Genomic DNA, 72,089 nt, shown 5'->3' with positions numbered 1-72,089 from the left:
CAAGGCAGTCGGCCAGAAGAAACCATGGCGGAAAGCCTTGGCCACAAGGGATCTTGAGGCTGCGTGGTGGCCGCATTCGCCTTGGTGGATGTCTTTGAGGATTGCCAGTCCTTTTTCTGGCTCGACGCAACGCTGGAAGACTCCAGTGACGCTGCGCTTCACAAGCTCCCTGTTGATTAGTGTGTATACTGCGGCTCGTCGTTGCACTAGTCTTGCTGAGATCTCATCAGCCGGCAGCTCTCTGCTGACTAGGAACTTGAGGATAGGCTGGGCCCATGAGGGAGCTGTGACTTCTTCTTCTGTTAATGTGGCCACCATGACTCGGGTGGGTGGGTTGGGTGTTGAATTGGAGTCGGCCACCGCTTCTTGTGTCGTTGCAGTCCCCGGGCCGACTGCTGCAGTCCCTGAGCCGGGCTCTGAAGTCCCCGGGCCGGGTGCGACTACTGCGGTCCCCGGGCCAGTCGTCGAGGCCCCCGTGCCGCCTGCGGGATTTCTCAAGTCGGATCCGGCTGTTTCTGGCGCAGGCGGTACGAAGATGGAGTCCGACTCTGGAGACGGCTTGATGGACGGCTTGAGGAGGCGCTGGAGGGAGACGCCAGTCGGTATGGCTTGTCGGGTGGAGCCGATCCGTGCTAGGGCATCTGCTTGGTCGTTGTCGGCCCTTGGCACGTGAAGGAACTCGCACCCTTCGAAGTATCCGCTTATTTGTTGGACGAGGAAACGGTAGCTTGCCATGTTCGCGTCCTTGGCGTCCCAGTCGCCGGATGATTGCTGGACCACCAAGTCTGAGTCGCCGTAGCACAGGATCCGGCGTATGCCGAGTTCTTTGGCTAGCCGGAGCCCGTGTACGAGCGCCTCGTACTCGGCGACGTTGTTGGAGGCGGCGAAGTGGATCTGCAGCGTGTACTTGAGCTTGTCGCCTTTGGGAGAGGTGAGGACGATGCCGGCTCCTAAGCCGGTGCGCATCTTGGACCCGTCAAAGTGCATCCGCCAATGAGTAGAGTCGGGAGCCAGCGGTAAGTACTGGGTCTCGGCCCAGTCGACGAGGAAGTCGGCCAATGCTTGCGACTTGATGGCAGTGCGGGGTTGATAGAAGATCGTGTAGGGCGCCAAGGCAATGGCCCATTTGGCCACCCGGCCGGATGCATCCCGGCTGCCTATGATCTCGGCGAGCGGGGCAGTGCACACGACCGTGATGGGGTGCTCTTGGAAGTAGGGCTTCAATTTCTTGGCAGCGAAGTACACCCCATAGCACATCTTCTGGTAGTGCGGGTAGTTTTGCTTGGAGCTGGATAGTACTTCGCTGAGGTAGTAGACCGGCCTCTGGACCAGCTGGGCTCGGCCTTCCTCCGGGCGCTGGACCACAACAACAGTGCTGACGACTCGGCTAGTCGCGGCGATGTAGAGGAGCATGGGCTCCTTCTCAGTCGGCGCGGCCAGGACAGGCGGAGTGGTCAACATTTTCTTCAACTCATGGAAGGCTTGGTCGGCTTGATCATTCCACTCGAAGTGAGTGGACTTCTTCATGAGTCGGTACAGGGGGAGAGCCTTTTCTCCTAGTCGGCTGATAAAACGATTCAGGGAGGCTAAGCAGCCAGTGAACTTCTGCACATCTCGCAGCTTGGTGGGAATCTCCATCCTCTCGATGGCCTTGATCTTGACGGGGTTGCACTCAATGCCGCGTTCAGAGACCAGGAAGCCTAGCAGCTGGCCGGCTGGTACTCCGAACACGCACTTCTCGGGGTTGAGCTTGATCTGGAATCGGCGCAAGTTGGCAAATGTTTCCTTCAGGTCTTCCAGCAAGGTACCGCGCTTCTCTGTCTTCACCACAATGTCGTCTACATAGACGTGGGCATTTCTGCCGAGTTGTTTCAAGAGACATTTCTGCATGCAACGCTGAAAAGTGGCACCGGCATTTCTCAAGCCGAATGTCATTGTCAGGTAGCAGAAAGCTCCAAAGGGTGTGATGAAGGCAGTCTTCAGGCGGTCAGCCGGGTCCAACTTGATCTGATGATACCCTGAGTATGCATCCAAAAAACTTAACAGCTCGCATCCGGCTGTGGAGTCTATCACTTGATCAATCCGTGGTAGAGCAAACGGATCCTTTGGGCAGGCCTTGTTCAAACTCGTGTAGTCTATACACATGCGCCACTTGTTATTCTTCTTCAGAACCAGAACTGGGTTGGCAAGCCACTCTGGAGAGAACACTTCCATGATAAAGCCGGCGGCAAGGAGCCGGGCTATCTCTTCTCCCACGATTCTTCGCTTCTCTTCTGACAGTCGGCGGAGGGGTTGCTTGACCGGCTTCGCGTCAGCTCGGACATGTAATTTGTGCTCGGCGAAATCCTTCGGGACACCCGGCATGTCCTTTGGGGACCATGCAAAGATGTCTCGATTCTCACGGAGGAAGTCGACGAGCTCGCCTTCCTATTTACTGTCCAAGTTCGCCCCAATCACGGCGAACCTCTCCGGGTGCTCCGGGTCTAGAGGTATCTTCTTCGTCTCTTTGGCAGGCTGGAAGGAGCCCTGCGCATCACAATCCTTGGGGTTGGGGGACAAGGCCGGCTGCTTGCCGGCCATGGCCACAACCCGTTCCAACATCTTCTTCTCTTCTGCCACCACGAGGGACTCGGCCAGCCGGCTGCTGGCCATGGCACACTCGATGGACTTCTTGTAGTCGCCGGCTACCGTGATGATCCCCTTCGAGCTCGGCATCTTCATCTTCAGGTAGGCGTAGTGGGGCATAGCCATAAACTTGGCCAAAGCAGGTCGGCCGAGTAGTGCATGATAGGGGCTCTCTAAATGCACCACCTCGAACCATATTGCTTCCCGGCGAAAATGATCCTTGTCTCCGAAGAGAACATCCATTTTGATCTTGCCGATTGGAGAGCAAGATAGGCCGGGTACGATACCATGGAAGACGGTGCGGCTCGGCATGAGCTGCTTCGCTTTGATGTTCAGCTTGTCCATGGTGTCGCGATACAGTATGTTGATACTGCTTCCGCCGTCTATCAGGACGCGGGAAAATCTGGCAGCTCGCCTCTCCGTCGCGAGGGTGACGTCCAAGACCATAGCATAGGAGCCGGGCGAAGGCATCACCTCTGGGTGGTCGGCCTGGCTCCAGCTGATTGGCTTTTCCGACCAGTGCATGAACTCGGCGGTGCTAGAGGCGACTGCGTTCACTTCTTGGTGCTGCCGGCGTCGGCTGCGCTTGTCATCGGCTTGACTTGTGAAGACGACGTAGGCGTCATGCGCTTCGGGGAACTCGTCTTGGATGGCGCCGACTGCCGGCCGAGCCGCCGGCTGCTGGGGGACTGGAGGCGGCTGGCCGGGAGGCAGAGGCGGCAACATTCCCTCACCCTTGGTGATGCGGGTGAGCCAGTGGCATTTCCGGGTCGTGTGGTTGGACGGCTTCGCGCCGCTATGGAACTTGCAGGGGCATCGAGTGCTTGTTCGTAGGAGAAAGACGGCTGCCAGGGCGGCCGGCCACCCTTCTTCTTGGGAGCGGGCCGCTCTTTGGGCTGCTCGTCTTCAACTGTGGTCACCTGCCGACTGGAGGAAGTTGGCATGGGGCCCTTGCGCTTGTGGTCGTTCTGGTAGGGGTGCCGATTAGGGTCGCCAGCCGGCGTCTTGGGAGCCGGAGCAACTACTTTCCCCGAGGCGTCCACTCGGAGCTCGGTCTTCATTGAGGAGTCGGCAGTGGCGTACTTGTCGGCGGTGATCAGCAACTCGTCGAGGGTAGCCGGCTCGTCGTAGAGGAGTCGGTGCTTGAGGAGGGTGCCCTCTCGGCACCCGGCGGTGAAGTATTCGATGGCCTGGACCTCGTGCACTCCCTCGCAGGAGTTGCGGAGCTCGGCCCATCGCGTGAGGTAGTCTCGGGTCAACTCGTTGGGCCCCTGGACGCAGAGGGAGAGCTGGCGAGGCTTGGGAGGCCGCTTGTAGGTGCTGGTGAAGTTGCGGACGAAAACTTCGGTGAAGTCCAGCCAACTTTTGATGCTGTAGGGCTTGAGGCTGTTGAGCCATGTGCGCGCCGTGCCCTGCAGCATCAGGGGGACGTATTTCACGGCGACGCGCCGATTGCCGTTGGCGATGCTGACGGCCGTGGAGTAGTCGATGAGCCAATCTTCTGGCTTCACCGAGCCATTGTACTTGGGCGTGTCTCTGGGGAGCGAGAACCCTTTGGGGAAGGGCTCGTCGCGGATGCGGGGGCCAAAGCATGGCGGGCCGACATCGTCTTCTTCTTCTAATGCCAAGGATCGAGCAAGGCGGTCGATCCTGTGGCGGGCGTCGTTCTCGCCGACTCCTTCTCGGCGGCCGAGTCAGTCGCCAAGAGTCGGATGTGTGACAGGCGGCGGAGTGAGGCATCTTTCTCTTCGAGGCGGGGAGGAGGCAGGTTTCCTTGGTGCTCTACAGCTCGAGGGCGGCCATCCGCGTCGCGCTCGATGGTGATGCGAGTCCGGCTGCGGCTGGCAGCCGGCTCCTTGTCTTTCTTCTGGCGCGCGCCGCTCGCAGTCGGCGAGCGGGACGTCGCGGCGTGCTCCCTGCGCAGGGGATGACTATCAGCTCGGGCGCCGGCTTCGTGCCGTTCTGCAGCCGCGTCGATCAGCTGCTGGATCCGTCTTGTCATGTAGGGGAGCTCTTCGGCTCCCAGCCCATTGAGCTCCTCTGCGGCCGCCTGAGCGGCTCGCAGATTCTCGAGCGGGGTGGCGTAGACGGGGCGATCTGCGTCCAGCATGCTGGCAACGGCTGCGCCGCGCTTCTGGACGAAGCCGGCTCGGCTCGGGCCGCCAGGCGGCGGCGTGCCGAAGGCGGCGCGGTCGACTTCGCGCTGGTGGGCCTCGGTGAGGCGTCTCATCGAGGCTATCTTCTTGCCCTCCGCGATGAGGGCAAGGCGGCGTGCCTCCAGGGTCTCGGCGTCGGCGTCGGCCGGGATGGGGACGGAGAGGTCGTGCATTGCCGCTTGCTGAGCGTCGCGGGCATTCTCGCCCGAGTTGGAGACGTGGCTGATGACCAGCACTTCGGTGACAGCGCTGCTGCTGCTGTCAGCTCGAGGGAGGGGGTCGTCGAAGACCACCACGTCGGAGGGGTAGGCGTCGAGCGACGCGGTGTCGGAGTCGATGAGCATCGGGTCGGTGGAGCCGACAGACTCCATGTCCGCAGCAGGCTCGCTGGAGACGTGAAGTTGGTCGAGGAGGCTGACGAGGCGGCTCTCGGGGTAGTCGGTGCCTGCGTCGGACGCAGGCTCGTCGGAGATGCGAGTCTCGCCGAGCAGATCGGCGAGGCGGCTCGCTGCGCAGGCGTCGTCGACGCCTTGCAGCGCGTCAAGGCAAACGCCATCGGGCGCAGCAGGCTGGCTGCGCTCGCGGGGGAGGAAGAGGGTTCCCGTCCAGAACAGGTCTCCGGGCGATGGTGCACCTGGCCCCACGGTGGGCGCCAAATGTCGGGTGGTTGGTGCGACATATGCCAAGGGATGGCTTATCATTGTGGGAGCCAATAAAACGTCACCGGTGCCTGGAAACGGGATGAGGCGAAGACATGCACGCCGGCGAATCTTACCCAGGTTCGGGGCTCTCCGAGGAGATAACACCCCTAGTCCTGCTCTGCGGGGTCTCCGCATGATCACTAGATCGGTAAAAGGTAGCTACAATCGCTCCTAGAGCTGTTGAGATCAAGGGAGAAGAAGAACAAGGCTGGCTCTTGCTTCTCTCTATCTATGGTGTGTGTGCTATGCTTAAAGGGCAACTCTATGCTCAGAGGCCAACTATGCTTGGGTGCGAACCCTTTGCATGGGTGCTCCGGGGGGTTTATATAGGCCTACCCCCCGGGGGTACAATGGTAATCCGGCTGGGCTCTGGCCCCAGCCGTCAGTGTCTACGCTCGCCGGCTTCTCCGCCGGCAGCTGGGTCCCACTGGCTGGTGGGTCCCGCCGGCTGCCGGCTACTCGGTCGACAGGCCGGCCCCACCGCATAGGGTCTTGTCGGCGGCTGCTTACTGTAGCCTCGCCCGTGATGACGAGGGCTTTGTCGAGGTAAGCGTGGCTATAGTGGGCCGCCTCGGGGCTATCACTGTAGCCTTACCTCATCTTGTCTCCTTAATGGGGCTCCTGCTTCGAGGAAAGGAGTAGCCGGCTTCGGGAGGCCGGCTACGCTCTTGGCCGACTGGGAAAGGCCAGGCCGCCTTCACGCCTCTCTCTGGCCGAAGGGGCCCGCCGCCCGCGGGCCGTACGAGAGTCGGTCGTGGGTGACGTCGAGGCCAACATGGCTATAGTGCCGAGCCGCACGGGAGACGTCCGTCCCGTACGGCCTCCTGTAGCCACGCCCGCCTCGGGCTTCGGGGGTAGTGGGCCGCACTATGGCCACACCCCGTTATGTCGCCGTTATGTGGAAGTGGTTTGGAGTGGTTGTGCTCTTGGCCGGCTCCTTGGAGTCGGCGTCCTTCTTGGCCGGCTACCTGGAGTCGGCCACCCCGTAGTCGTCCTGGGGAGGAGTTGGTGAAGCTGGGTCGCCTTTCGGGAGTCGGCTTCAGTGATAGTCGACCAGGGAGGGCGGCCCAATGCTCGGAGTGCTCGGAGGCCCGAAGGCCTGATGATTTTTTCAGAAGAACCAGGGGCAGTCGGTTAGGCTACCCGTGGCCATTTACTCCGACAAGTAGCATAGTAGTAGCGCCGGAAAAGAGTAAACACTGCTGGTAATTAGTAGTAGCGCTGTTGCCCTACAAGCGCTGCTACTATGAGCATAGCAGTAGCGCTGGAGATGGAAAACGCGCTACTACTAAAACTGACAGACCGTTCCCAAGTATGCTAGGGATACTAGTAGCGCACATCGGAAAAAAGCGCTACTACTATTAATCTTAGCAACAACGCTTTTTCCCTTACCAGCGCTACTGATATATGTAGTCCCCTCCTAAAGACCAAAGTTTAGTCCCACCCCGCTCCGCGAACAAAATTTTTACCACCTTAAATATGGTGCTTCTCAAACCATCACAACCACTTGGTCTTCATTGAACTCTATGTGTAGGATCTGTGGCCGCAATAGAAATCTTCGCTGGTTCTTAAACCAGAGAAGATTCCTATTGACAATTTAGATTCTACACAAAAAGATCATTGATGACCAATGTATTTTTGAATTTTTTTACATGCTTAGCGTTAGCAGTAGCGCTTTTATATAGAGAGCACTACTGCTATTGATTTTAGCAGTAGCGCTTTTCTTCAGAAAGCGCTACTGCTACAGATTTTAGCAGTAGCGCTTTTTACGGACAAGCGCTACCACTAAGGGCCCTTTTCAAATTAACCGGCCCGCGCGTCCTCTCACTCTCCCCCTCACACTCTCTGTCGCCTCCGTCGCCCTCGCCGCCGTCGCCACCGCTATCGCTGTCCTCCTCCTCCACCCCAAGGTCGATCCCTCCCTCCTCCTCCCTCTCCGGCGCCGGCGGCCCCTCCTCCTCCTCCCTCTCCGGCAGCGGCCCCCTCCTCCTCCCTCTCCGGGGCCCCCTCCTCCTCCTCCCTCTCCGGCGGCCCCCTCCTCCTCCTCCTCCTCCTCCCTCTCCTGCTCTCTCCTCCTCCTCCCTCCTCTCTCCTCTCTCCTCCTCCCCCTCCTGCTCTCTCCTCCTGCTCCTTCCCCTCCTCCTGGCCTCCTCCCACACCTCCTCCTCCCCCTTTCTGTAAATAGGTTTTAGTTTTTTGTTAAATGTAGGTTTTTGTTTTAGTAAATGTAGGTTTTTAGTATATTTTGTTTTTAGAAAATTTGAATAAGTAATTTGAAAAGAATAAGTAAATGTAGGTCTTTTGAATAGAATAGGAATTTTTTAGAAATTTTGAATAAGTATATTTGAATAGAATAAAATATGAAATTGAAAAAATAAATAAATGTAGGTCTTTTGAATAGAATAGGAATTTTTAGAAATTTTGAATAAGTAAATTTGAATAGAATAAAATATGAAATTGAAAAAAATAAGTAAATGTAGGTCTTGTTATTATGATACCAATATCGACTAGAAGTTGTATGATCGATGATGATGAGTATGACTTGTTATTATGATACCAATGATGAGTTATTTATTATTATGATCGATGATGCATGATGCTAAGTTGTTATATGAGCATGATTACTTATTATATATAACAGTGGGTGAAATGAACCTGGATTAGATTCAAGTGAAGCCAACATGTGGTGCACATCGAAAGTACTACTAATCCAAACTAGATCAAGTTTGGATTAGAGTAGTACTTTCGACATGCACCACATGTTGCCTCCACTTGAATCTACTGCATGTTCATTTCACCCACTATTATATATAATAAGTAATCATGGTCATAAAATCATATGATGAAAGTACTATATATAAAACCACACAATGAAAATAAGCTATATTTTTAAAAATACAGGAAAATTTAGCAGCAGCGCTTTTTAGAACAAGCAGCGGTAGCGCTGTCCAAAGGAGAGTGCTACTGCTAACTAGGTATAACAGTAGCGCTCCCTTTCTAGCGCTACTGCTACTAGTTAGCTGTAGCGCCTTAGTGGTAGCGCTGGACCCAGCGCTACTGCTATGCATATTTCAAGCGCTACTACTAGGGTTTTCCCTAGTAGTGTACACCTGCTATTGATTTCGACATATCGCATGTTATTGATGATGCTACTTCTGCTACGAATGATGCTTATGATACTACTCATTTGCTTGATAAGACTGTGCCACTTGGTGAATTTCTTGATGAACAAATTGCTAGACTTAATGCTTTTGAGAATGCTGAAGATGATGATATTTCTGAAACTGATGAAATTATTGAAACTGAAAACTTTGAAACACCTGATAGAACTAGCTCTCCTAGATATGAACTTCCTGTTTTACCTGAGGGTTATGTTATGGATGGAGAGGTAGCTAGGGACTTTCTTGCTTGTAAAGATAGAGAAGATCTTAAGAAATTGCTTGTCAAGTTGAAAGAAAAATCTTTGAATGCTAGAATGCAATATGATCCTAAGTTTGCTACTTCACCTATCTTTGTCACCGATAAGGATTATGAATTCTCTGTCGATCCTAAGTTAATTACTTTGGTTGAATCTGATCCTTTCCATGGTTATGAATCTGAGACTGTTGTGGCACATCTTACTAAATTGAATGATATAGCCACCCTATTTGCTCATGAGGAAAAAATTCGCTATTACTATATTCTTAAGTTGTTTCCTTTCTGATTAAAGGGTGATGCTATGATATGGTTTAATTCTCTTGCTCCTAGTTGTGTGTGTAGTCCCCAGGATATGATTTACTACTTTTCTGAAAAATATTTTCCTCCTCATAAGAAACAGGCTGCCTTACAGGAATATTTAACTTTGTGCAATATGAAGAAGAGCGTCTTCCACAAGATTGGGGGAGGCTTCTCCAATTATTTAATGCTTTGCCTGATCATCCTCTCAAGAAAATTGAAATACTTGATATCTTTTATAATGGACTAACTGATGCTTCTAGGGACCACCTAGATAGTTCTGCTGGTTGTGCTTTCAGGGAACAAATTGTTGAACAAGCTGAAGCGCTATTGAATAATATATTGAGCAATGATAATGATTGGACTCTTCTCGAACCACCTCTTAAGCCAACTCCGAAGAAAAGAGGTACTCTATTTGTCGGTCCTGAAGATATGCAAGAGGCAAAGAAATCTACGAAAGAAAAATGTATTAAAACTGAAGATATTAAGAATTTACCGCCTATTGAAGAAATACATGGTCTCTATAACCCGACACAGGTAGTAGAGGTAAATTCTCTCTATAGATTTGATGAAGGTGACATTCCTCATAATAAGTCAGCTAGTCAATGCTTGGATGAATTTGATAACTTTATAGTTAAACAAGGTAACTTCAATGCTTATGTTAGTAGACAATTGAAATGTAATGCTTATATGCTTGACCGCTTGGGTAACTACATGTGTAGAACTGTTAATGATCTCAAGATTATTAGTAAACATGTTTCCACGGTAAAAACTCAAGTAGAACAAGTTCTCAAAGCACAAAATGATTTGTTGAATGAAATGAATAGTAAGAACAATGATCATGCCGTTAGAGTTATGACTAGAGGAGGTAAAATGACTCGGGAACCTTTGTATCCTGAGGGTCATCCTAAGAGAGTTGAGCAAGATTCTCAGAGAAATAATACTGATGCACCTAGTCCTTCTAAAAATAAAGAATGATGATAGGACTTTGCATGCTTCTAGTGAACCTGTTGTAGACACACCTGATAATCCAAATGATATTTCTATTTCTGATGCTGAAACACGATCAGGTGATGAACACGAACCTAGTGATAATGTTAATGATGATGTTCTTGTTGATGCTCAACCTAGTAATGATAATGATGTGGAGATAGAACCTGCTGTTGATCTTGATAACCCACAATCTAAGAATAAAAGATATGATAAGAGAGACTTCATTGCTAGGAAACATGGTAAAGAAAGAGAACCATGAGTTCAGAAACCCATGCCCTTTCCTCCTAAACCATCCAAGAAAAAGGATGATGAGGATTTTGAGCACTTTGTTGAAATGCTTAGACATGTCTTTTTGCGTATGCGTTGGACTGATATTTTGAAAATGTCTCCCTACGCTAAGTATATGAAAGAAATTGTTACAAATAAAAGAAAGTTACTGGAAGACGAAATTTACACCATGCTTGCTAATTATACATTTAAGGGTGGCATACCAAAGAAACTAGAAGATCCAGGAATACCAACTATACCATGCTCCATTAAAAGAAACTATGTTAAAACTGCTTTATGTGATTTGGGAGCCGGTGTTAGTGTTATGCCTTTTGATAACCCACAAGTATAGGGGATCACAACAATTTTCGAGGGTAGAGTATTCAACCCAAATTTATAGATTCGACACAAGTGGATCCAAAGAATATTTGAAGGTATTAGCAGCTGAGTTGTCAATTCAACCACACCTGGAGATTAATTATCTGCAGCCAAGTGATCAGTAGCAAAGTAATATGATAGTTTTGATACTAGTAACGGTAGCAACGGTAACGGTAACAGTGATATCAGTGACTTTGTAGCAAGTGTAACAGTAACGATAGCAGTGGTAACTTAGCGGAACCAATATAGGATAAATTCGTAGGCATTGGATCGGTGACTTGTTGGATGATATTCATCATGAGACAGTTATAACCTAGGGCGATACAGCACTAGCTCCAATTCGTCAATATAATCTAGGCATGTATTCCGTAAATAGTCATACGTGCTTATGGAAAAAACTTGCATGACATCTTTTGTCCTACCCTCCCGTGGCAGCGGGGTCCATATTGGAAACTAAGGGATATTAAGGCCTCCTTTTAATAGAGAACCGGAACAATGCATTAACACATAGTGAATACATGAACTCCTCAAACTACGGTCATCACCGGGAGAAGTCCCGGTTATTGTCACTCCGGGGTTGCCGGATCATAACACGTAGGTGACTATAACTTGCAAGATTGGATCTAGAACATGGATATAATTGTGATAACATAAACGGTTCAGATCTGAGTTCATGGCACCCGGGCCCAAAGTGACAAGCATTAAGCATGGCACAGTCATAGCAACATCAATCTTAGAACATAGTGGATACTAGGGATCAAGCCCTAACAAAACTAACTCGATTACATGATGAATCTCATCCAACTCCTCACCGACCAGCGAGCCTACAAAAGAATTACTCACTCCCGGTGGGGAGCATCGTGGAATTGGCGATGGAGAAGGGTTGGTGATGACGAAGAACGAAGATCCCCCGATGAAGAACAGGCGGTGAAGGCGGCTCTGTCTCGTGGATCGCGATAATTCTTTCTCCCTGATTTTTTTCTGGAAAAATAGGATTTTATAGCGTCGGTTTCAGGGTCTGCGGGGCCACCAGGTGGGGACAATCCACCTGGGCATGCCAGGAGAGGGGGGCGCGCCCTAGTGGGTTGTGCCCACCCAGGTGCCCCTCTCCGGCAGGTCCTGACTCCAGAAATTTTTATTTATTATATAAAAATTCCTCGCATAGTTTCGTTCCATTCCGAGAACTTTTATTTCTGCACAAAAACAACACACTGGTACGCGTTGGTCCTAAACAAACGGTTTTTAACCCCTTTCCGCGACGGCATTTGGAACCGTCGCCAAGTGAGTGTGGGCGATAGGGGGGTACTTCCCACACGACCCAGAAACCACCGGGGATATGCCCTCCTGGCACACACGCTCAGCAAAATGAGGTCATGTGCGACTGTCGAGCGCTCAAATACGGAAATACGTACACTAGAGCTAAAAAAATATAATTATACGATGAAATTGTTTCCGGTCGCAAGTACATCCCACACATTTAGTCCCCGCTAAACGTTTCCGTTCGTATGTACATCCCACACAGTCGCTCCAAGGAAAACGTTTCCGTTCACAGGTACATCACACACAATTTTTCATGTTAAATCGTTTGCGTTATTGAATGTATCACACACGGTCCGTAGAAGAAACTGTGTGGCAAAGGCTGTCCATCACACACAAGTTTTATGTGGTAAACGTTTGCGCAAGGTGGCCTAACGCAAACAGTTTTCAAGAGAAAGTCGTGTGTGATTGTTCATTGATCCAACACGGTTTATTCCTGGAAACTGTGTGCGTTGCCTGAGGTCATCGCCCACGGTATTTTTTAAACAACCGTTTGCAATAGCAAAACCCAATTAGCAGGATAATTCGCCATTAGCAAGCTAATTATCCGATTATTCATAATCCATTTATTAATATAATTGACATTTTATATTAAGCACACAATATATTTCATTTCCATATTAAGGAAGCATAATTTCATAATTGAAATACATTAGAGTACAACATGATATAGCTTCAGCACTCAGCTACCCCATTACACAACTGCACCAGCAGCAAGTTCCACATGCAACATGTAGAACCTTTCGAAATTAGCATCATAGACGGTATATAGACAACTGCATCTCATCTGGAAACTGCTGAAGCGGAAGGCGAATATTGAGCCTTCATTCATGTTGAAGGTCTTTGCAACTTTAGGACAGTGCCTGTGGATGATTGACCGTCTGCCCTTTGTCCTCTTCAGGAACACTTCAATATTGAACCGTGGGTGTTGTATGAAAACCTTCCTCGCCTCCTGACCATAGAGGTGGTTTGAGAGGTAATCATCAGTGAACTGCTTTGGAAAGGCCTGAAAACAAGGATGTGCATAAATATCTTCTCTATATTGGAAATGCGGCAAAGGGATAAAAAAGGCAAGGTATAATAGTTAATACCATCTTGTAGTGAACTGATGTCTTCTTCATTGTGCAGACAAAGATCTTGTTGTTTTTTGTCGCTAATTTCTTTATCCTAACAATCTTTCTGAGTTTCTTGATTTGATTGATATTCATGGACAACTCATTTCCCCATATGCAAAAATGGTCGAACAGTGGGTCAAAACCTCTCACAGCAGGGCCTACATGTGCAAGACCAAATTGTTAAAAACCAAAATATTAGAATGGTTCCTGCAATTGCACAATAATGTGCTATTAGAGAACGGTCCATGCACCTGCTAACCTCGATTGTAAACCTCAGTGCTTCCCATTGTTTCCCTGCAACACATATAAGGTAGTTAGTCATTAGGTTAAGTAAGGGTTCGCATGCTATCAGTAAAATATGTTGATGAAAAATAAGCACATTGCAGATTCATCAGATTAATTCAAGCCACACGGAAAACCCATTTACCCAAACCAAGCATGATTTAGAACTAGGAAATATAGCACTTGTATATGTTTCTCATGTATTAAGTGCAGCCAAATTCCATTTATTCCTCACATGCACAACAATACAAAATTCCACCCACGACAATTGGACATCGCATTGCAGAATTGAACCAAGCAGTTAACTAAACACCACAACAAATGAACCAAACATTAACTGAGCACCACATTGCACAATATAACATACTCCTAATAGAAGATCAGACAGTTAACCAAACAGTTAACTACAACCAATTCTAGCAAGTGTATTTGTTTCTCATGTATTTAATACAACCAAATTCAATTTATTCCTCACATGCTATACAATAACAGAATGCACCCACAACTATTGAACATCGCATTGCAGAATTGAACCAAACAGTTAACTAAACACCACAACACAAATGAACCAAACGTTAACTGAGAACCACATTGCACAATGTATAACCAAACCAAGCATGCTTGACAACTTGGAAATATAGAAATTGTATTCGTTTCTCATGTATTTTATAAAGATAAATTTGATTTATTTCTTACATGGAAGACAATACAAAATTGCAGCCTGAAGACTTGAACATCACATTTGCAGAATTGAACCAAACAGTTAACTGAAGACGACGACTAATTAATAAAACAGTTAATAAGTGGGCACCACACTGCACGACATATAGAACATATACACTAGAGCAACAGATTGCATGGTAAAATTAGATAGCACAATTTACTAGAATCTGTGAAGGAAAGGGCAGGAGCAGCACACGCAACAGGTAAACCGAGCATGCTTAACCGGCGTAGTTAGCAAATGGCAAGGTGCTCCTCCAAGATCTGGGGGTCGACACAAATGGCAGCCATCGCGACCTCATCCGCGCGTGCGGCCGCGATTTGCTTCTCCGCTGCCAAATGCTCCTTGAGATCCTGCCTATACTGCGTGCACCATGGCTTAGGGCGGCGCTTATTTGGTGGAGGGGTCGGTGATTTGGGTGGAAGGTGTCGAGCTCGCGCCGGCGGTCGGGGGATGTGGGATGTGGAAGGAGGAGGAGGATGGGGGTCGGGTGTGGATTACCTGCTTGGATAGATGAGGCCGAGAAGTGTGAAGGAGGGTCGCCGACGAGGAGGTGGCGCTGCAAGCAAGGAGTGAAGGTTTCAACTTGGAAAGGAAGGCGAAAAGAGGGGAAATGTGGCTTTTGGTAAGGGGGAGGGGGCGGGGAGTTAGATATTTCCGCGGAAGCCGAAAATTTGGAATCGCTTCAGCCAAAAAACTAGCGTGCAATGTGTCATCAGACACGGTCCCTTATTCAGACCTGTGTACGATATATGGACATCACAAACAATTCAGATAGCTTAACCCATGTGTGATGAGTTTGAACGTCAAAAGTTTTGGTTCGAATTTCCATGGTTATAGTGGTCATCCACGTCATTGCATAATTTGGGTACACAAAGGAGACTACAGCACACCCACAGTTCTTAATCGAGCAAGTTCAGCAATTAAACAGAGCTAGCTGACCTAAAAATTACTCTAACAAATTAAAGATCGACGCTCTTAACTAAACAAAACAAAGAGTACTACTACGGCTGGTGCTCGTCGATCTCTGCCGCCGCCTCCGTGTCCAGCTCGTGCCCGACGGTCTCCTGGGGAAGGGGCTCCATGGCATCCATCACACCATACTCGGCAAGCATCTCGCCATCCGCGTCCGCCATCTCTTTGGAAAAGGCCACCACGAGCTGGGCGTGGGCTGACGCGATTTGGGCTTGGACAGGCTTGCTACCTCTTGAGCACTGTGTTGGTTTTCCCTTGAAGAGGAAAGGGTGATGCAGTAAAGTAGCGTAAGTATTTCCCTCAGTTTTTGAGAACCAAGGTATCAATCCAGTAGGAGACCACGCTCGAGTCCCACGCAACTACACAAACAAATAAGAATCTCGCAACCAACGCGATAAAGGGGTTGTCAATCCCTTCACGGTCACTTATGAGAGTGAGATCTGATAGATATGATAAAGTAATATTTTTGGTATTTTTATAGTAAAGAGAAATAAAGATGCAAAGTAAAATAACGGCAATGGAAATAGCTAAGTGTTGGAAGATTAATATGATGGAAAATAGACCCGGGGGCCATAGGTTTCACTAGTGGCTTCTCTCAAGAGCATAAGTATTACGGTGGGTGAACAAATTACTGTCGAGCAATTGATAGAATTGAGCATAGTTATGAGAATATCTAGGTATGATCATGTATATAGGCATCACGTCTGCGACAAGTAGACCGAAACGATTCTGCATCTACTACTATTACTCCACACATCGACCGCTATCCAGCATGCATCTAGAGTATTAAGTTCATAAGAACAGAGTAATGCTTTAAGTAAGATGACATGATGTAGAGGGATAAACTCATGCAATATGATATAAACCCCATCTGTTTATCCTTGATGGCAACAATACAATACGTGCCTTGCTGCCCCTGCTGTCATTGGAAAAGGACAGCGCAAGATTGAACCCAAAGCTAAGCACTTCTCCCATTGCAAGAAAGATCAATCTAGTAGGCCAAACCAAACTGATAATTCGAAGAGACTTGCAAAGATAACCAATCATACATAAAAGAATTCAGAGGAGATTCAAATATTGTTCATAGATAAACTTGATCATAAACCCACAATTCATCGGTCTCAACAAACACACCGCAAAAGAAGATTACATCGAATAGATCTCCACGAGAATTGTGGAGAACTTGGTATTGAGATCCAAAAAGAGAGAAGAAGCCATCTAGCTAATAACTACGGACCCGAAGGTCTGAGGTAAACTACTCACACATCATCGGAGAGGCTACGGTGTTGATGTAGAAGCCCTCCGTGATCAATGCCCCCTCCGGCAGGACGCCGGAAAAGGCCCGAAGATGGGATCTCACGGGTACAGAAGGTTGCGGCGGTGGAATTAGGTTTTAGTGGATGCCTCTGATGGTTTGGGGGTACGTAGGTATATATAGGAGGAAGAAGTACGTCGGTGGAGCAACATGGGCCCCACGAGGGTGGAGGGCGCGCCTGGGGGGGTAGGCGCGCCCCTGCCTCGTGCTCTCCTCGTTGCTTTCTTTATGTGGACTCCAAGTCCTTTGGATCACGTTTGTTCCGAAAATCACGTTCCCGAAGGTTTCATTCCGTTTGGACTTCGTTTGATATTCTTTTTCTGCGAAACACTGAAATAGGCAAAAAAATAGCAATTTGGGCTAGGCCTTCAGTTAATAGGTTAGTCCCAAAAATAATATAAAAGTGTATAATAAAGCCCATTAAACATCCAAAACAGAATATAATATAGCATGGAACAATAAAAAATTATAGATACGTTGGAGACGTATCAAGCATCCCCAAGCTTAATTCCTGCTCGTCCTCGAGTAGGTAAATGATAAAAACAGAATTTTTGATGTGGAATGCTACTTTAGCATAATTTCGATGTAGTTCTTCTTATTGTGGCACGAATGTTCAGATTCGATATGATTCAAGATAAAAGTTTAATGTTGACATAAAAACAATAATACTTCAAGCAATTATGTCTTATCAAAATAACATAGCCAAAGCGAGTAATCCCTACAAAACCATATAGTCTGGCTATGCTCCATCTTCCCCACACAAAATATTCATATCATGTACAACCCCGGTTTTAGCCAATACATGAGCGCAAGCCATGGATATAGCACTATGGTGGAATAAGGTATAGTGATAGGGTTTATTTGGGAAGACAAAAAAGAGGAGAAAGTCTCACATCGACGAGGCTAATCAACGGGCTATGGAGATGCCCATCAATTGATGTCAATGCAAGGAGTAGGGATTGCCATGCAACGGATGCACTAGAGCTATAAGTGTATGAAAGCTCAAACAAAAGAAACTAAGTGGGTGTGCATCCAACTTGCTTGCTCATGAAGACCTCGGGCATTTGAGGAAGCCCATCATTGGAATATACAAGCCAAGTTCTATAATGAAATTTCCCACTAGTATATGAAAGTGACAAAATGAGAGACTCTCTATCATTAAGATCACGGTGCTACTTTGAAGCACAAGTGTGGTAAAAGGATAGTAACATTGTCCCTTCTCTATTTTTCTCTTTTTTTTATCTGGGCCTTTTCTCCCTTTTTTTATGGCCTCTATTTTTAGTCCTGAGTCTCATCCCGACTTGTGGGGGAATCATGGTCTCCATCATCCTTTCCTCACTTGGGACAATGCTCTAATAATGATGATCATCACACTTTTATTTACTTACAACTCATGAATTATAACTCGATACTTAGAACAAGATATTACTCTATGTGAATGCCTCCGGCGGTGTACTGGGAAATGCAATGAATCAAGAGCGACCTGTTTGAAGGAATTATGAACGGTGGCTTTGCCACAAATACGAGGTCAACTACATGATCATGCAAAGCAATATGACAATGATGGAGCGTGTCATGATAAACGAAACGGTGGAAAGTTGCATGGCAATATATCTCGGAATGGCTATGGAAATGCCATAATAGGTAGGTATGGTGGCTGTTTTGAGGAAGGTATAAGGAGGTTTATGTGTGATAGAACGTATCATATCACGGGGTTTGGATGCACCGGCGAAGTTTGCACCAACTCTCAAGGTGAGAAAGGGCAATGCACGGTACTGAAGAGGCTAGAAAATTGCGGAAAGGTAAGTGTCCGTATAATCCATGGACTCACATTAGTCATAAAGAACTCATATACTTACTGCAAAAATTTATTAGCCCTCGAAGCAAAGTACTACTACGCATGCTCCTAGGGGAAGGGTTGGTAGGAGTTAACCATCGCGCGATCCCGACCGCCACACAAAGGATGACAATCAACAAATACCTCATGCTCTGACTTCGTTACATAACGGTTCACCATACGTGCATGCTACGGGAATCACAAACTCCAACACAAGTATTTCCCAATTTCACAATTACTCAACTAGCACAACTATGATATTACCACCTTTATATCTCAAAACTATTATCAAGCATCAAATTTCTCATGATATTATAATTAAAGCAAATTGCCATGCTGTTTTAAGAATCTCAAAATAATATAAGTGAAGCATGAGAGATCAATAATTTCTATAAAATACAACCACCGCCGTGCTCTAAAAGGTATAAGTGAAGCACTAGAGCAAAAACTATATAGCTCAAAAGATATAAGTGAAGCACACAGAGTATTCTAATAAATTCCGATTTGTGTGTGTCTCTCTCAAAAGGTATATACAGCAAGGATGATTGTGGTAAACTAAAAAGCAAAGACTCAAATCATACAAGACGCTCCAAGCAAAACACATATCATGTGGTGAATAAAAATATAGCTCCAAGTAAAGTTACCGATGGAAGTAGACGAAAGAGGGGATGCCTTCCGGGGCATCCCCAAGCTTTGGCTTTTTGGTGTCCTTAGATTATCTTGGGGTGCCATGGGCATCCCCAAGCTTAGGTTCTTGCCACTCCTTGTTCCATAATCCATCAAATCTTTTACCCAAAACTTGAAAACTTCACAACACAAAACTTAGCAGAAAATCTCGTGAGCTCCGTTAGCGAAAGAAAACAAAACACCACTTCAAGGTAATGTAATGAACTCATTATTTATTTATATTGGTGTTAAACCTACTGTATTCCAACTTCTCTATGGTTTATAAACTCTTTTACTAGCCATAGATTCATCAAAATAAGCAACCAACACACGAAAAACAGAATCTGTCAAAAACAGAACAGTCTGTAGTAATCTGTAACTAACGCAAACTTCTGGAACTCAAAAAACATCTACCAAAATAGGAAGACCTAGAAATTTTTTTTATTGATTAGCAGCAATTGAAATAAATATTTTATCACGTTCTGGTGATTTTTAACAATTGTTTTTGTGAACAGAAAGTTTCTGGAATTTTCAGCAAGATCAAATAACTATTATCCAAGAAGATCCTATAGGTTTAACTTGGCACAAACACTAATTAAAACATAAAAACAAATCTAACCAGAGGCTAGATCAAATATTTATTCCTAAACAGAAGAAAAAAACAAAAAAACAAAAATAAAATTGGGTTGCCTCCCAACAAGCGCTAGCATTTAACGCCCCTAGCTAGGCATAAAAGCAAGGATAGATCTAGGTATTGCCATCTTTGGTGGGCAATCCATAAGTGGCTCTCATAATAGATTCATAAGCCAATTTAATTTTCTTTCTAGGGAAGTGCTCCGTGCCTTTCCTTAATGGAAATTAGAATCTAATATTCCTTTCCTTCATATCAATAATTGCACCAATCGTTCTAAGGAAAGGTCTACAAAGAATAATAGGACATGAAGGATTGCAATCTATATCAAGAACAATAAAATCTACGGGCACATAATTCCTATTTGCAACAATAAGAACATCATTAATTCTTCCCATAGGTTTCTTGATAGTGGAATCCGCAAGGTGCAAGTTTAAAGAGCAATCATCAAATTCGTGGAAACCTAACAAATCACACAAAGTTTTGGGAATCGTGGAAACACTAGCACCAAAATCACACAAAGCATAGCATTCATGATCTTTAATTTTAATTTTAATAGTAGGTTCCCACTCATCATAAAGTTTTCTAGGGATAGAAACTTCCAACTCAAGTTTTTCTTCATAAGATTGCATCAAAGCATCAACGATATGTTTAGTAAAAGCTTTATTTTGGCTATATGCATGAGGAGAATTTAGCACGGATTGCAACAAGGAAATACAATCTATAAAAGAGCAATTATAATAATTAAATTCCTTGAAATCCAAAATAGTGGGTTCATTGATATCTAAAGTTTTGACCTCTTCAATCCCACTTTTACAAATTTTAGCATCAAGATCTTAAACTCCGAATTTTTGGGACGCCTTCTAGGTAAAGGTGGCTCATATTCAGTCCCATCATTATCAAGATTCATATTGCAAAACAAAGATTTAATAGGAGACACATCAATAACTTTTAGATCTTCATCTTTATTCTCATAAAAACTAGAAGAACATGCTTTTACAAAGCAATCTTTCTTGGCACGCATCCTAGCGCTTCTTTCTTTGCACTCATCAATGGAAATTCTCATGGCTTTGAGAGACTCATTGATACCATGCTTAGGTGGAATAGATCTAAGTTTCAAAGAATCAACATCAAGAGAAATTCTATCAACGTTCCTAGCCAATTCATCAACCTTGAGCAATTTTTCTTCAAGCAAAGCATTGAAATTCTTTTGTGAATTCATAAACTCCTTAACACTAGTCTCAAATTCAGAGGGAATCTTATTAAAATTTCCATAAGAGTTGTTGTAGGAATTACCATAATTATTAGAGGAATTACTAGGGAACGGCCTAGGATTAAAGTTTCCTCTATACGCGTTGTTACCAAAATTATTCCTACAACAAAATTCACATCCATAGATTCATTATTATTCTCAATCAAAGTAGACAAAGGCATATCATTAGGATCAGAAGAAACACTTTTAGTAGCAAATAATTTCATAAGTTCATCCATCTTTCCACTCAAAACATTAATTTCTTCTATCGCATGCACCTTTTTATTAGTAGATCTTTCGGTGTGCCATTGAGAATAATTAACCATAATATTATCTAGGAGTTTAGTAGCTTCTCCTAAAGTGATTTCCATATAAGTGCCTCCCGCGGCTGAATCTAAAAGATTTCTAGAAGCAAAATTCAATCCGGCATAAATTTTTTGTATAATCATCCAAAGATTCAAACCGTGTGTAGGGCAATTACGTATCATTAATTTCATCCTCTCCCAAGATTGTGCAACATGTTCATGATCAAGTTGCTTAAAATTCTTAATATCGTTTCCAAGAGAGATGATCTTAGCGGGAGGAAAATACTTAGAGATAAAAGCATCTTTGCACTTATTCCATGAATCAATACTATTTTTAGGCAAAGATGAAAACCAAGCTTTAGCGCGATTTCTAAGCGAAAAAGGAAATAGCTTCAATTTAACAATATCATTGTCCACATATTTCTTCTTTTGCATATCACACAAATCAACGAAGCTATTTAGATGGGTAGCGGCATCTTCACTAGGAAGGCCTGCGAATTGATCTTTCATGACAAGATTCAACAAAGCAACATTAATTTCGCAAGATTCAGTATCGGTAAGAGGAGCAATTGGAGTGCTAAGAAAATCATTGCTGTTGGTATTGGTAAAGTCACACAATTTAATATTATCTTGAGCCATCGTGACAAGCAAGCAATCCAACACACAGCAAACAAGAAGCAAGCGAAAAAGAGGGCGAACGGAAAGAGAGGGCGAATAAAACGGCAAGGGTGTAGTGGGGGAGAGGAAAACGAGAGGCAAATGGCAAATAATGTGATGCGAGGGAGATGAGTTTGTGATGGGTACTTGGTATGTCTTGACTTGTGCGTAGACTCCCCGGCAACGGCGCTAGAAATCCTTCTTGCTACCTCTTGAGCACTGCGTTGGTTTTCCCTTGAAGAGGAAAGGGTGACGCAATAAAGTAGCGTAAGTATTTCACTCGGTTTTTGAGAACCAAGGTATCAATCCAGTAGGAGACCACGCTCGAGTCCAACGCACCTACACAAACAAATAAGAACCTCGCAACCAACGCGATAAAGGGGTTGTCAATCCCTTCACGGTCACTTACGAGAGTGAGATCTGATAGATATGATAAAGTAATATTTTTGGTATTTTTATAGTAAAGAGAAATAAAGATGCAAAGTAAAATAAACGGCAATGGAAATATCTAAGTGTTGGAAGATTAATATGATGGAAAATAGACCCGGGGGCCATAGGTTTCACTAGTGGCTTCTCTCAAGAGCATAAGTATTACGGTGGGTGAACAAATTACTGTCGAGCAATTGATAGAATTGAGCATAGTTATGAGAATATCTAGGTATGATCATGTATATAGGCATCACATCCGCGACAAGTAGACCGAAACGATTCTGCATCTACTACTATTACTCCACACATCGACCGCTATCCAGCATGCATCTAGAGTATTAAGTTCATAAGAACAGAGTAATGCTTTAAGTAAGATGACATGATGTAGAGGGATAAACTCATGCAATATGATATAAACCCCATCTTCTTATCCTCGATGGAAACAATACAATACGTGCCTTGCTGCCCCTGCTGTCACTGGGAAAGGACACCGCAAGATTGAACCCAAAGCTAAGCACTTCTCCCATTGCAAGAAAGATCAATCTAGTAGGCCAAACCAAACTGATAATTCGAAGAGACTTGCAAAGATAACCAATCATACATAAAAGAATTCAGAGGAGATTCAAATATTGTTCATAGATAAACTTGATCATAAACCCACAATTCATCGGTCTCAACAAACACACCGCAAAAGAAGATTACATCGAATAGATCTCCACGAGAATTGTGGAGAACTTGGTATTGAGATCCAAAAAGAGAGAAGAAGCCATCTAGCTAATAACTACGGACCCGAAGGTCTGAGGTAAACTACTCACACATCATCGGAGAGGCTACGGTGTTGATGTAGAAGCCCTCCGTGATCAATGCCCCCTCCGGCAGGACGCCGGAAAAGGCCCGAAGATGGGATCTCACGGGTATAGAAGGTTGCGGCGGTGGAATTAGGTTTTCGTGGATGCCTCTGATGGTTTGGGGGTACGTAGGTATATATAGGAGGAAGAAGTACGCCGGTGGAGCAACATGGGCCCCACGAGGGTGGAGGGCGCGCCTGGGGGGGGGGGGTAGGCGCGCCCTCCTTCCTTGTGCTCTCCTTGTTGATTTCTTTATGTGGACTCCAAGTCCTCTGGATCACGTTTGTTCCGAAAATCACATTCCCGAAGGTTTCATTCCGTTTGGACTTCGTTTGATATATTCTTTTTCTGCGAAACACTGAAATAGGCAAAAAACAGCAATTTGGGCTAGGCCTCCGGTTAATAGGTTAGTCCCAAAAATAATATAAAAGTGTATAATAAAGCCTATTAAACATCCAAAACAGAATATAATATAGCATGGAACAATCAAAAATTGTACATACGTTGGAGACGTATCAGGGCTCCGTCGTCGTAAGGTATGCGGCGGAGGAACGGACGGCTCCTAGAACGCTCTCGGCGATTGCCAGCACTTCGGCCGTGGGTTGCCGACCGTTGTCGGAGAAGCTTCGTTTGATTTGTGCGGTGACCGACAGGAGCTGGGCGTGGGCGGCCTCGACATGGTCGTGGGCGGCCTCCATCAGGGCTAAGGCCACCGCTGCGGAACGGACAGCTGCTATGCCGCTCTCGCCAGTTTCTATCCCCGAGGCAGATGTTGCTGCCGCCACCTGAGAAGCAACAGCGGCCGTTTGGGCTGACTTTGCCGCCCGGTCGCCACGTGCCCATCTTTCACCGGCGAAGATTGAATAGTGAAATGCTATTTGGGCAGTGAGCTAGTGTGCTTGAGACACCGACTGTGGACTGTAGCCGACGCACCTTCTCGCGTAAGCCATAGGCGTACTATACACCGACGGTGCTCCAGGATATTTTGTGCTGCATCTCACACGGTTGCTGATAATAAACTGTGTGCGATCTACTTGATTTTTCATCTTGATTTGAATTACATAATGGGGTCACAACGGCAATAGACGGTGTTTGAATTGCTAGACCTTTTATCTGGAATGAACATGCAACTATATGTGTGTCGTAAAAGAATTGGAATTACTCGGGGTTCGTTTGAACATTTTATACATTAAATTGGTTTTCAAGCCATTTCAGGTGCACAATTCAAAATTAAACTACATACACATGCTCCAGTGCATATAAATTGGTTGAAAAATCAAATCTGTGTCCTTGGGTGCATGCCTAGGTCCCATGCAAGAAATGGGAATGAATTTCAAACACCAGGGCACCGTTGATTGCCGGCAAAACTTTGAGATGCCTGGTTTTTAATTTGTAGTAAATCCAAAACTCGTCTGAAATTCATGAAACTTGGCATTCTATCATGGAGCGGCATCAACATGCCGTGGTAAATTTTTTGCCCCATTTGGCGCAGGTTTGGGTATATGCTTCTCACAACAAGCATGATGGTTTTCAGTAGGGAACGTCCCACCTTTGGGGACGAAACGATATCCATTTCCTCTTATTGCTTTCAAATTTTTTCTCATGTCAATATAGAACAACAGGAGTGTTGTGTTATTTTTTGTGATTTTTCGGGGTTCGTTTGGACATTTTTATGCATCAACTGAGTTTTCAATGCATTTATGTGCATAATTCAAATTTGAACTACATGCACATGCTCCAGTGCATATAAATTGGTTGAAAAAACAAATTTGTGTCCTTGGGTGCATGCTTAGGTCCCATGCAAGAAATGGGAATGAATTTCAAACACCAGGGCACCGTTGATTGCCGGCAAAACATTGAGATGCCTGTTTTTTAAATTCTAGTAAATCCAAAACTCGTCTGAAATTCATGAAACTTGGCATGCTATCATGGAGCGGCATCAACATGCCGTGGTAAAAATTTGTCCCATTTGGGGCAGGTTTGGCTATATGCTTCTCACAAACCGCAGCTTCTCACAACAAGCATGATGGTTTTCCGTAGGGAACGCCCCACCTTTGGGGACGAAATGATATCCATTGCCTCTTATTGCTTTCTAATTTTTTGTCGTGTCAACATAGAACAACAGGAGTGTTATGTTATTTTTTTGTGATTTTTCGGGGTTCGTTTGGACATTTTTATGCATCAACTGAGTTTTCAATGCATTTATGTGCATAATTCAAATTTGAACTACATGCACATGTTCTAGTGCATATAAATTGGTTGAAAAATCAAATCTGTCTCCTTGGGTGCATGCTTAGGTCCCATACAAGAAATGGGAATGAATTTCAAACACCAGGGCACCGTTGATTGCCGGCAAAACATTGAGATGCCTGGTTTTTAAATTCTAGTAAATCCAAAACTCATCTGAAATTCATGAAACTTGGCATACTATCATGGAGCGGCATCAACATGCCCTGGTAAATTTTTGTCCCATTTGGGGCAGGTTTGGGTATATGCTTCTCACAAACCGGAGCTTCTCACAACAAGCATGATGGTTTTCGGTAGGGAATGTCCCACCTTTGGGGACGAAATGATATCCATTGCCTCTTATTGATTTCAAAATTTTTCTCGTGTCAACATAGAACAACAGGAGTGTTGTGTTATTTTTTGTGATTTTTCGGGGTTCGTTTGGAAATTTTTATGCATTAACTGAGTTTTCAATGTATTTATGTGCATAATTCAAATTTGATCCACATGCACATGCTCCAGTGCATATAAATTGGTTGAAAAATCAAATCTGTGTCCTTGGGTGCATGCTTAGGTCCCATGCAAGATATGGGAATGAATTTCAAACACCAGGGCACCGTTGGTTGCCGGCAAAACATTGAGATGCCTGGTTTTTAAATTCTAGTAAATCCAAAACTTGTCTAAAATTCATGAAACTTGGCATGCTATCATGGAATGGCACCCGACATGCTATGGTATTTTTTGTGTCCATTTTGAGAGATGGCGCACTCGAATAATGACAGCCAACAAAGGCATTTTGAAACAATAGCTGCCACTTTAATATCTCAAACGTTTGTATAATTCAAACCGTGTGCGTTCTGTTAACCATTCACGTGACGCCATGTGTCTTGGTTTTAATGGCTGTAGGAGGTGCCGTGCGGTCAGCTGCTTGACCTTGACTGAACGGGAGGCGTGCGAGCGCCGTCCGGTGCGCAGGCTGACCGAGAGGCGTGCAAGCTGTACGCTACGCGGGCTCACTGGGAAGCGAGCCCTTTGACTTCCATGGCCGCCCGCCTTGCTCGCATCCTCTCCATTAATGGCGCCCAATGTGACAGCCTGAATTTTGGCCCTTTCTTTTTCTTTTGTTTTTCTGAGATTTTTGCCTTAGGTTTTCTTTTTCCGTGGCTTTGTGGTCTGGAAACTGAAGAAGATGCCCTCTTCTTTGTTTCCAGAGTGGCTTGTCATTCCCAAATCCTTCCCTAGACCTTGTCATTTTCATCCTAGCCCAAATCCCAATATTCTTTTCATTGGGAATATTCCTTTTCTATTAAAGGAATAACTCAAATTGCCTTAGGTTGTGAAGCAACCTTTACATCCATCACTCCTAAAATTCACAAATAATTCTCATAAATTGTTTGGGTCATATCTTTCTCATATATGGAAAAATATTTCATTTGTCATGTTTATCATCATGCTCAAATAATTCATTTCCTATTCTGCCCTAACTAGCACATTGTGTAGAAAGTGCTAGTTTTCTCTTCCCAATTGACCTCAAACTCCTTGGACAAATTTTCCTGTCCATATCATTGCCACATGCCAAAATGCAACCTCATTTGCCTAGTAATTATTTAATTATGATTTTCCAAAGTTTCTATCCAGAAAGAAGCTTTGTGAAGGAGGTGCAAGCTAGGCATATCCAAATGAGTTGCCATTTTTCATGATCCCTCATATCATCATATAATAGCCCTCCACCAAAGTAGAGCTCATGTCATGCCTCCATGTGAGCTCATCTTCAATTCTTTGATTCTGTCCAAAATTTTAGTTTGTGAAGCAAGTATATTTCATCTTGCTCCATTATGTCTGCCAATGTTTCTAGGCCTTCTATTATCCATATAACCTACCTCCACCCATTTTGGGCATGGTTCATCAAGCCATTATTCCTCTAGAATTTTTGCAAGTTTCTGTCCAGAGGAGATGTTTGTGAAGCAAGTACCAGTTTGGCTTGGCCAATTGGTATGAGACTTTTTGAGCATCTTCATAGGACCAAATGACTCTGCCTTACCCAATTTGAGCTAAATTTGACACTCCAAGTGAGTGCACCTTCCTGATCAAGTTTCTGGACCAGATTATGCAGTTGCAAAGCAAGCGCATTAAATCTTGGTCCATTTCCTGCAAAACTCCCCAGCATGGTAGTTCTTCCTAAGCTAATCACCCCAGACAACTCATTTGGCTCTAATCTCACCTCGGTTGAGTACTGTTTCACGACCAAGTTTACTGCAGTAAACTTCAGAGGGTGATTACCTGTTAACCGTAGCAGTTTTCATCGAACTACCACCATAGTTGAGACTTCCCCTGGATGAACTTACACGTAGAAAACAAGTTCCAGCCCATCTCCCCCGCTACATGCCAGTGCACGCGGTGACCGCGACAATGGCATGCCTGTGCACGCGCTCTGTGTGCAGTGGCCGCGTCTAGTGGCTGTTTGTGCTGGACCCCCTCCTCCTCTTGTCGCCTTAGCGCGCGTGAGCGTGTCCAGCAGCTAGCCCTCATCGTCGCCCACTCCCTGGACCCCTCTCCCCCTCCGTCCAATTGCTCACCAACGCTCGCCGCCGCGTGACCACGGGCGAACAGTGGCCATTTGGTTCTGTTCGTCGCCGTCTTCTTCCTACCCGTGCTCCGTGCGCTCCCTCTGCCCCGTGGGCTCCTCCCTGTGTCTCCCCGTTGCCTTCCCCCGAGCTCATGCGCGAGCACACGCATCCGCGGCGCCGACCACGCGTCCGCGGCGACGACAGCTCGACACCTCGCCCCTCTGCCTATATAAGGACACCCGAGCCTCTCCCGAGCACTCCATCACCTTTGCCTCATCTCCAGCAACCTCCCGGCCTCTCCCTCGAGCTCCAGAGCCCCTCCCCACCTCTCTCTGCCGCCATGGACACCGTCGGGCTTCGCTCGAATCCGAGCAGCCCCGGTCTCCTCCCCTCCTGATTCCACCTCCAGAGGCCCCCATCCACACCCCGGAGCCGCCCGAGTCCTCTCCCTCCTCCTCTGGTGGCCGTTGGCCACGAGCCCCGTCGGTGCCCGTCGCCACCGTCCGCCATGTCCTCGCTCCCTCTCGCCTCGGTCCTCCCCGGAGCCCGTGCTCTCTGCAGACGGGTGCGGCTACTCCTCCTGAGCTCGCCCATAGGTCGAGCGAGGTGGGGGATGGCCGGAGCGGGCTGGACGAGCCCCCGCGTCGGCGACCTCCTTCTGTACCGCAGGTGAGTGCGGGCGAGGCGAAGACGACGTTGACCCCGTCCCTGGGCCCCGCCTGTCTGCCTCTCTGCGCTGACCAGGCCGGCCTGCTGACGTGGTTAAGTGGAGGCGTACTCCGCGGAGTACGTCTTCGCTTAACGAAAGTGTAATCAGCTTCTTCCTCGGGCGAGAATGCGTTTTCCCTTCTGGAAAACGTATTTCCAGAAAAGGCGCGTTCTGTTTTTCCTGCTGAGGGCCTGTTTGTGATGATTTTATTACAGATAGGTCCCTGGCAGAAAAACCCTTATAACTTTTTGCTCGCAACTCTGTTTGAGGGGAATGCAACGCCCACGTTTTCGTTTCGTCGAGCCCGTTCTGTTGGTATCATTTTCATTATGTTTCAACATTCTGAAAATGACCATTTTGCCCTTGCCCTTAATCAGCACCCTCCGAGGGAGATCTGCTTCCCGCGTTTCTTTCCGCAAGCTTCTCGCACTTTGCCCCGGTGATTTCTTCCACCCCAGGCAAGCCACAATGCCCACTTGCATGATAGTCATGCAGTAGCCATGGTTTTCAACTTGAATATTTAATACATGTTTTCTTGTTTAAAACATGGTTATCGTTGCTCCGGTGCCGCTTCGAGTTTCATGTTCACTCTCGTGTTATGTTGTCTTGCACCTGGTTATCTTGTACTAGTTGCTAGTATTCCTTTCTTATGCTTATGCTTGCGAGTAGTACATGTTGATGTTGGTGATGGCCTTCGGTGCATGACTAACGTCTGTTCCGAGCGCCGTCGTTATGCATGTCCCTTTGCATCCAGTTGGTTAAATGATTGCATGGTAGCATTGCTGATATGTCTTGCATGATATTTATTGTTGATGCTAGTGGTCATGCTAGGTTTCTATGAGTAGTGTTGTACTTGTGATATTCATGCTCGTCATTATACTATGCTCAGTTGGATATGATTCATTGTGGATATGGTGGATAGTTATGTTGCACCCCGTGCTTATGTTGATATCATGTTCATGCATTGTAATTGCATCATGTTATTTTATCATGGCTCAGCATATTGCATTCAAGTTCAACCGGATTAAATTAAACTTGAACAACTGTTGGCTGAGTCATGGTGCCACCAAATCGAGCTGACCAGTGCAACCACACTTGCCTTATGGGGGGTCCTAACTGGGTCTATTGTTGTGCCTCTCACCGGTGCCTCCAACTAGGGAAGGTTATGGGCGTGCGTACCCTGGCCCAGTAAGCAGACATAACCTTGTGTGCCTGTAGTTGGATGATAAGCGCTTTTGTCCCTGTTTGGGACGGACCACGACGGTGGTCGTTGTGTCTTTGGTAGACACGGGGCCACCCAGGACTAGCCCAATGGGGAGTGAGTCGGAGTGGCCGGGAGAGTGTCATGGTAGTAGATCGGTTTTGTCGAAACGCCGTTGGTCCACCCGAATGGGAGTGCGAGGCCATGGGTTCCGTGGTGTGGGTACAGTGTACTAACCTCTGCAGAGTGTATATTAAATCTATCGATTCCCGCGCCCGCGGATAAGGGCCCAGTTCATAGTCGGTCACACTATGAGTCAACAGTATTAATAATAATGTGCTCAATAACAACCCCGGTTCGATGACGAGATAAGTTGGTTGTGATCGCCGGAATGATCACCGTTTGAGACCAAGTGTTGGTCATGGTTGTGATCGCCGGAATGATCATCGTGGTATCGAGGATACCGTGTTGTTGGATATTCGTGATGTTGTGCGAGAATCGTGGGTAAAGATCAAGCTCCTTGTGGTCATTTGATGATTACTACGGTATTGTTTATACCAAGATTGATTTGATCCTGAGATGATCGTGTAATGTCCGAGGTTGGTAAGTGATGCATGTGATGGTTACGAGGTAACCCGAACATAATAAATGGTGCATGTAGTGTCATCATGTTGCATGCTAGTATCATCAGATTTATATGTACATGCCATGCTCATATTGTTCTAGCAGTATTATGTTCATGTTGTTCATGCCATGATGATCTCATGATAATTCCTGCTTAACTTGTAATTGCCATGCTGATGTTTGTCTTGAATGCTTCTGGTTAATTGTGAGCTTGCAAGTACATTCAATGTACTGACCTGGCGTGTCATGCTAGCTTGTAGGTCATGCCTGGATTGCTTTCTTGTTTGGTGTTGTTCCTGTGTTCGCGAGCTAGGATAAGCGTTCCAGCCAGAGTCCCTGCGGAGTGGAGTTCACCACCATCGTCGCTGTTCCGCTGCTAGAGTTATTCTGCTGCTTTGAGTTGTTCTGCTGCTTGCGTAGAGCAACTGAGGATGGCGTAGTGTCACCGTGCTGATGTTATTCATTGTAATATCGGAGACCTTGTATTCATATTCGTGTAATAATAGAAAGCTGGTTTGTTCTATGCTAAGCAGTGCCATATTCCAGAAGACTTATCCTTGATCTCTGGGCTGGAATATGGGGCGTTCCGGTTTTCTCTGAGCCGGGGTGCCACACCCAAGCCGCAGTTTAATTCGCTTTTTAAATATAAAACACTTGTCGCAAACATTTTAGTTAGAACACCCGTATGCAAACCGACAGCTTCCCCAGGAAGCCAAGAGAAAATGTGCCGAGCAGGATTTCTGCAGCTCTTGATCGCAAATGTTTTAGATAGAACACTCGTATGCAAAGTAAGAGTACCGCAGGATTTGTGCATCCCTTCAACGCAAACGGTTGTTTTGGATGACCCGTGTGCAACCACGTACAAACAATATGTAAGATTTGTCAATCCTTGTAACACGGCGATTTGTCAAAATATGAAGCTAAAAATCACTAGCAGTATCTAATTTTTGCAACTAAAATTCAGTAATTAAGCATAGATTTCATTCATAGATTAAGCAGTCATTCTTAATTTATACAAACAGTTCAACTCGACAGCTGAACCGACCAAACTTTTCCCCAATTGTTGCCAACCACGTACTGAAATAGCTAGTTCAACTATATATACTAGCTATTTTAAGTACGTTGTACAGTTCCACCACATCTATAGTCAGATGAACCGAACAAAATAGCCCCTAAATACTACTACTATTACTACTGCGGAGGGGCTTTGTACTACTTCTGGCTGTCTCTCCTCTGCCAAGCGCGCTCAGTAAGAGGCAGAGGAGGAGGAGCCTACCGACGAGCTGGGCAACCGCAATACTGTGCCTGCCGCTATTGCAGATTCAGCGACGCTCACCTCGAATGCCCTCAACCACTCCAGACGACCCCTCTCGAAGCGGTGGTTCTCCTCGTAGATCTCCTGATTCCTCGCCTCTGAGGCGGTGGTAAGGCTCTTTGTGTGCTCCACGAGGCGCTCCTCCTCCTCCCGCAGGAACTCGGTGTAGCACGCAAGGTCGCTGACGCACGTGCAGGCATCCACCTCTGCCTCCCGCCTTCGGGCGGCGGTGGCGGAGCGGGTGATGACCCCGGCGGTCGACGGTGGGCTGGCGGCCACGGCGGCCGACGACGGGGTGGCGGCCACGACTACCACCTCGCGCCTTCGGGCCGCGGTGGCGGAGCGGGTGATGGCCACAGTGGCCGGCAGTGGGGTGGTGGCCACGGCGGCCACCTCCCGCCTTCGGGCCGCAGCGGCGGAGCGGGCGATGGCCCTGGCTTTCGACGGTGGTGTGGCGGCAACGGTGGCCGGCAACAACTGCCGACGGGCACCGGTGGCGGAGCGTGTGGTGGGTGTTCTGCGCACACCCAACAGGGATGCCACGCGCACTACACTACACCGGGGCCTGCGCCGCCGGCGCGGTGTAGCCTCCCAACTGGAACTTTCCTCTGATGACGGCGGAGTGGCTAAGCGACTACGACGGACCGGTGCCATTGGCAATTGTGTGAGAAGCAGACGAGATAAGCTACAGGGAGGGAGGGGAAAATGCAACGCAGGACTCGCCGGACGTGAGGGTTTTTATAGCAGGCCGGTAAGCATTGGGATTTTGGGGGATTTCATCGAGTCGGGTGGGAAGTTTGCGCGGGAACTTGCGAGGTTGCGTGGGAACAGCTCACCGGCGATTCATTGGCGCCACCGTTTGGCCAAAAGAACGCCCCCGCGCGCTGCGCAAGCTTGCGCTGTAAGCCGTCTACGGCAGCGGGGCGACAAGACGTGCGAGAGGAGGACGAAAGGCCACGTACACATACGGTTAATAAAAAAACATTTGCCATTTAATTACCTACTATACCACCGTCCTGGTTTATAATTATGATTTAACTAATAAAATACGAATGCATGTCGCCAAAGATTATATGGTTGGATTTGTATTTGAACATAGTTTCCAATTATATAATTTTTAAAACATGCATTAACATTTTGTTGGTTAAATTTGAGGGCAAAGTATGTCACAGAATATAAAGGAGACTATAGACTAGACGGAGGTGGTAGCACACGGCCGCTCTCTACGCAGCGACGCAACTGTCGGCCGGCTTGTAGGCGACCATTTCCTGCGTGTTCAACTGCTCTATGCGTGTGGTTGCTTGCGGTTCAGGCGGCCGCGGCACGCTCTGCTCGTGTCCCGCTGCGCGTGCTCTGCTCTCGTGTCCCTCCGGGTGCTCTGCCCTCGTCCCTCCATGCGCTCTGCCAGTGTTTGGGGCCGGCGCACGATCACGCACGTTCGTGTGCAAGCGGTTGCGTCGGGCGCGGCGCGATGATGCAGTTACCCACTGCAAAAACTGCCATGCGGACGCGCCGAGAATCCATGCCGCCCGGCCCCCTTTTATTCTTGCGGCCATTTACCTTCATCTCTCGTCTCACACGACACAATAAGCACACCCACGAGGACACATACAAAGAGGACATCCAGCGGTTCCAATGGCGCTCCACGTGGCTCCAATGGCGCTCCCAGCGGCCGACAACGACAACGGCGGGCAGTTCACCACGCATCACGTAGTGGACACCCACGTGAGGGGGAAGGCCCTCTCGATGGTGTACATGAACGATCCGGTCTCGGTGGAGAGCTCCATCCAAACTATGGAGCAGTTCCTTGCCGTGGACAAGTACCGAGTGGTCGGCTTCGACCTCGAGTACACCATCGGTCGTGCCGGGCACGATCAGAAGGTTGCCATCGCCCAGTTGTGCGTGCGACATGACGTCCTCGTCTACCACTACCACCTTTCCACAAGGCCTTGCGAGCGTTTCTCCAGGTTTATCAACAACTCCGACTACAGTTTCGCTATGGTGGACACCACCAACGATCTAAAAGCGCTCAAGGTTTCGGACTTGAAATGCCCGAATCTTGTCAACATCCAGCACCACTACAAGGTCTAGGGCAGCGACAAAAACAAACTGAACTCCCTAGCTGACCTCGCCTCGGCCATCATCGACCCCTACTATGTGAAGATGAAGGAAGAGAGCAATAAGGACAAGAACGCCTGGCATAGTGTGTGGCATGAGAGACTGGATGAACAACATGTCAAGTACGCGGCCATGGACGCGTACACAAGCTACGAGATGTACAGGCGGATCATTGACACGAGGAACTGTCTTATTTCTGACCCAGACGACGGATCGAGCCACATAGCAGTGGCGGGAGCGTCACAAGAAGTAGATGACTAGACAATCGTTTCTCCTACTTTAGAATGCATGCAATTGTTTATTGAGGTGTGTGCGAATGATCTATATAGTCACTTATGTAATTGGATGTTTATTTCAGTTATATATATACATGTTATTCTACTGTAGACAGAGCAATTCACACGGCTTATTAGCAGGAATCGTCTGTGTTATTATTGGTCTTCGCACACATTTCTGATTACGGACCTGTTTCCCGTCAATCACACACACCTTGATCTGGCTGACCGTTTCTTTTGTGTTGCCTAATCATAAACAGTTCATCCGAGTGAACCGTATGCTCTATATCGCACACGCCTTCATCAGGCTGCCCGTGTCTTTTGTTCTGCCTCATCGCAAACAGTTCATTGAGCTAAACCGTATGCCCTTGATCACACACACAACTAAAATCTGAACCATGTTTGATGGCTCCGCCATCGCAAACGTTTTGCACCTTTTTTGACGGTTCTTTTACACCACCATTTGCGATTATGGCATCGCACATAGTTTCGTCGAAGGATCTCTGATCGTAGTGTCACGTTTGGACCATCCTGCAGTAGTGACACCATGGTAGTTCTGCTGAAAACAGCGTCAGTCCGGGGTTAGTTTCATTCAAATCATGCAAATTAGAATCCAAAACAAGAGGAAAAGCATTAGGAAAAGTAGATACGTTGGAGATGTATCAACTCCCCCAAGCTTAAACCTTTGCTTGTCCTCAAGCAATTTAGTTGATAAACTGAAAGTGAAAAAGAAAAACTTTTACGAACTCTTTTGCTCTTGTTTGCATAAATAAGCTTAAACGGCACTTAGGTTTCAGCCAACATTAGAACTAACCATGCTGACAATAACTCTTAAAGATTATAATGACTCATATCAATGACATAATCAGCTAGCGAGCAATAATAAGATATCTCAAACAACAACACATTGTCAAAACAACCATGATATAATATGACAATAGTGGTATCTCGCTAGGCCTTTCTGAGACCGCAAAACATAAATGCAGAGCACCTCCAAAGTTCAAGCAGCGACTAAACATTGTAATTCATGATAGAAAAGATCCAGTCATGATGCACCCAACATTAGATACACACAATGCATAAGTCATGATAGCTGTGCTCTCAGGTTCTGGCGCTTGTTTTAGAAGGTGATGACACAACATAAAAGTAAATAGATAGTCCCTTCCAGAGCTCAAGTTTTAAAACAGATGTAAATGATATTTTGAGACATGCACCTTACTCATTTACTTCACGACCATCAGTTATCAATATCTTCCATGCTAAGCACACTAGTGGCGGTTCCCGAGTGATAAAATTAAAGGTTTTGACTCCATTGGGAGTTTTTGTTTGATTATTTGAGAGATTAACTCTTTTTCAGTTTGCAGTTTGGAACTAGGCATCCCTGTAACGCCCCGGATTCGATGCGCCAGGTGTCCGCCAGTTATTCGTCGTTGTTGCCATGTCATTTGCTTGCGTGTTGCATTTTTCCATGTCATCATCCGCATTTCATCTACATGTCTTTCAAAACTTCCATCCGGTCCTTTTCCCTGTTGTCCGTTTCACGATCCGACACGCTCCCACACGCCCCCGTCGTCCCTCTCAGACCTTGTTTCGTGAGCGGGAGAAAAACGTTCTCGGAATGGGCCGAGATTTGCCGAGTGGACTTGGTATATCACCGGTAGACCGCCCGTCAAATTTCGTTCCATTTGGAGGTCGTTTGATGCCCCAACGGTTAACTGTGTAACCCCGAAACCCCCTTTTCTTTGGCAGCCCAGCACCCCTTCGCACAGCCCACCTAGCCCATCTAAACTCCCTCCATGCTCTCGGTCGTTCGATCACGATCGTGTGGGCGAAAACCGCTCCCCATTTGGAGTCTCCTAGCTCCCCCTACCTATAAATAAGTGCCTCCCTCTCCATTTTCGGGTCCAAACCCTAGCCATCTTCTTCCTCCCGCAGCCGGACTTGTCCACCCGCGCCGGACGTGTCCGCCGGCCACCTCACTCCGACCAATCGGAGGCCGCCACGTCATCGCGCCACCGCCCCCGTCGAACCAGCCGCCGCCATGTCGTCACCCGTGCCTCCCCCTCGCGCCCCCGGCCGCCGAGGCCCGCCGAGCCCAGCGCGGGCCCGCGGGGCCCGTTCGCCGCCGCCAGCCGCCCGCGGCTCAGCCCGAGCGCGCGCCGCCCCGCGCCTCCCTTCGACCCCGTCGCCGGCCACCGAGTGCCGCCGCCGGAGAAGCTCCGCCCCGCCGCCGGCGTCCTCCGCCACCCGGCTCCCTCCGCGCCGGCACCTCGCCGGAGCGCGAGCTGCTGGCCTCGGCGCCCCGCTCCTCCCCGTCGACCCCGCCACCGGATCCGGCCGGGACCGACCCGGCCCCGCCATCCCCGACCCCGCCGGCGCCTTCCTCTTCTTCTCCGGTCCTCGCGCAGCCCCAACTCCAGCGAACTCCCGCCGCCCAGATCTGGATCTCGAAGACAAGGTCGACCTCGTTTTTTTCTCCAAGTCCTGAAAATGTGACATTCGGGTGCACTATTCATCGCATCATAACTTTATGTGTGCTGCTCCGTTGTGCGTGCATAATATGTCAAAATGTTCATCATGAGATGCTCTTCATTTCATTCCACTGTGCCATGCTTGTTTGAGTCCATCTTGATGCCATAATCATTGTTGCAAAAGTGCTATATGATGTTAACTGCTGTCTGCTAACAGAACTTGGTGATTTGTCTTTTTCATTGCATTTTGTGTGTGCATCCTATGAGCATGAGCTCTACTTGTGTTTTGAACTATATCATGCCATATTTACAGGGATGATTGTCTTGTATTTGTGTGATCTATGTGGTGACTAGCACAAGCATACAAAGTAGCCTCCGTGATGTTGCTGATTTCTGTGACTTGGTCATTTCTGCCAAGTCTGTAGCTGTAACATTGTGATGCTATGTAAACCTGCTGCTACTAGTCATTCTATGCATAATCTGGAGATGTTCACTAAGGATGTTTTGTTATACATGTTATGCTCTCCCTTGGTTGCATTTATAGCCTGCTGTAGCTTGTTGTAAACTTGCTCTAAAGTTGCTAAATAATGTTGCTGTCAGCCTGTTATCATTAAGTTCAGTTTGGCCATGTGTTTTTCTAGTGATCCATGCACCCTATGAACTTGCTCTTGCTATGCTTAGCTTCATAATTATGCCATCGTACTATTGAATGCCTTCACATGCCATGAAATGCTTTTTGATGAGTGATTTGAGCCCTCAAAGATACCTTCATAATTCTGTTTATGCCATGCTCAGTTTTTCTGGTAAGTCTGAATCTGTTTATGAAACTTACTATGTTTACATGGGTGCCATCATATCTTCTGTGAATTTTTGGCTCGTGATCAGTAAGGCACTTTTGTTCTATGAAATTAGTAGATTCATGCCATGCCTTTGTTTTCTATGATATGTTCCCGTAGCATGTTGTTTGATAGCTCTAAACTTTGCAACCTGATGTTATTTCTGCCATGTTCAGTGATTTCTGCTAAGTTTGTGAAACTGTTATTATTTGCAATCTTGCCATGTCCTTTTGAGCATGTTCTAGTGATTTATGGAGATAGCTGAGTGTTCATGTTTTGCAATGATTTACCTGTAAATCATGTCCATGCATTTTGTTTTCATGTTGAGGTGCTGTAGCATATTGTTTTGATGCTTGCTAGATGCCTAGTTGCTGTTTTGGACAGCTTGTCCTTTAAACTTGTTTCATGTGTATGTGTTGAACCGTTGCTCCGTTTTGAGTGTGCTCTACATGAAACTTGCTTAGTTTTGCATGTAGTTTCATGTTACCTTGTTGGATCCATGTTTTGAATGTGTTTGCTTGATGTTTGAATGCATTTTGCATCAATGCCATGTTTAACTTGTTTTGCTCATATCTTCTAGGCCGTAGCTCCAAATTAAATGAACTTTATATGTAACTTGACTAGAATTTCGTGTAGATCATCTTGGTGCATTTTAAATTGATGCTTAACAACTTTAACATAAGGTTTATTCAGATCTGGACCAATTTCGAAATTTGCATATGGGGATATACCGGATTTGTTATATGTTGTTTCCGGCCTCATTTAAACTTGCTTTGATGTGTTGCTCTTGTATGCATCATCTCTTGCCGTGAGTAGCTTCATGTAGCCTTGTCATGCATCATACTTGATTGAGCATCATGTCTTGTTTATGTGTGAAGTGTTTACCGTGTTGTTTGCTTCTTTCCGGTTGTGCTCCTTCTCGTTAGTTCCCGTTTCGTTGCGATCGTGAGGATTCGTTCGTCTTCGTGGCTTCATCTTCTTCATGGACTCGTTCTTCTTCCTAGCGGGATTTCAGGCAAGATGACCGTCACCTTGGATCTCCTTACTATCATTGCTATGCTAGTTGCTTCGTTCTATCGCTATGCTGCGCTACCTATCACTTGCTCTTCAAGCCTCCCAAATTGCCATGTCAGCCTCTAACCTTTTTCACCCTTCCTAGCAAACCATTGTTTGGCTATGTTACCGCTTGTGCTCAGCCCCTCTTATAGCGTTGCTAGTTGCAGGTGAAGATAAAGATTGCTCCATGTTGGATTATGTTTATGTTGGGATATCACAATATCTCTTATTTAATTAATGCATCTATATACTTGGTAAAGGGTGGAAGGCTCGGCCTTATGCCTGGTGTTTTGTTCCACTCTTGCCGCCCTAGTTTTCCGTCATACTGGTGTTATGTTCCTTTTGCGTTCCTAACGCGGTTGGGTGTTATGGGGACCCCTTGACATTTCACTTTGAATAAAACTCCTCCAGCAAGGCCCAACCTTGGTTTTACCATTTGCCTATCACCTATTTCTTTTCCCTTGGGAGTCGCGCTCCCGAGGGTCATCTTTATTTTAACCCCCCGGGCCAATGCTTCTCTAAGTGTTGGTCCGAACTAGAGCCACTTGCAGCGCCCCCTCGGGGAAACTTGAGGTCTAGTTTTAGTTATACGTAGTGCTCATCCGATGTTGCCCTGAGAACGAGATATGTGCAGCTCCTATCGGGATTGTCGGCACATCGGGCGGCTTTGCTGGTCTTGTTTTATCAATGTCGAAATGTCTTGTAAACCGGGATTCCGAGACTGATCGGGTCTTCCTGGGAGAAGGATTATCCTTCGTTGACCGTGAGAGCTTATAATGGGCTAAGTTGGGACACCCCTGCAGGGTATAAACTTTCGAGAACCGTGCCCGCGGTTATGTGGCAGATGGGAATTTGTTAATATCCAGTTGTAGAGAACTTGACACTTGACTTATTTAAAATGCATCAACCGCGTGCGTAACCGTGATGGTCTCTTTTCGGCGGAGTCCGGAAAGTGAACACGGTTTTGGGTTATGTTTGACGTAAGTAGGAGTTCAGGACCACTTCTTGATCATTGCTAGTTTCACGACCGTTCCGTTGCTTCTCTTCTCGCTCTTATTTGCGTATGTTAGCTACCATACTTGCTTAGTCACTGCTGCAACCTCACCACTTTACCCCTTCCTTACCTTTAAGCTTTGCTAGTCTTGATACCCATGGTAATGGGATTTCTGAGTCCTCGTGGCTCACAGATTACTACAACCACAGTTGCAGGTACAGGTATTGCGATGATCATGACGCGAGAGCGATGTTTACTTGTGTTGGAGTTCTCCTTCTTCTTCTTCATCGATCTTGGGTTAGGTCCCTAGTCGGCAGCCTGGGCTAGCAGGGTGGATGTCGTTTGAGTTTCTGTTTGTGTTTCATCCGTAGTCGGATGTTGATCTTATGTATGATGTATCGGTGTATTCTTGGGGCGTTTGTGCCTTTTGTATGTCCCCCCTCTATTATGTAATGTTGATGTAATGATATCCACCTTGCAAAAGCGTTTCAATATGCGGGTCTATCCTTGGTGGGACCTTCGAGTTCCTCTCGGATAGGGTCGCATATTGGGCGTGACAATCCCTATTACCGCCCTTTCCTTGTGCGATGGTGAGTGAATAAACACTCGACCTGAGAATAACCCGCTTAGCATGGAAGATACCGACCACCTCCTGTCGTTCCATGAATGATCTAGGCACACAAAAAGGATATTTATTTGATGTTTCTAGAGGTGGCACATGCAAATTTACTTAGGACGGCAGGGTAATACCGCATATAGGTAGGTATGGTCATCTGGAATAACTTCGGGTTCAAGGTTTTTGATGTACAAGCAGAATTCCCACTTAGTACAGGCGAAGGCTAGCAATTAGATTGAGAAGCGGACAGCTAGAGAGCAACAACGGTCATAAACATGCATTATGCATAAGTAACATTTGACACTAGCATGACTAGGATATGAACACCATGAACATAAATATCATAGAGGCTATGTTGGTTTTGATTCAACTACATGCATGAACATGTGCCAAGTCAAGCCACTCGAACATTCAGAGGAGGATACCATATCATCATACTACATCACAATCATTTTAACACAATGTTGATATCCAAGATAAATCATTATCCACTCCCAGCTACTTATGCATGGCATGAGAAACTATAATCTCTAATTGTCATTGCAAACATCTTCAATCATAATGCGTTGAATCATGGATACTAGGATAAACATATTTACACAAACAGAATAAGTCGAGTTCATACCAGTTTCTCGCTGCCATGGCCAGTTCATCGAATGTCGTCATTATTGCCTTTCACTTGCATGACCGAACGATATGAAAATAATAATAGTGCAAGAGTGCCGTGGACTAAGCTGGAATATGCAAACATTTTATTCAACAGGAGAAGACAAGGTAAAATGTGCTCTTTATTAGTTCAACAATTATTCATATGAGAGCCACTCAACAATTTCATCATGGTCCTCTCCTTGGCAAGACTCGAATAAAAAGAAAAGAAATTCAGAGGAACACACTGAAATATTTTTGGAGTTTTTGGTTTTCTTGAACAAGCAAAATAAAAGGGAAAAGCAAAAACGAGAAAAACTATTTACACGGGAAAGCTCCCAACAAGCAAAAGAAGAACAAGGAAATCTTTTTGGGTTTTCTTTTTAATACTACTACTAAGCATGCATAGAAAGTAAATTAACTTCAACTAATTTTTTGGTTTTTCTAAGGTTTTTCAAACACACAAGAAGAAAAGCAAGAAAATAAATCTAAGCTTGGATAATACAATGAAAAAGTGTGAACACCGACAAATGAAAATAAGTGGACATGAATGTAATGTCGGTGAGAAACACGTACTCCCCCAAGCTTAGGCTTTTGCCCTAACTTGGTAATCGATCAGTAGCCTGGATAGTAGTTGGGATACTGAGGAGCGGGCATCCACTGGTCCCACTGCTGAGGCTCTTCCTCCTCCTCTGCAGTATCCTAAGCATTCCGGTACGATGATGTCCGCATGCATGATCCTATATCCTCCCCTGCCAACAGAATCAAACAAAGCAGGAGCAGGCAATGGAATAATATCACGAGTTTCAATGCTAAAAACCAGGTTATATGGAATAGGGATGTCAGGAGAATTGTTATCAGTGAAATGGTGGTGATCCATGGCTGCTCGATCTAGGTAAACTTTGGTAAGAGCGTAATCATGATGGCGTATCTCAACATTAAAATGAGCTGTCAAACGAGTAGCAAAAATCCCACCATGTATTTTACCCTTGGACTTATTAATGTGGAGGCGACGAGCCACAATAGCTCCCAAGCTATAAGTGTTGTCGCCCTCTAGAGCACGACGTAAAATAGCAAGGTCTGGTGAGCTGAGTGCACCCATCTTATCTCTAGCAAGCAAGCATTTTGCAATGAAAAGAGCAAAGTAATGAACAGCAGGAAAATGCAAGCCAGCTGCGGTGACAGCTGACACCGTCTCTCATCTCCCACAGTCAAAGTGCGATAAAAGGTCTCGAACTCCGCCGGCCTAGGCTCAGCTAAGCTCCCATCATAAGGGATCATGCATATGTCACAAAATTCAGTAAGTGGTATTTGATGGTTTTCAGCATATAAATCTAAGCTCACTTCAGGAGGATTATTCCTAGGCAGGAAAGTAAAACTTTGAACAAAGATGTTTGTGAGGATTTGGTGTTGTTCACACTCATCTGCGATGAAGTCGGTGAGGCCGGCATTAGCAGCATATTGTGTGAACTCCTGGAGGATTCCAGCCTCTTCCAGGAACGGAGTATGCGGCCATTCACACGGCTGTACTTCCGCCAACCTCCGAGGATGGAGATCACTATCAGATGACTCCCCAATAACACCCTTGGAGTTCTTCTTAGAGCCAAACTTCCTAAAAATATTCATGGTTTTCCTATGAACAAAATTCTAAAATTTATTAGCCCACAAAATGTTCTCAACAAAACTTCACAAAAATGGTACCAACTACTCATAGGGATACATAGAGGCCATATCAAGCATTCAAACTACATAGAACTCTAAGAATTCAACATGCAAGCTCATCTACAACAGCACCAACACTAGCTAATTATTCAAAATATAAACTACTAAAACAAAAACTAATTGGACAAACGGTGGAGCTACATACCAAGCAACAATCCCCCGAAACAATTTCGGAAACAGAACTTCGAGCAAAGAGATCAAAATCCGCGGGTTTGAGAGCAAGAACACGGGAGAGAGAGAAATTGAGATTTTTTTTCTGGAGGTAAGTGATGATGTGGGATGAAGGGATAAGTGAGGGGGCCCACGTGGGGACCACAACTCACCAGGGCGCGCCTGGGGGTCCTGGCGCGCCCAGGTGGGTTGTGCCCACCTGGTGCACCTCCCTATGATATTATTTGCACCAGAAATTCAGAAGTAGTCAAAAAATCGTATTAAATTTTCAGAGCATTCTGAGAACTTTTATTTTTGGGTCATTTTTTATTGCACGTGAAATTCAGAAAACAGACAAAACATGGCATTTTATTTTATTTAACTAACAAAAACAGAAAACAAAAAGTAGGGACAGAAAGTAGTGCTTACTAAATTCATCAACTTCATACCGCTCAAAAATGATTCATTAATAAGGTTGATCAAGTCTTATTAACAACCACTTTCGATTAGCATGAAACCGAAGAACTTTCATAAATCACTAAGTTACCTCAACGGGGATGTGAATATCCCCAACAATAAGCACTTCATAGTTCTTTTCGGTAGTAGGTAGAGGTAGATGAAAACTTCCAATAGTGATTGTCGGAGATTTTTCAATAACATTAATACCATTCACTTGGAATTGTTTCTTCGGAAAGTGCACCGTATGCTCATTACCATTGATATGAAAAGTGATCTTGCTTTTATTGCAATCAATAACAGCCCCTGCAGTATTCAAGAAGGGTCTACCAAGGATAATCGACATGTTGTCGTCCTCGGGCATCTCAAGTATAACAAAGTTAGTCAAAATAGTAACATTAGCAACAACAACGGGCACATCCTCACATATACCGATAGGTATGGCAGTTGATTTGTCAGCCATGTGCAAAGATATTTCAGTAGGTGTGAGTTTATTCAAATCAAGTCTTTTATATAAAGAGAAAGGCATAACACTAACACCAGCTCCTAAATCATACAAAGCAGTTTTCACATATTTCTTTTTGATGGAGCACAGTATAGTTGGTATCCCCGGATCTCCAAGTTTTTTAGGTACTCCATCCTTAAAAGTATAATTAGCAAGCATAGTGGAGATTTCAGCTTCCGGTATTTTTCTCTTATTTGTGAACATGTCTTTCATATACTTTGCATAAGGAGGCATTTTCAAAATGTCGGTCAAGCGAGTACGCAGAAAGACTGGCCTCAGCATTTCAGCAAAGCGTTCAAATTCTTCATCATCTTTCTTTTTAGTTGACTTGGGTGGAAAAGGCTTAGGTTTTTGAACCCACAGTTCTCTTTCTTTACCGTGTTTTCTAGCAATGAAGTCTCTTTTGTCATATCATTTATTCTTAGGTTGTGGGTTATCAAGATCAACAGGTGGTTCTATCTCAACATCATTATCTCGTTCTTTTTCATTATTTGGTTGAGAGTCTTCATGAACCTCATCATTATCTTTTTCACTATCACTAGGTGAGTGTTCATTACCAGATTGAGTTTCAGCATCAGAGATAGAAGTTTCATTATCATTATCAGGAGCTTTTTCTGTTTCAGGTTCACTAGAAGTATGCAAAGTCCTATCATTTTTCTTCTTCTTTTTCTTTCTAGAAGGACTAGGTGCACTAGTGTTATTTCTTTGTGGATCTTGTTCAATTCTTTTTGGGTGTCCCTCAGGATAAAGTGGTTCCTGAGTCATTTTACCTCCTCTAGTTGCAACTCTAACAACAAAGTCATGTATATTGTTATTCATTTCATCAAGCAACTCTCTTTGAGATTTAGCAACTTGTTCTAACTGAGTTTGAACCATAGAAGCATGTTTTCCAACACCTCTAACATCATTTGAGATTCTAAATAACAAGTCACTCAAGCGAGCAATCATATCAGAATTATATTTCAATTGTTTCATAACATTTGCATTGAAGTGATCTTGTTTTCTAATATAGTTTTCAAACTCATAAAGGCATTGACTAGGATGCATATTGTGAGGATTGTCACTATCATTGAACTTCATAAGAGAATTTACCTCTACCACCTTAGGCAGAGTCCAATCATCATAATTTTTCAATATGTTATTCAATAATTCTTCAGCTTGTCCAACAGCTCGTTCCCTGAAAACACAACCAGCACAACTATCTAGGAAGTCCCTAGAAGCATTGGTTAGTCCATTATAGAAGATCTCAAGTATTTCATTTTTCTTAAGAGGATGAACAGGCAAAGCATTAAGTAACTGGCAAAGCCTCCCCCAAGCTTGTGGGAGACTCTCTTCTTTAGTTTGCACAAAGCTGAATATTTCCTGCAAAGAATCTTGTTTCTTATGAGCAGGGAAACATTTTTCAGAGAAGTAATAAATCATATACTGGGGACTACGCACACAACCAGGAGCAAGAGTATTGTACCAAGCTTTAGCATCACCCTTTAATGAGAAAGGAAATAATTTGAGAATAAAGTAATAGCGAGTTTTCTCATCATGAGTAAAAAGGGTGGCTATATCATTCAACTTAGTAAGATGTGCCACAACAGTTTCAGTTTCATAACCATGGAAATGATCAGATTCAACCAAAGTGATTAACTCTGGGTCAACAGAGAATTCATAATCCTTATCATCAATAAAGATAGGTGAAGTAGCAAACTTAGGATCATATTTCATTCTAGCATTCAGAGATTTTTCTTTATACTTGCATAATAATTTCTCTAGATCATCTCTATTCTTACAAGCAAGAATATCTCTGGTTGTCTCCTCATTCATAACATAACCTTCAGGTACCTTAGGCAATTCATATGAAGGCTAGTTCTAGCAGGTGTTTTAGGAGATTCAGTTTCAAGCTCATCATCAGATTCAACAATAACATGTTGTATTACTCTAGCATTTTCTTTATCACGAAATTCACCAAGTGGCACATCATCATTATCAAGCAAGGTACTAGCATCATCATAAGCATTATCCATAGCAGAAGTAGCATCATCAATAACTTACGACATATCAGAATTAATAGAATGTGGTGGTGTTGCAAGTTTACTTATAACAGAAGGTGAATCTAAAGCAGAACTGGATGGCAGTTCCTTACCTCCCCTCGTCTTTGGGGGAAATATCTTGGTCTTAGCGTCCTTCAGATTCTTCATAGTGATAATATGATAATAATCCCAAGTGACTCAACAAATATAGCTATGCTCCCCGGCAACGTCGCCAGAAAAAGGTCTTGATAACCCACAAGTATAGGGGATCGCAACAGTTTTTGAGGGTAGAGTATTCAACCCAAATTTATAGATTCGACACAAGGTGAGCCAAAGAATATTTGAAGGTATTAGCAGCCAAGTTGTCAATTCAACCACACCTGGAGATTAATTATCTGCAGCGAAGTGATCAATAGCAAAGCAATATGATAGTTTTGATAGTAGTAATAGTAGCAACGGTAACGGTAACAGTGATAGCAGTGATTTTGTAGCAAGTGTATAGTAACGATAGCAGTAGTAACTTAGCAGAAACAATATAGGATAAATTCATAGGCATTGCATCGGTGACTTGTTAGATGATATTCATCATGAGACAGTTATTACCTAGGGCGATGCACTAGCTCCAATTTGTCAATATAATGTAGGCATGTATTCCGTAAATAGTCATACGTGCTTATGGAAAGAACTTGCATGACATCTTTTGTCCTACCCTCCCGTGGCAGCGGGGTCCATATTGGAAACTAGGGGATATTAAGGCCTCCCTTTAATAGAGAACCGGAACAAATCATTAACACATAGCGAATACATGAACTCCTCAAACTACGGTCATCACCGGGAGAAGTCCCGGTTATTGCCACTCCGGGATTGCCAGATCATAACACGTAGTAGGTGACTTTAACTTGCAAGGTCGGATCTAGAACATGGATATAATTGTGATAACATAAACGGTTCTGATCTGAGTTCATGGCACCCGGGCCCAAAGTGATAAGCATTAAGCATGGCAAAGTCATAGCAACATCAATCTTAGAACATAGTGGATACTAGGGATCAAGCCCTAACAAAACTAACTCGATTACATGATGAATCTCATCCAACTCCTCACCGACCAGCGAGCCTACGAAGGAATTACTCACTCTCGGTGGGGAGCATAATGGAATTGGCAATGGAGAAGGGTTAGTGATGACGAAGAACAAAGACCCCCCTCTCCGGAGCCCCAAACGGACTCCAGATCTGGCCTCCCGATGAAGAACAGGAGGTGACGGAGGCTCCGTCTCGTGGATCGCGATAATTCTTTCTCCCTGATTTTTTTCTGGAAAATAGGATTTTATAGCGTCGGTTTCAGGGTCTGCGGGGCCACCAGGTGGGGACAACCCACCTGGGTGCACCAGGAGAGGGGGGCGCGCCCTGGTGGGTTGTGCCCACCCAAGTGCCCCTCTCCAGCAGGTCTTGACTCCAGAAATTCTTATTTATCATATAAAAATTCCTCGCAAAGTTTCATTCCATTCCGAGAACTTTTATTTCTGCACAAAAACAACACCATGGTAGTTCTGCTGAAAACAACGTCAGTCCGGGGTTAGTTTCATTCAAATCATGCAAATTAGAGTCCAAAACAAGAGGAAAAGCATTAGGAAAAGTAGATACATTGGAGACGTATCACCTTTCTACTTATTGTTGGAAATATGCCCTAGAGGCAATAATAAAATGGTTATTATTATATTTAATTGTTCATGATAATTGTCTATTATTCATTCTATAATTCTGTTATCCGGAAATCGTAATACATGTGTGAACACATAGACCATAACATGTCCCTAGTGAGCCTCTAGTTGACTAGCTCGTTGATCAATAGATGGTTACGGTTTCCTGACCATGGACATTGGATGTCATTGATAACGGGATCACATCATTAGGAGAATGATGTGATGGACAAGACCCAATCCTAATCATGGCACTAGATCGTGTAGTTCGTTTGCTAAAGCTTTTCTAATGTCAAGTATCATCTCCTTAGACCATCAGATCGTGCAACTCCAGGATACCGTAGGAATGCTTTGGGTGTACCAAACGTCACAACATAACTGGGTGGCTATAAAGGTGCACTACAGGTATCTCCGAAAGTGTCTGTTGGGTTGGCACGGATCGAGACTGGGATTTGTCACTCCGTATGACGGAAAGGTATCTCTGGGCCCACTCGGTATTGCATCATCATAATGAGCTCAATGTGACTAAGTAGTTAGTCACGGGATCATGCATTACGGAACGATTAAAGTGACTTGCCGATAACGACATTGAACGAGGTATTGGGATACCGACGATCGAATCTCGGGCAAGTAACGTACTGATTGACAAAGGGAATTGTATACGGGATTTCTTGAATCCTCGACATCGTGGTTCATCCGATGAGATTATCGTGGAGCATGTGGGAGCCAACATGGGTATCCAGATCCCGCTGTTGGTTATTGACCGGAGAGTTGTCTTGGTCATGTCTACGTGTCTCCCGAACCCGTAGGGTCTACACACTTAAGGTTCGGTGACGCTAGAGTTGTAGAGATATTAGTATGCGGTTAACCGAAAGTTGTTCGGAGTCCCGAATGAGAGCCTGGACGTCACGAGGAGTTCCGGAATGGTCCGGAGGTAAAGATTTATATATAGGAAGTCCAGTTTCGGCCACCGGGAGAGTTTCGGGGGTCACCGGTATTGTACCGGGACCACCGGAAGGGTCCCGGGGGTCCACCGGGTGAGGCCACCTATCCCGGAGGGCCCCATGGGCTGAAGTGGCGTGGGAACCAGCCCCTGGTGGGCTGGTGCGCCCCACCCAAGGGCCCAAGGCGCCTAGGGTTGGAAACCCTAGGGGGCCGTTGCCCCCCCGAGGGGGCATGCGCCCCCTGGTTCGAAACCCTAAGGGGGCCGTTGCCCCCCGAGGGGCCGCCGCTCCGGGGGCCTCCCCCGCTCTAGATGGGATCTCCAAGGGGATAGCCCATATATATAGTGGAGGGGAGGGAGGGCAGCCGCACCCTAAGCCCTGGCGCCTCCCTCTCCCTCCCGTGACACCTCTTCCTCCTCCAGTAGCGCTTGGCGAAGCCCTGTTGGAATACCGCTGCATCCACCACCACTCTGTCGTGCTGCTGGATCTCCATCAACTTCTCCTTCCCCTTGCTGGATCAAGAAGGAGGAGACGTCTCCGCTCCGTACATGTGTTGAACGTGGAGGTGCCATCCGTTCGGCGCTAGGATCATCGGTGATTTGGATCACGACGAGTACGACTCCATCAACCCCGTTCTCTTGAACGCTTCCGCTCGCGATCTACAAGGGTATGTAGATGCACTCCTCTCTCTCTCGTTGCTAGATAACTCCATAGATTAATCTTGGTGATGCGTAGAAAATTTTAAATTTCTACAACGATCCCCAACAGTGGTATCGGAGGTAGGTCTATGTGTAGTTTCTATGCACGAGTAGAACACAAGTTGTTGTGGGCGTCAATTTTGTCAATTTACTTGCCGTTACTATTCTTATCTTGATTCGGCGGCATCGTGGGATGAAGCGGCCCGGACCGACCTTACACGTACGCTTACGTGAGACAGGTTCCACCGACTGACATGCACTAGTTGCATAAGGTGGCTAGCGGGTGTCTGTCTCTCCCACTTTAGTCGGATCGGATTCGATGAAAAGGGTCCTTATGAAGGGTAAATATAAATTGGCATATCACGTTGTGGTTTTGGCGTAGGTAAGAAACGTTCTTGCTAGAAACCTATAGCAGCCACGTAAAAGTTTGCAACAACAATTAGAGGACGTCTAACTTGTTTTTGCAGCATGTGTCATGTGATGTGATATGGCCAGAAGAATGTGATGAATGATATATGTGATGTATGAGATTGATCATGTTCTTGTAACAGGAATCACGACTTGCATGTCGATGAGTATGACAACCGGCAGGAGCCATAGGAGTTGTCTTAATTTATTTATGACCTGCGTGTCAACTGAAACGTCATGTAATTACTTTACTTTATTGCTAACCGTTAGCCATAGTAGTAGAAAAAATAGTTGGCGAGACAACTTCATGAAGACACGATGATGGAGATCATGATGATGGAGATCATGGTGTCATGCCGGTGACAATGATGAACATGGCGCCCCGAAGATGGAGATCAAAAGGAGCAAAATGATATTGGCCATATCATGTCACTATTTGATTGCATGTGATGTTTATCATGTTTTACATCTTATTTTCTTAGAACGACGGTAGCATAAATAAGATGATCCCTCGCTAAAATTTCAAGAAAGTGTTCCCCCTAACTGTGCACCGTTGCGAAGGTTCGTTGTTCCGAAGCACCACGTGATGATCGGGTGTGATAGGTTCTAACGTTCGCATACAACGGGTGTAAGCCAGATTTACACACGCAATACACTTAGGTTGACTTGACGAGCCTAGCATGTACAGACATGGCCTCGGAACAAAAGAGACCGAAAGGTCGAACATGAGTCGTATAGCAGATACGATCAACATGAAGATGTTCACCGATGATCGGACACGGCCTAGTTGACTCGGATCATATATCACTTAGATGACTAGAGGGATGTCTGTCTGAGTGGGAGTTCATTAATAATTTGATTAGATGAACTTAATTATCATGAACTTAGTCTAAAATCTTTACAATATGTCTTGTAGATCAAATGGCCCACGCTAATGTCAACCTCAACTTCAACGCGTTCTTAGAGAAAACCAAGCTGAAAGACGATGGTAGCAACTATACGGACTGAGTCTGGAACTTGAGGATTATCCTCATAGCTGCCAAGAAAGCATATGTCCTTCAAGCACCGCTAGGTGAAGCACCCGTCCCAGCAAACCAAGACGTTATGAACGCCTGGCAAACACGTGTTGATGATTACTCCCTGGTTCAGTGCGGCATGCTTTACAGCTTAGAACCGGGGCTCCAAAAGCGTTTCGAGCAGCATGGAGCATATGAGATGTTCCAAGAGCTGAAAATGGTTTTCCAAGCTCATGCCCGGGTCGAGAGATATGAAGTCTCTGACAAGTTCTACAGTTGTAAGATGGAGGAGAATAGTTCCGTCAGTGAACACATACTCAAAATGTCTGGGTTGCACAACCGCTTGTCTCAGCTGGGAGTTAATCTCTCGGATGACGCGGTCGTTGACAGAATCCTTCAGTCGCTTCCACCTAGCTACAAGAGCTTTGTGATGAACTTCAATATGCAGGGGATGGAAAAGACCATTCCTGAGGTATATTCAATGCTGAAATCAGCGAAGGTGGAGATCAAAAAGGAACATCAAGTGTTGATGGTGAATAAAACCACTAAGTTCAAGAAAGGCAAGGGTAAGAAGAACTTCAAGAAAGACGGCAAGGGAGTTGCCGCCCCGGTAAGCAAGCTGCCGGGAAGAAGACAAAGAATGGACCCAAGCCTGAGACTGAGTGCTTTTATTGCAAGGGAAATGGTCACTGGAAGCGGAACTGCCCCAAGTACTTAGTGGATAAGAAGGCCGGCAATACCAAAGGTATATGTGATATACATGTTATTGATGTGTACCTAACCAGCGCTCGTAGTAGCTCCTGGGTATTTGATACCGGTGCGGGTTCTCATATTTGTAACTCAAAGCAGGAGCTGCGGAATAAGCGAAGACTGGCGAAGGATGAGGTGACGATGCGCGTCGGGAATGGTTCCAAGGTCGATGTGATCGCCGTCGGCACGCTACCTCTACATTTACCTACGGGATTAGTTTTAAACCTCAATAATTGTTATTTAGTGCCAGCTTTGAGCATGAATATTGTATCTGGATCTCGTTTGATGCGAGATGGCTACTCATTTAAATCCGAGAATAATGGTTGTTCTATTTATATGAGAGATATGTTTTATGGTCATGCCCCGCTAGTCAATGGTTTATTCGTAATGAATCTCGAACGTGATGTTACACATATTCATAGTGTGAATGCCAAGAAATGTAAGGTTGATAATGATAGTCCCACATACTTGTGGCACTGCCGCCTTGGTCACATTGGTGTCAAACGCATGAAGAAACTCCATGCAGATGGACTTTTGGAGTCTCTTGATTATGAATCATTTGACACGTGCAAACCATGCCTCATGGGCAAAATGACCACGACTCCGTTCTCCGGAACAATGGAGCAAGCAACCAACTTATTGGAAATCATACATACTGATGTGTGCGGTCCAATGAGCGTTGAGGCTCACGGTGGCTATCGTTATGTTCTCACCCTCACTGATGACTTAAGTGGATATGGGTATGTCTACTTAATGAAACACAAGTCTGAGACCTTTGAAAAGTTCAAGGAATTTCAGAGTGAGATTGAGAATCAACATGACAGGAAAATAAAGTTCTTACGATTAGATCGTGGAGGAGAATATTTGAGTCACGAATTTGGCACACACTTAAGGAAATGTGGAATTGTTTCACAACTCACGCCGCCTGGAACACCTCAGCGTAATGGTGTGTCCGAACGTCGTAATCGCACTCTATTGGATATGGTGCGATCTATGATGTCTCTTACCGATCTACCGCTATCATTCTGGGGTTATGCTTTAGAGACTGCCGCATTCACTTTAAATAGGGCTCCGTCGAAATCCGTTGGGACGACACCGTATGAATTATGGTTTGGAAAGAAACCTAAGCTGTCGTTTCTTAAAGTTTGGGGATGCGATGCTTATGTCAAGAAACTTCAACCTGAAAAGCTTGAACCCAAGTCGGAAAAATGCGTCTTCATAGGATACCCTAAGGAAACCATTGGGTATACCTTCTACCTCAGACCCGAAGGCAAGATCTTCGTTGCCAAGAACGGGTCCTTTCTGGAGAAAGAGTTTCTCTCGAAAGAAGTAAGTGGGAGGAAAGTGGAACTTGATGAGATGACCCCTCTCAAACCAGAAAGTAGCGCACCACAAGAAAATGTTTCTGTGGTAACTGCACCGACTAGAGAGGAAGTTAATGATGACGATCATGATCAAGTTACCACTGAACTTCGTAGGTCCACAAGGACACGTTCCGCACCAGAGTGGTACGGCAACCCTGTCCTGGAAATCATGTTGTTGGACAACGGTGAACCTTCGAACTATGAAGAAGCAATGGCGGGCCGAGATTCCAACAAATGGCTTGAAGCCATGCAATCCGAGATAGGATCCATGTATGAAAACAAAGTATGGACTTTGACAGACTTGCCCGATGATCGGCGAGCGATAGAAAATAAATGGATCTTTAAGAAGAAGATGGACGCGGATGGAAATGTTACCATCTATAAAGCTCGACTTGTCACTAAGGGTTATCGACAAGTTCAAGGAGTTGACTACGATGAGACCTTCTCACCCGTAGCAAAGCTGAAGTCCGTCCGAATCATGTTAGCAATTGCCGCATTCTACGATTATGAAATATGGCAAATGGACATCAAAACGGCATTCCTTAATGGCTTCCTTAAGGAAGAACTGTATATGATGCAGCCGGATGGTTTTGTCGATCCTAAGAATGCTGACAAGGTATGCAAGCTCCAGCGCTCAATCTATGGGCTGGTGCAGGCATCTCGGAGTTGGAACATTCGCTTTGATGAGATGATCAAAGTGTTTGGGTTTACACAGACTTATGGAGAAGCTTGTGTTTACAAGAAAGTGAGTGGGAGCTCTGTAGCATTTCTCATATTATATGTGGATGACATACTATTGATGGGAAATGATATAGAATTCTTGGAAAGCATAAAGGCCTACTTGAATAAGTGTTTTTCAATGAAGGACCTTGGAGAAGCTGCTTACATATTAGGCATCAAGATCTATAGAGATAGATCGAGACACCTCATAGGTCTTTCACAAAGCACATACCTTGACAAGATACTGAAGAAGTTCAATATGGATCAGTCTAAGAAGGGGTTCTTGCCTGTATTACAAGGTGTGAGATTGAGCACGGCTCAATGCCCGACCATGGCAGAAGATAGAGAAAAGATGAGTGTCATCCCCTATGCCTCGGCCATAGGGTCTATTATGTATGCCATGCTGTGTACCAGACCTGATGTAAACCTTGTCGTAAGTTTGGTAGGAAGGTACCAAAGTAATCCCGACATGGAACACTGGACATCGGTCAAGAACATCCTGAAGTACCTGAAAAGGACTAAGGATATGTTTCTCGTTTATGGAGGTGACGAAGAGCTCGTCGTAAAGGGTTACGTCGATGCTAGCTTCGACACAGATCTGGATGACTCTAAGTCACAAACCGGATACGTGTATATTTTGAATGGTGGGGCAGTCAGCTGGTGCAGTTGCAAGCAAAGCGTCGTGGCGGGATCTACATGTGAAGCGGAGTACATGGCAGCCTCGGAGGCAGCACATGAAGCAATCAGGATGAAGGAGTTCATTGCCGACCTAGGAGTTATTCCCAATGCATCGGGGCCGATGACTCTCTTCTGTGACAACACTGGAGCTATTGCCCTTGCCAAGGAGCCCAGGTTTCACAAGAAGACCAGGCACATCAAGCGTCGCTTCAACTCCATTCGTGAAAATGTTCAAAATGGAGACATGGATATTTGTAAAGTTCATACGGTTTTGAATGTCGCAGATCCGTTGACTAAACCTCTTCCACGAGCGAAACATGATCAACACCAGAACTCTATGGGTGTACGATTCATCACAATGTAAATAGATTATGACTCTAGTGCAAGTGGGAGACTGTTGGAAATATGCCCTAGAGGCAATAATAAAATGGTTATTATTATATTTCCTTGTTCATGATAATTGTCTATTGTTCATGCTATAATTGTGTTATCCGGAAATCGTAATACATGTGTGAACACATAGACCATAACATGTCCCTAGTGAGCCTCTAGTTGACTAGCTCGTTGATCAATAGATGGTTGCGGTTTCCTGACCATGGACATTGGATGCCATTGATAACGGGATCACATCATTAGGAGAATGATGTGATGGACAAGACCCAATCCTAAGCATGGCACTAGATCGTGTAGTTCGTTTGCTAAAGCTTTTCTAATGTCAAGTATCATCTCCTTAGACCATGAGATCGTGCAACTCCCGGATACCGTAGGAATGCTTTGGGTGTACCAAACGTCACAACGTAACTGGGTGCCTATAAAGGTGCACTACAGGTATCTCCGAAAGTGTCTGTTGGGTTGGCACGGATCGAGACTGGGATTTGTCACTCCGTATGACGGAGAGGTATCTCTGGGCCCACTCGGTATTGCATCATCATAATGAGCTCAATGTGACTAAGTAGTTAGTCACGGGGGCATGCGCCCCCTGGTTGGAAACCCTAAGGGGGCCGTTGCCCCCCGAGGGGCCGCCGCCCCGGGGGCCGCCGCCCCCCTCTAGATGGGATCTCCAAGGGGGGCATGCGCCCCCCTAGCCCCTATATATAGTGGAGGGGAGGGAGGGCAGCCGCACCCTAAGCCCTGGCGCCTCCCTCTCCCTCCCGTGACACCTCTTCCTCCTTCAGTAGCGCTTGGCGAAGCCCTGCTGGAATCCCGTTGCATCCACCACCACGCCGTCGTGCTGCTGGATCTCCATCAACTTCTCCTTCCCCCTTGCTGGATCAAGAATGAGGAGACGTCTCTGCTCCGTACGTGTGTTGAACGCGGAGGTGCCTTCCGTTCGGCGCTAGGATCATCGGTGATTTGGATCACGACGAGTACGACTCCATCAACCCCGTTCTCTTGAACGCTTCTGCTCGCGATCTACAAGGGTATGTAGATGCACTCCTCTCTCTCTCGTTGTAGATGACTCCATAGATTGATCTTGGTGATGCGTAGAAAATTTTAAATTTCTGCAACGATCCCCAACATTTATATTATAGACTTGATTTGAATAAGTTGACACCTACTGAAATCTTTTTGCAAATGGCTGGTAAATCAACTGCTATACCCATCGGTATTTGTGAGGATGTGCCTGTTGTGGTTGCAAACGTTACTATCTTAATGGACTTTGTTATTCTTGATATTCCTGAGGATGACAGTATGTCGATCATCCTTGGTAGACCCTTTTTGAATACTGCAGGGGCTGTTATTGATTGCAACAAGGGCAATGTCACTTTTCATGTTAATGGTAATGAGCATACGGTACACTTTCCGAAGAAACAACCTCAAGTTAATAGCATCAATTCTATTGGAAAAATTTAAACTATTGCTATTGGAGGTTTCGAATTCCCTATTCCTACTGTCAACAAGAAATATGATATTCTTATTGTTGGGGACATGCATATCCCCGTTGAGGTAACCTAGTGTTATACGAAGGTTATCTAGTTTCATGTCATTCAGAAGAAGTTTGTTAATAAGAGTTGATCAACCTTGTTAATGGATTCTTTTTGACGGGCATGAGATGAATGAATTTAGTAAACATAACTTTTTGTAACCACTTTTTACTTTCTGTCATTTAGAATAAATAAAGCAAAAATACTATTATTTGTCTGTTTTCTGAATTATACATGCAATAAAAAATGCCCCGAAAATAAAAAATCTCCAAATGCCCTGAAAATTTAGTATGATTTTTTGTGGAATATTTAAGAATTTTTGGCACTGAGAACACACCAGGGGGCAGCATCAGTGGGCCACAAGCCCACAGGGCGCGCACAACCCACTAGGCACACCTAGGTGGCTTGTGGGTCCCACGTGGGTCCCCCTCACTTATTCCAGCACCCATCCACTTCATCTTCCTCTAGAAAAAATCCCACCATTGCTCAAACCCGTGTTCTAGCTCATTTTGCTGCCATTTTCGATCTCCTAACTCAAAGCTCCATTCACAAAACTGTTTTGGGGGATTGTTCTTCTGTATGTGACTCCTCCAATGGTCCAATTAGTTTTTGTTCTAGTGCTTTATATATTGCAAAATTTTGCTGCTATGGTGACATTGTTCTTGAGCTTGCATGTCGAATTTACATGGTCCAAAGTAGTTTTGATGCATGATATAGCCTCTAGGCACTTGTGGGAGTAGTTGCTATCAATCTTGTTGAGTTTTGTTCACTTTTATTTTGAGTCACTAAAAATTTCAGAAATTTTTCAGAGGAAGAAAAATGTTTAGGAAGATATATCAAGGTGGTTCCTCGAGGAAGCAAGCCCCAAGGCTCGCGATACATGAGCCAGAACTTGAGCCACCAAGGGAAGCTCTAGTACGGCCTTGCGAATGGCCATTGGATCAATTCATGGTTCATGCAGGTTTCAAGGAGGAATTTGATGCATACGTACAAAATGCTGGCCTTGAGGACTTCGTGTCAGATAAGTGTCGGCAGTACTATCACCTCACTAATTCATTTGTGCGAAGATCTAAGTTTACATCCTAGCACAATACTCATTCTGTTCTATTTGATCTTTATGATAAATCATTTACCATGGAGCTAGAAGATTTTAGTGATGCATGCAAAATTCCAAAATGGGGCAGTCATAGTGAACCTCATAAAGCTGATTATAATGATTTCCTTGCTAGCATTACTGTGGGAGAAACTAGAAATATTACACAAGCTACCATAGGGAGCATTCAATTTCCTGCCATACATTATTTCACTCTCTTTATAGGTAGATGCATTAATGGTAAACATGATCATAGCCGCCTTTGTGCATCAGATCTTAGTGTCCTCAATTGTGCGGTAATTGGTGATAAACGATATAACTTGGGAGCTATTATTGCAAGGAGGTTACATAATAATGCTAAAGATGGAGATTTCTTTGGTGGGGTTTATGCTACCCGTTTAGCTAATTATCTTGGGGTACCCATAAGGGAGGATGACATTGAGTTACCACCTGATTTCCTTGATTATAATGCTATGGTACACTACCAGTTTCTTGAGAGGAATGAACAGTCCCTCCTGTACCGACTAATCTTTGACAGGGAGCGCGTCTTCTATATTACGCTTCCCGAGATACTTCATAACCAGAGACGAGGAAAATGAGTATAAGAGAGCAGGGGAGGCCACTCGCCTCCACGAGGCAGCTCTCCAAGTGGTGGCTACAGCGTCCCAGTACAACGCCAACTACAATTTTGGATATCCGCCAGGCCAGCCATGGCCCTAGACCAACTTAGGCTAAAAGCCTAAGCTTGGGGGAGTACGTATCTCTCATCAACATTACATTCATGTTCACACACTCATTCTAGTTGTTGGTGTTCATACTTTTTCATTGTATTATCCATGTTAGTTTATTTTTCTTGCTTTCTTCTTGTGTGTTTGAAAAACTTTGAGAAAATCCAAAAATGTTAGTTCTCGCTTCTTTTTAGTTTTCTCTCCAGTTTATTTAATAGTAGTATTAAAAGAAAACCCAAAGAGATTTATCGTTCTTCTTCTTCTTGTTGGGAGCTTTCCTATGTAAATAGTTTTTCTCGTTCTTGTTTTTGCTTTCTTAAAAAAACAAAAACACCAAAAATATTTCAGTGTGTATCTTTGAAATTCTTTTCTTTTCTTTGGGTCGAGAGGAGAAGACCATGATGAAATTGTTGAGTGGCTCCCATATGCATTATTGTTGATCTAACAGAGAGCCCATATTACCTTGTCTTCTCCTTTGAATAAATGTTTGCAGATTCCAGCTTAGTCCAATGCACGTGCACTCTTATTATTATCCACACCGTTCGGTTGTGCAAGTGAAAGGCAATAATGACGATATATGATGAAATGATTGAGATGGAGAAAAGCTGGTACGAACTCGACCTATTTTTTTTGTAAATAGGATTAGCTCATCGTTCTTGATTCAGCCCATTATGAATGAAACATGTTTGCAATGACAATTAGATATTATAGTTATTCGTGCCATGCTTAATTAGCTAGGAGTGGATAATGGTTTATCTTGTGTGCCAACATGCTATTAAAATGGTTATGATGTAGTATGATAGGATGGTATCCTCCTTTGAATGATTCAAGTGGCTTGACTTGGCACATGTTCACGCATGTAGTTGAAACAAAATCAACATAGCCTCCACGATATTTATGTTCATGGTGATTTATATCCTACTCATGCTTGCACTCAATGTTGGTTAATCTCAATGCATGTTTGTGACCTTTGTCGCTCTCTAGTTGGTTGCTCCTCAATCTTTTGCTAGCCTTCGCTTGTAATAAGTAGGAATACTGCTTGTGCATCCACTTCCATAAACCCAAACACTGGTGCGCGTCGGTCCTAAACAAACGGTTTTTAACCCCTTTCCGCGACGGCATTTGGAACCGTCGCCAAGTGAGTGTGGGCGATAGGGGGGGTCCTTCCCACACACCCAGAAACCGTCGGGGATAGGGCCCCTACAGTACTCCTACTCGTTTCTGCTTGCATTGCCATCACAGTCGGTATTCTGTGGTGCTACGTTTACGATGCACGGCCCATCACAAACGGTTCACTATTATAGAACGTGTATGATGCGGGGCCCATCACAAACGGTTCACTGTTAAGAAGATTAGCTAATCGTCGTACGAGTGCCAGGCAGGATTACGAAATGTTGGACCGTCGTAACATCGTCGTACACGACAACTATCGCACACGCTATTCTGTGGTGCAACGTTTACGATGCATACTTCATCAAAAATAGTTCATGGTTGTGAATCGTGTACGATAAGGCAACTAACACAAACATTTAGTTTGCCCGCACCGTTTGTGATATTGTCTGACATCGCACACGCTTTGCAAACGGCAACTGTGTGCATGCTTGCACACGTTTCCTCTCTGTGAACCGTCTCCGATTAAGGTGCAAATCGCAAACGTTTGTGTTTTACCAACCGTGTGTGCCGTAACAACCTGGAGAGCGTAATTTCACCATAATTTGATTGCTGCTTTTCCAAATTGTTCTGGATTTGGATTTGAATTTGAATGTATGCTACAGCTTTATTCATATCCATCAGGTTCAAACAACCAATGCATTATTCGATTCATAGGTACATATGTTCAAGAATTACATAATAACCAAATAAAAATGATGAACCACAGTTGTATACTTGTACTATTAAAGACGGTAAAGAAAGAGGCGAAATATATTCTGGTTGCTGAACAAGGTGAAGCGGAATGCCCATATTGTGCCCTCCTCCATGCAGAAGGCACGCACGACTCTAGTCCAACCCCTTGTGATGGCCGACCGCCCATCCTTCATGGTCTTCATGAAAACATCTAGATAATCATCGTGTTCTGGTAGAAATACTTTAACCTTTGCATGCCCACCAGTCATGTAGTTTGAGAGGTAATCTTGAGTAAACTGCTTTGGCAACCACTGCAAAGGAAAATGATTCAAACATTGTCATCTAATACAACTCATTATGGGCAGTAAAAAGAAGGCTACAGAGTTCTTACTTACCATCCTGCAGTTCGTTGTTGTCTTGGATAAATTGTAAACAAATAGTTTAATTGCCATCTTTGGACCCATTTTACTAACAATCTTTATCAGCTTCCTCGCTTGATGCTGGTTCATCCATATCTCATTGCCCCATACGCAGAAAGGGTCGAAACGCGGATCTTTACCAATGACATATGTACCTAAAAGCACCAAGTTAATATTAGAAGCTAAACAACAATTGCACAATGATGTAGTACAACACTCTTTTATAATATGTCTATATACATCTGTATGTGGTAGTCCATTTGAAATCTCTAAAAAGACAAATATTTAGGAACGGAGGGAGTATCCTATAACATCCAATATACTCACATATTAGATGAATTAACATCTTATATTATGGGCCGGAAGGAGTTTAGTTCATTCTTACAAATTATCTGCTGCTGTATCCATGGGTTACAGTTAGTTTGAGCTAGTTCGGGCTCAAGTAGCCCTAAAGTATATCTAAACATGAGGGCTAGTTTGAGCTAGTTGCATCTATAACCCACCCAAAAAACTAGTATCCAACCCAAGAGGTGCTATTTGGAGCTAGTTCTCCTAGTGCATTTATTGTCAATCTAACCCTGCCATCCAAACAACTCTTTGGATGGAGTTAGTTCAGGGTTAGTAATTAGCTAGAAACTAACTCTAACCTCTAGCTAAGTTGAGTATCCAAACAGGGTTGTGTTGCTGCTGTTGTTGCTGCTGCTGCTCTTCTACGTATATCTAGACATCATTAGAACATTAATGTAACGCTCTTCCTTGTTTCTATGTAGCCTAGGATTGCATATTTAGACATTAAGTATAGTGCACGTTGCTATGTAGCCTCGGATACATTACATATGGCCCTAGTTAACCTAAGGAAAAATGGGTTGCAGATATATTCAGTTAAAAGTCCGATTCACTGATTAGTCCCTTATCATCCGCCGACCTATATGGTACCAGATACCGATATCTTGAACAGTGAGTAGATATAAGCCATGGGATGAAACTAACCTCGATGGAAAACAGCAGTCGTTCCCAAAATTGTCCTGTGTAGGTACATCAAGAAGCATGTTAAGCACAACAGGCTAAACATCAACCAAAATTACACATGGCAGACAAAATAATCTCCAAAAGATAGCTTCAGTGTGCAGGTTTAAGCACGCTAGTAAAGCAAAATAAGTGGAAAGCTGTGCTAACTGCAACAGGCCAAACATTTAACAACAAGCAAACATGGTCATTCAAACTGGTATGTGCCGGTCTAAGTACACTGGTTATGGTTAAATAAAAATGGAAAGGCGTGTTAACTACAAGATGCAACAACCAAAATGTAGTCATTCATAGTGGTATTGTTGAAACTGGTACTAAACTGCACAGTTCATACTTGCACATATAGAACATCACATTGTGAATAACTGGAATAAACAAGGCATACTACAAACAACCAAAGATAACATTTGAAACTGAACATATGCTAACTACAAACAACCAAACAATCAAAAAACTTTAAAAGAGGCATATGCTAGCTATAACAGGCTTAACAACAAGCAAATATATGCATTCCTATTGGTATGTTTAAAACTGGATTGATGAAATGTACTGCACAGTAAATAATTGCACATATAGAGCATCACATTGTGAACAACTGCAATAAACAAGGCATACTGCAAACAACCAGATATAGCAATTAAAACTGGACATATTCTCACTACACTACAAAAGGGACTCGACAAAACAAATCATGGGTTTCCCCCTGTGAAGAGGCACGGCAAAACAAATCATGGGTTTTCTCACTTGTCACGGATGGGCTCGTTCCCGTGGGAAGAGCACGGACCCTGGATGCGCTCCATGTTGTCGCAGATGGGCTCCTTCCCCTTGGAAGAGCACGTCTGTAGGGTGCCCTCCCTGATGTCGCAGACGGGTGCTTTCCCCTTGGAAGAGCAGATGGGCTCTTTCCCCTTGGAAGAGCCGGAGAGGGTGCCCTCCTCGTGGTCGCCGTCGATGAGGTATGACTTGGAAACTGTGGATCCCAAGCCGGCGTCGCAGAACGTGTCCTTCAGAAATGACAAAAGGGGTTCAATGGCGATGTAGAATGGCAAATTGTTGACAGCGAGCCAGAGGAGATCAGCGGCGGGGCCATGGATGAGATCGACGGCGGTTGAACCCGAGGGGTTGGGGTGGGCCACTTAACCTGTGACACAGCCCGCCTCAGGGCGTCGCTGTCGATGACCACGATGTCGTAGCCGGCGGACGAGACATGCCCGCATACTCTAGCTCACTGCTTGAGTGCCTGCTGCCAGTAATGCTCGTCAGCTTCCTCGGCGACGTCAGGCGAAGAGACCTCTATACCTCTTTTGGGCCAGTCGCTCCTCGAGCTCCACGGGAAGCGTAGCCGGGCTTAAGCTACGATGCTCTGGAGTGGGGGATGGGGATGGGGATGGGGATCTGTGGGAAAGGGGGCGTTTAGCAGGCGTCATCTAAGAAACTCAGGGCGGCCTGGGTATGGAGATCGGTGGGTAAGCTGCACGGGCAAACCGGTAGATGTTGACAATGGAGGCCTTGCGGCAGCGGCGGCGGGGACTTTGCTAGGGTTTTGAGCGAGGGTGTGTGTGTGTGTGTGTGTGTGTGTGCGCGCGCACGCCCGAGGAGGTTTTGGTGTGTGTGTGTGTGGAGGGGGGGCGGGGTGTTTGAGGAAATGACGCGGGTACTGAAAATTTTACTATGCGGGAGTCAAACACGGGAGTGAAATGCCGGGCTATTGAAAATTTTGATGATAGTGCATCACACACAGTCCGGAGATAACAACCGTGTGTTATGAAACAGAAAAACCCTCGAGGCGGGCAGATATTTTCTAGGGATGCAGGCGGGATTGGGAACAAGAAACATCGCACACGGTCCGGAGATAACAACCGTGTGTTATGAAACAGAAAAACCCTCAAGGCGGGCAGATATTTTTGAGAGGGGGAGCCTCGTGGAGCCCAATGTACTTTGCGGATGTGTGCGTGATAGGTGCACCGGCGTGGCACATGGTTAGTTTGAGTGAACCGTGTCTGTTGCGTCATCCGACTTGTCTAATGTTCATAAATTTGGCGAAAAATGACGCGGGCACTACTAGGAAAAGTGCTATAGATAATGTGGACACTAATGGCGCACCAGACATGCGGTGCGCCACTACTATATAGCAGTGGCGCACCGTGTGCTGGTGCGCCATTAGTGTGATAGACACTAATGGCGCACCACAACCATGGTGCGCCACTACTAACAATTTTTTTCTTTTTTCCAAAAATACTAATGGCGCACCGTGTGCTGGTGCGCCATTAGTGTGATAGACACTAATGGCGCACCACAAACATGGTGCACCACTACTAACAAAATTTGTTTTTTTCCAAAAATACTAATGGCGCACCGTGGCACAGTGCGCCATTACTAGTTTTAACTAGTAATGGCGCACCAGTCACCCCGTGCGCCACTACTATCATTTTTTGTTTTTTGTTTTTTTGCAAAACTACTAATGGCGCACCGCCAGCTAGTGCGCCATTAGTAACCAGGGTTACTAATGGCGCATTTGTTGGTGGTGCGCCATTAGTAACCTGGGACCAGCTAGATATTTTGGACAGCCACCTACACACTCACTTTCCCCACTTCATTCTCTCCACCTCCTCCTCCAAGCTTGTCTCGGCTGCCTCCTCCTCCTCACCTCATTTGCACCATAGATTCATCCAAATTAAGTGGTTAAATTACCTTTTTTTGATAGGTAAGTAAGGGGAAAGCTTTCTTTATGTTGTAGATCTACTTTTTTCTCCCTCCAACAACGTGCACATGCACTTTTTATGGCCTAGCTAGATCTATGTATGTTTGTGGTGTTGCATATGTTTGTGGTGTTGCATATATGTGTGTGTTTGCAGGTACCGGTATTTGAAATGCGATAGTTGCCAATATTTTGCCGGAATGTTGATTCATTTCCGTTTCGGTGAGAATTTTGGCACTATGCATTCTTTTTGGTCCTATTTTTAGGCAAAGTCATGCCAAAAATTTTCTTGGTTCTAAAATATCATTTTGCTCTACCCCGCAGGTGACCATGGTCCGCACAATGACCGAAGGCATCGTGAATAGGTTTTTGAGCTCCGCGAAGGCCGAGATGCTTCAAAAGAACGAGACAGAGATAAGATGTCCGTGTCGAAGATGCAAGCTGAGGAGCCTTATGGACCCGGATTCCGTATAGGTGCGGGACCACCTGCTCTTGCGTGGTTTCATGGATGGCTATCGGTGGCAAGGTGATGAAGATGATTATGAAGTCGTCCATGGGGGCCGGCCGGCAAGAAATGAGGAAGGGCAGCAAGACAACCGCGGCGAGGGCGGGCGAGAAGACGAAGAATCTCCAGGACATGATCACGAAGTAGATGTGGTACACAGTCATCATGTAGAAGATGCTGGACATGATCATGAGGAAGATGCTGGAGCAGACGAAGGGCATGATCATGAAGATGAAGATGCCGGAGCAGACGATGATGGACCATCGATGGGCTGGGTGCAGGACCCTCATATTCAAGAGCTGCTTCTCAAGCAGACGGATAACGCAAGAGCTGCCGCCCGAGAGAAAGCCAAGCTGGATCAACTGGAGATAGACGCGGTTACTCCATTGTATGAAGGATGCAGGCCCAAGGATACCCGCCTGAAAGTAACGCTCATGGCTCTGGAGATGAAGGTAAAACACAAAATGACCGACGCATGCTTCGATGAGAACATGTCATTCTGGCACGAACGTCTTCCCAAGGGGAACAAGTGCCCGACCAGTTTCGAGGAGGCGAAGAAAATCGTGTGTCCTCTGGATTTACCGCACGTGAAATACCATGTGCGCATGAACAATTGCATCATTTATCGGGACGAGCACGCGGAGTCTACCATATGTCTGGTGTGCGGCGTCACTCGATACAAGAAGAGGAAGAAAGCTCCTCGAAAAGTGGTGTGGTACTTTCCGATCACTCCTCGTCTGCAGCGGTATTTCATGGACCCTAAGGTAGCAAAGCTCTTGCGTTGGCACGCGGATAGGGAGGAGAAGAAGCGAGAAGATGACGCAAATGATCCGGAGATAAATAAAAAAGACAAGATGCTGAGTCACCCTAAGGATGGGAGCCAGTGGCAAGCGTTGAACTTCGAACACCCAGAATTTGGGAACGATCCAAGGAACATCGTGCTGGGCGCGAGCACCGATGGAGTCAATCCGTTTGGCAGCCAGAGAAGCACACATAGCACCTGGCCTGTGTTTGTGTGGATGTACAACCTTCCCCCTGGTTGTGCATGAAGAGGAAGTACATTCACATGAGTATGCTAATTGAAGGGCCGAAACAACCAGGGAACAACATCAATCTGTATCTGGGGCTGCTGAAAGAGGAGCTAGACACGCTGTGGAAAACGCCAGCCAATACGTGGGACGCCGCAGAGAAAGAATATTTCCCTATGAGAGCCGCACTGCTCACGACGGTGCACGACTATCTCGGTTACGGATATGTCGCGGGGCAGGTGATCCACGGATTTTCTGGATGCGTCAGGTCCATGGATGACACAACGTATCGCCAGCTAGATAGAGATCCCGGGTCTTCGAAAACCGTGTTCATGGGACATCGAAGGTGGCTTCGCGACGATGACTCATGGAGGAAACGCAAGGATCTGTTCGATGGTGAAACCGAAACCCGAAGACGCCCGCGTACGAGGAGCGGTGAGGAAATAGACGAGCTGTTGAAAAATTGGAAAGATTGCCCACTGCCAGGAAAGAAGCAAAAGGCACCAGAGCCAGGAAAGAAGCGAAAGGCGCAAGAGCCGCTGCTGAAGGTATGGAAAACGAGGTCTGTTTTCTGGGACTTGCCGTACTGGAAGATCCACCGTGTGCCTCACAGCCTTGATGTCATGCATATCACGAAGAACGTGTGCGAGAGTCTGCTTGGTACGCTGCTCAACATGCCAGAGAGGACCAAAGATGGGCCGAAAGCAAGGGCAGACTTGAAATGAATGGGCATCAGGGAGGAGCTTCACGCTAATGATGATGATGATGAGGCGAAGCAGGACACGGAAAGTCGTCGCAAAGGCAAAAAGGCCAAGAAGACCGGAAATGACTTCCCTCCCGCGTGCTTCACTCTAAGTCAGGAGGAGATCGATCAGTTTTTCACCTGCCTCATAGGAGTAAAACTTCCTTACGGTTATGCGGGGAAGATAAGCAGATACCTAGACTCAGCGAAGCAGAAGTTCAGCGGGATGAAGTCTCACGACTGTCACGTGCTGATGACGCAGATACTTCCAGTTGCAATCCGTGGGATCATGGACGCGCACGTCCGTGAAACGCTATTTGGCCTATGCAACTTTTTCGACGTCATCTCTCGGAAGTCGGTTGGCGTGAGGCAACTCAGAAGGCTACAGGAAGAGATCGTGGTAATACTATGCGAGCATGAGATGTACTTCCCGCCCGCATTCTTCGACGTTATGGTGCATCTGCTGGTCCATATCGTGGAGGATATCATCCAACTCGGGCCGACGTACCTGCACAGCATGATGCCGTTCGAAAGGATGAATGGTGTCATCAAAGGATACGTTCGCAACATGTCACGTCCAGAGGGAAGCATAGCCAGGGGCTTTCTGACCTAAGAGTGCATCTCCTACTGCACGAATTATCTAGGCATCGAGAACCCCGTTGGTCTGCCCGTCAACAGGCACCTCGGCAGGCTCGCTGGATGGGGTCACCGTGAGGGTCGCCGCAAAATGCATGTCGACTTCGAGGGTCGACTCGCCAACTTTCCAAAGAGCAAACCTAGTCGTGCTACAACACATAGACGTGGTCGATCCTTGGGTGGTAGAGCACAAAACCTTTATTGAGAAGACGTACAATGACCGAGGCCAACAGAGGACGGACGGAGATATAATCAAAGAGCACAACTCATGTTTCACGCGTTGGTTCAAGCAAAAGCTTTTGTCGTACCCTTTACATGAGGATTCTTCTGCGGAAGAACAACTCATATTCGCCTTGTCACAGGGCGCCGAGCACAACCTGATGACGTATGAGGCGTACGATATCAACGGCTACACATTCTACACCGAGGGAAAGGACATGAAGAGCGATGGTTATCAGAACTCCGGGGTAACGATGGAATCCTACACCGGTAACGACAAGGACCCGACGGAAGGATCGACGAAATCTGGGAGCTGAGCTACGCTGGAGAGAAGGTCCCTATGTTCCGTGTCAGATGGGCCAAGAGCATCCTAAAAGAAGACCGGTATTTCACCACCATGGTTATACCCGAAGCCAAATCCAAGACCGCGGACGCAAACGTCACCGCGAAAAATTAGCCATGGGTACTGGCTTCCCAAGTGGACCAATGCTTCTTCATTACCGACCCGTCAAAGCCCAGTCGTGTTGTCGTGAGGAGAGGCAAAAGGAAGATCATCGGAATGGATGGAGTCGCCAATGTGCAAGACTTCGACAAGTACGGCGACCCGAAGATGGAACATGACGACGACGATGAAGTACCAGCATACACCACAAGAAGAAGCAGGACCACCCTACCTAAAGGACGTCCGTTCAAGAGAAGAACTCCATTTACGAAAAATAAGGGCAAGAAGATTGTGAATAGATAGCTAGCTAAGATCGATTGTATTTAAATTGTAGCCTTCATTTCTCGATTGTATTTCGACATATTGAAATGATATTTCTTCTGTTCTAGTGTCCTCATGAATATTTATTTATGTTTATTATGGTATTGAATTTCTAACTCACAAAAAGTATTGAATTTTTTAATATTTTTTGAACTCATGAATATTTTTAAATTTCATGGGCACTTTTTGAATTCATGAATATTTTTTCAAATTTGATGATATTTTTTCATATTCAATATGAAAAAATATTGAATATTCATGAGGACACTCGATCTCGATCCCCCTCCATCTCGATCGCTATCCCCCTCGCCAGATCCCCCTCGCCGCCGAGCACCCCCCACCCTCCCCCGCTCCACCGCCGCCGCCGACCCCCCGCACCCTTCCCCGCTCCACCGCCGCCGAGCACCCACCGCACCCTCCCCCGCTCCACCGCCACCGCCGACCCCCCGCACCCTTCCCCGCTCCACAGCCGCCGAGCACCCACCGCACCCTGCCCCTCTCCACCGCCGCCGCCGACCCCCCGCACCCTCCCCGCTCCACCGCCGCCGCCGACCCACCGCACCCTCCCCTGTCTCCTCGCTCGGTTCCCCCTCCCTCCCCCTCCCCCCGAGCGCCATTGCTATACAAAAAAAAGATTACTAATGGCGCACCTCTCTGGGGTGCGCCATTGCTATTCAAAAAAAAAGATTACTAATGGCGCACCTCTCTGGAATGCGCCATTGCTATACAAAAAAAGATTTCTAATGGCGCACCGCGTGTGGATGCGCCATTGCTATCAAAAAAAATTCTAATGGCGCACCGCTCGGGGGTGCGCCATTGCTAACCCTTCCCCCCACTAAATTTTTTTCTATCTTCCCCATCTCTCTCACTTGCCCACAGCTGCCTCGACCCGCCCACTGCCCCGACCCGTACTGCGCCGCCGCCGCCTCCCCCGCTCTGACCCTCGCCCCGGCGACGACGAGCCCTTCCGCCCCCACCATCTCCGTCTCGTTCGAGGTGAGGCCCTCGCCCGGCCGCCCCGCCCGGCCGCCCGGTCCTCCCCTCCACCCCCCTCCGCCTCTTCTTCCTCAGGGAAGCAGAGCCGAAGCGGAAGCAGAGCCGAACTCGCCGCTGTAGACGTCACCGGTGAGCCACCATGCCCTGCCCTCTCCCTCTCTGCTCCTTCCTCCTTGCCCTCTCCCTCTCTGCTCGATCCCGTCTCTTCTCTGTCTCCACCTTCTGTTCTTGCCTGTGAGGTGTTTGATTAAATGTCAATTCAAACGATTGATGCAGCCGCGTCCACCGGAGCACCACGACTGCGTCTGCGACCACCACCACCACGGCAACGGCAGGGGCCACCACCACCATCACGGCAACAGCAGGGGCAAGGGGAAGGCCATGACGTGCTGGACGAGGAAGTCACCTTGACGCTGCCTCACAACCAAGGTCTGCTCTGCTCTGCTCTAGCTTCCTTCGTTGCTGCACAAGGAAAACAGAGACAGACTTGTAGTATTTGCTCCTGTTATTATTACCTATAAGTAACATGGCTACTGGTGGATACACATTGCTGCTTGCCTAGTGATGCCCCTGTTCAGGGTGTGGTGGACTAAACTTATTTTTGTTCAGGAAATGTGTCTGTTGTAGGGCATCTTCCTGATTATATGCTGGGGCTGCTAGTTATGGAAATGTGTCTGGTTGCAAGGCATTAGGCCATAAACTTCCATTACACCAGTGATATACTACTTCTCTGCTCTTGCTGGTGTGCGCCCTTAGATTACCAAATCCCAATAGCATGATTGTTTATAGCATATAACAAAAGTGAGCTGCCATTTTTCACTAGAGCCACATCATGAAATTCTGTTATTTCTAGTGTTCTTGTAACCATCTACTCTCATACCAGGATTTTCTTGGCTGTTATTGCACTCACTTTGGTGTTTAACACGGATGTCTAAGTTTGTTGATTTATTTAGCAGTAAACTATTAACCATAATCAAATGCTCAGCCCAAGCCCGACTGGAGTACATGATTTCTTGTAGCAAATTTTCCATATAACTTTATTTTGGTCAGGAAATTTTCCATATAACTTATTTCAATTGGTCAAATAATATTATTTCCAGTTTCAGAAACTAGTATTGAAAGTGGTTCCTAACTCAATTTCATTTTAATATGAGTGTCTGCTTGATTGCAAGGCATAAGTAACACTCCACTACATTTCTGAGCAATACAAATGGTTGAAGTCGAATGCTTTACACTGTTATGCCATCGTTTAGAAATTTGAATGTAAAATCTTTCTTATCCATATGGTCTTAACAGCTGGTATAATATTGCGATTCTTGATAGGAATTATTTTATACCCAACAGACCAGGAAAGCAAATTCATTCACAAAGACAGAAAAGAGTAGTCATTTTGCTGAACTATTGCAGTTCAGTTAACCACTAGTGCAGCAGGACTATTCAGTGCATACTTAGAACACTAACTTACTGTACCCACAAGCTTAGTGAGTTTTGAACCTAATTAGGTTCAAATGATAGTGCAGCAGGACTTCCCGGATTGGCGATTCAGGGCTGCTAGTGGTTTAGTGTGAATATGCACAGTAACTACCATTTTTATTCAGTTTGCTTTCTGCTATTTCCAAAGCCAGTATACTAAGTCATTTTTATTCAGTTTGCTTTCTGCTATGCCAAAGCCAGCATACTAAGTCATTTTTATTTAGTTTGCTTTCTGCTATGCCAAAGCAAGCATACTAAGTCAATTTATGGCTAGAAGATATATTGCTGGGTTTTGTCTCCGACCATCGTGTCGTGTTGTGGGGTTGCAGCGGGGCGGGGGTGCGATAATGATATCAGGTACCCCGAGAGGCCCTTGAGTTTGTCGGAATGTCGATTAACTTCCGTTCCGGCAAATTCGGGTACTCCATATGTCCTATTTTCAGCAAAGGTCATGCTGAAATTTTCCGTGAATTTTAGCATGACTTTGCTAAAAATAGGACATATGGGGTACTTGCGACTAATGCATGGGCCGGGGTATCTTAGTACTTAATTAAGTAGGATCCTCTTTGTTTATTTGCCTGCGTAATCTCACGATTGGAGCTGGGGGCGGCCACGTGTGAGCCATCCACGAGCCGTTGACCTCGCTCCTATCCTGCCTGCCCACCTCCCCTACCTGGCCCTGACCGCCATTAAGATAACCAATCAAGCTCCTCATCCACTGTGATCAGAAAGAAACTATGAAAATGACACAACAGAAGACAATACCCCCCGATCTAGTCTAAACACACTAGCTGGCTAGTAGTTAGTGTAGGTGTATATATACACATAATTCCACCTACATCCTGGAAATCCATTTAATCAGAGGAAGACGACGAAGAAGAAGAGGAGGAGGAGGAGGAGGAGGTGAGGTTGGTTAGCCAAGAGTCAAACCCTAAATGATAAAACCTTGGCTTTTAGGGTGCCTCGGTGTCGATAAAAACCTAAATGATCAATTTTCAGCCCTTGGATTAGTTTAGTATTTTTTCACACACTCAGACACCCTTGCTTGCCATGTGTGTGAGAGAGATAGTGAGAGGAGACAAGAAGAAGGGGGTTAGGAAGGGACTTGGACCTTAGCAACAACACACTAACAGCGAATTCCTCGAGAATTAGGTTATTTGGTCAACTTAGAGATCTTGTTCCTTGACAATAACCAACTTTTTGACCAAACTTTTTTCCTATTTAGAGCGAAACATGGCCCACAACGATGAGGCCAGCGGTTCGGGCGGCAAGGCATTCTGGGAGCTGTCCCAGGAGACGGAGGAAGAACCTCACCGCTATGAGGACGCCGCGGAAGACACCGATCCTGACTAAACAACCCCTAGTGGCGTCGGGGATGACACCACTGATGGTGCTGCCGAGGATGCCACCACTGATGATGGCAGCGCACGCACAGATGGCAGCCAACCGAAGAGGCAACGGAAGGACCGGCGCCCAAACGTGCTCGGCACTGTCAAGGAGGAATTTACTGAAGTGAACTGCGACGGGGATCCAACGGCGCCCAAAGAATTAGTCAAGGGGTACTCGGTTCAGCTCGGGTGCATTCTCCGGAGCACCGTCTCGATCAACACCGAGAACCTAAGGCATAAGGACCGAGGGAATTTGCGCAACCTCCTCTTCACGAAGCTGCACGAACGATACAAGTTCCCCGCTGAGTTTGCAAACACACGCCTCTCAGGGAATAAAGTGAACAGTGCCGCCCTCACGAAGATGAGCACGACCCTGTCTACTTGGAGAAGCACGGTGAAGAGAATGATTAACAAAGGTGATAGTTATGAGAAGATCAAGGAGAAAAATCCTTCGATTAGCGAAGATGACTACAAGGAGTTCAAGATCATTGCGAGAGCGGCGCATCCGAGGAATCAAGTCAGTGGGGGAAAGAGATGCGGGACTTGAACTTAGGGGTCCACAAACTCGGTCTCGGCGATTACAGAGTGGCGGAACCTATATGGGACAAGGAGGACGCGGAGCGTGCCGAGCAAAGCCTA

The sequence above is a fragment of the Aegilops tauschii genome, chromosome 1 (genome assembly GCF_002575655.3).
Source record: "Aegilops tauschii subsp. strangulata cultivar AL8/78 chromosome 1, Aet v6.0, whole genome shotgun sequence".
Lineage (NCBI taxonomy): Eukaryota > Viridiplantae > Streptophyta > Magnoliopsida > Poales > Poaceae > Aegilops > Aegilops tauschii.
The sequence above is the reverse complement of the archived record's forward strand: the minus strand, read 5'-3'. Positions refer to the sequence as shown.